General features: G+C 43.2%; 1 protein-coding gene across 1 annotated transcript; it reads right to left on the bottom strand.

Annotated features, from left to right (window-relative positions):
* Positions 1–56,291: 56,291 nt before the first annotated feature.
* Positions 56,292–57,748, bottom strand: LOC123425966. The gene is made up of 2 exons (XM_045109745.1): positions 57,514–57,748; positions 56,292–57,019 (listed from the first exon to the last, which is right to left on the bottom strand). The coding sequence occupies exons 1-2, from the start codon at positions 57,746–57,748 to the stop codon at positions 56,583–56,585; spliced, it is 672 nt and encodes a 223-aa protein (XP_044965680.1). The 3' UTR covers positions 56,292–56,582.
* Between the last annotated feature and the right edge of the window lie 14,341 nt (positions 57,749–72,089).

The raw sequence follows: 72,089 nt of genomic DNA, 5'->3' as shown, positions 1-72,089 counted from the left end.
CGTGTGGTACGTCTTCGACATAGTATTTTTTATAAATCCCCAAAAAAAATACACGTTTATTTTCACGGCTTTTGGAGTTGCGCAGAATAGGTATCTCAAACTTGCTCCTTTTTCAGGCCAGAATTCCAGCTGCCCGCATTCTCCCTCTTCATGTAAACCTTGCAAAATAAGAGAGAAAAGGCATAAGTATTGTACCGTGAAGTGTAATAACAGCCCAAAAAGCGATAAATATCAACATGAAAGCATGATGCAAAATGGACGTATCATACCGCTCCTCGCCAGCGGTAGTACCATTGTGCGCGGGCTGTAAGTGGGGGTAAAAGTGTGATTCCTTCCCCCATTATATAAAGGGGGTCTTCTTCCCCCTTGGTCTTATCTATCCGTTGAGCTCGTGTTCTTCCCCCATTCATGAGCTTCTTAGAGCTTTCTAACTCTCAATCCCTCCAATGATTCTTGCTAGTTCTTGAGGGAAAAGAGAGAGGAGATCTAGATCCACATCTTCACCAATCACTTTCTCCTCTATGTGAGGGGAACCCCTTGGATCTAGATCTTGGAGTTCTTTGTGAGCTCCTTGTTCTTCCTGTCATATTTCTCCATAGCTTTCATTATTGTTGAGGGATTTGAGTGTAAGGGACTTGACCACTTCGTGTGTTCTTGCCATTGCATTAGTTTCATCAGTTTGAGTTCTCCACGGTGATACGTGTAAGTGAGAAGTTGAGAAGCTTATTACACTTTGGTACTTAGTACCCTAGAGATTGTTCTTCATGGATGCTTTGGCGTCCTAGAAGCTTGGTGGTGTCTTGGAGCTCAATCATTGTGGTGTAAAGCTCCGGGCAAGCGTCGGGGTCTCCAATTAGGTTGTGGAGATTGCCCCAAGCAATTTGTATGGGTACCGGTGACCGCCCCCAAGGGTTGCCATTTGTACGGGTTCGGTGACCGCCCTCAAGGGTCCCTTAGTGGAATCACGGCATCTTGCATTGTGCGAGGGCGTGAGGAGATTACAGTGGCCTTAGTGGCATCTTGGGGAGCATTGTGCCTCCACACCGCTCCAACGGATATTAGCATCCGCAAGGCTGTGAACTTAGGGATACATCATCTTCTCTGCGTGCCTCACTTATCTCTTACATGAACCCTTTACTTATGCACTTTACTTTGTGATAGCCATATTGTTTATTGTCATATATCTTGCTATCACTTATTTGTTTATCTTGCTTAGCATAAGGAGTTGGTGCACATACGTGATCCTAGTTGTTTTAGGTTTTGTGCTTGACAAATTAAACGTTAGTTTTATTCCGCATTTGTTCAAGCCTAAACCGTAATTATTTTAAAGCGCCTATTCAACCCCCCCCTCTAGGCGACATCCACGTCCTTTCAAGAAGTAACTTCGACTCAGATGAGTTATCTGAGTTCTATCACTCCCAGGGCACTCGAGTCTATTACGCCTTTGTGGCTCACCCGCAGTCGAATGGGCAGGCAGAACGGGCGAATGGTTTGATACTGCGGGGATTGAAGCCCCGACTGATGAGAGATCTCAAGTACGCCCCGGGCGCATGGGTAAAAGAGTTACCATCCGTCTTGTGGGGTATGTGAACGACTCCGAATCGTTTAACCAAGCGTACACCTTTCTTCATGGTGTATAGGTTGGAAGCTGTTGTGCCGAGTGACTTACGTCACAACTCCCTCCGAGTGGAGAAGTACAACGAAGCTGAAGCTGAGGCAACACGATAAGACATTTTGGATCTCTTGGAAGAAGAGAGAGAGCTAGCCGTCATTCGGTCCACACTATACCAGCAAGACTTGAGATGCTACCATGACAAGCAAGTCAGGTGCCGAGTATTTCAAGAAGGGGACTTAGTCCTCCGATTGGACCAACAAAAACACCATAAGTTGGCACCTCTGTGGAAAGGGCCATACGCCATCTCCAAAGTCCTGCACAACGGAGCTTATCGAGTATATAACCTCAAGAATGGAGTGGAAGAGCCCAGAACCTGGAAGGATGACCTGCTACACAAGTTCTATACTTAGAACATGTCATTTCATTCATGTAATTAATTCTAATATTTAGAAGAATAAATATTTTCTTTCTTCAACTATGGTCAAACCTCTCGCCTTAGTGAAACACGCCCCCAATGGGTGGAAATCATTTCTTTGTAGCGAACCTGCTTTTGCCTAAGGAACAAAAACTGGCCCCGAGTGAGGACAACCTCCACGCTCGGGGACATAGCCGCGAACCAGCTTTTTTCCAAGTTAAAACGGTTTCGAATGGAAGCAAGTTCTCATTCGGTGTAATGCCCCAGAGTGTAACTTGCCATATTTCGAACCTTCATGTATGTGGGTCCATCATGTCATTGCCATGTGAGTTATATGCATGTGTTATTTCATGTGATATTACTTTGTCTCCCCTTTGCATTCATGCATCCATTCCATTCATGTCTTCTTGCTCTATCCCTAATTCAAAAATGTAGTTCTTTTAGACTGATTTGTGGTGGATAAGGTGCTAGGTTTATTTTGTTTTTAAAATTTGTTTAAGTGGGGTAAATATTCACAAAACAGGTTATTTCATTCTGTTTTGTAAATATTTAAATGCTCCAAAAATCCTCTTTTCATTTTATTTTATTGGGTCATAATTCCCTTATGACGAGGAGCATTTTTGCTTTATTTTAGGGCCAACAGTGTTGCCTGAGTATTTATTTTTGTCTCTGTTTTGTTTTAAATAAAAAACCCCAGTGGGTTTTTCTTTTCTTACTAGGTGCTTCCGAGTGGGCCTCCTCCCCTCGCTAGCCCAACTAACTCCTCGCGCGGCAGCCCTCTCTTGTAGACGCCGTCTCCCTCCTCCCTCCTTTTCGTCAGTTTCGTCAAAGAGAGAGTGAGGCAGAGAGGCGACGCCGTGCTCACGGACGTCGAGGTGGCCTTCCTCGCCCCCTCTATATAACCCTTTGCATCCGGGAAGCGGGCTAGGGTTCCCTCGCAGCGCCGCCACCTCCTTCCTCTTCCTCCTCCCTCTCCCCAGATCGGCAGTAGGCGGGCCCAGCTCCTCCTCCACCATGTCCGATCCATGAAGAGCTCGTCGTCGTCGTTGTCGTGCACCTCGTTCCTGTCCAAGTGTTCCAGGAGCACGCGGGACCTCAAGGGAGTCTGTTCCCGCAGCTAGCCGTTGACGATCGCCACTGCTTCCACTACTTCGACGACGACCTCCTTCCGCTCCGACGACCTCCTCCGCATCGGCTACTTCCACGACTTCCCCTTCTTCCTCTCCGGCAGGCGTGTCCTCCTTGTCCAGTGGGTGAGAAGGTGCACTCCTCCCCTTCCCTGGTAGCAAGATCGCGTGTAGGATCCATAGCAACGCCGACGTGCATCTCTCTGTCGCCGGCGCCGCTGCGTCTCGTGGAGCAGTAGCTCTAGGGCTTCCCGTGTAGAGATTAGGTGTGGAATGGAACCTGAAAGTATCCCTCTTCCTCCCAGCAATGATTCATTGCTCAATTTGAAGCGTGTCGCCAACGGTGAGCCTCCCCTGTTCCGGCCACCATCGGGCAGTAGTGGATCCAGAGGGGGTTGCTCAAAAGAGAAAAGCCCCCCTCTCTGTTAACTTCCGCGTGACTAGTAGAGTCGTAGGTGGTGTTTTGCGCATCAGATGGCCGAGCGTTCGAAACCCAGTGGCGCCCCCTTTTGTTTTGTTGATTTTTGAGGCACAGTAGCACAGGGGGTAGCCATATCCTGTATACTCCCTATGTTCTATCGAGCCAGAGGAGTTAGCCGAGTGGTTCTGCATGTGTGTGTGGTGCAGCAGGTTTGGGGTTCAATCCCCCAAGCCACCCTTTTATTTTTTGTCATTTCCTTTGCTGTTTTACATTTGTTTTTAGTTTTGTTGTTGTGGTATACTTGGGCAGCAAGGTGGGGATTTTTTTCCTCACAACCAGTGGGTCTTTCCCTTGGTTTAGTTAATATGTGTGTGTAGGAGTTAGTGATGTATGTGTATGTGTGTAGGAGGGTGGTGATGCTAGTGTATGTGTGCTTGTGTGGTGCAAGCACCCAAGAGCTTGTGTAGGTGTATGTGCCTATATGTGTGTGTGTGCTTGTGCATATGTGCACTAGTGCATGTGCATGAGGTATGTGTGCTTGTGTGGTGCAAGCACCCAAGTGCTTGTGTTGATGTAGATGTGATCATGCATGTGTGAGTGTGAGATCACTAGCATGTGGAGTTGTGTGTGCATGTGTGTGTGTGACACCCACATGCCCAAGGCATGGTATTGCCTTACTGAGCTCTTATGTTGCAGGCATGTATGTGTGTGAAATAGAGGTATAGTTGATGTGAGTGAATGGATGTGTGTGTATGCTTGATGGATGTGTGTGTGTATGGAGATGTGCTATGGCACACATACATGAGGTCTAATCCCTCATGTCACCATTGGAGTTGTGGGTGTGTGCAAATGCATGTGTAGGTGATGAGCTAGTGTGCAACACATGTGATATGGCACTATTTGCATCTTTGTGATTCCATGTAGTTTTTCATCTTAGCTTTGTGCCTATTTGTTCTATGCAAGTACCTAGGTATTATATATGTTTTTGGGGTAGAATCATCCCAGGAATCCATTGGTGGAATCAGATTTCCCTTTGGACCAATTTCTGGAAAAGTCATTTTTCTGTTCAATGCTTTGTTTAGAGCTTGGTTCCATGTGACGTGACGAGCCTAAGAGGATGATTCCTTGATGTGGCAGTAGTGGGTGAATGCCTCTACAGCGTGGTGGTTTTGTTTTATGCTTAGGAGTTTGTAAGTGCAAATTGTGCTTTGTCAAAGTAGGCATGTGGCTGAAATTGTCAGTTTAGTGAAAATCTATGATTTTCACCAAGAGTGAGAAACTGCTGTTATTTTCTTCCCTTGTAGTTGTGGTTGCAAAACTTCATGTGTTGGCAATCGGCCCTTGCAATAAACTAGAGAGTTGGAGCCTTTGTGTTTGTCTAGCTCTCTGTCAATTTTCATGCACTTTCACTTCCTGTAGATATTGTTTTGGGGGCTGTCAAAACGCTTCAGAGCATAAACAGCTGGTGAGAATCTGAGATTTTCACTAAGTCCCTGAAATCTGTTATTTTTGGCCAAGTTAGCACCTGTAGATCTTTCTGTGTGTAACTCCTTTGTATTATCTTTTTGCTCATTCTTCTAGAGATTTTGAATAGCTTTTGCCACATATCTTATTTGGCACATTTGGGTGGTTGTAGGTGCTTTGCATGTTGCTCTCAAACTGCTATGATGCTGTTTAGGACATATTGCATAGTTTTGTTGTTTGGAAGCTTGTGATAGTATTGTTGGTGGTGTGGTGAGTTTCTTTGCACCACCCCACCTATATTTGTTTGTTTGCTCATGTGGCAACCTGGGAATACCAAAAGTATGCCATTGGAGAGTGCTTGTGGTAGATTTGATCCGTAGGACGCGATTTCTTGTTTCGTAGTTTCCGGTTGATCCGTAGCTCCGTTCTCAACGTTCTTTATATGTTTTTGCATCATTTTCTCGTGAGGCATCTGTTCATGTCATCTTCATGCATGTCAAGATAGCTTAGATATAAGTTCTGTCCGGAAGTTGTCTTTTCTTCTCATGCATATGCAAGTGACTAGAATAAAGATGCATGCTACATTCTCATCTCATGCATCATGTGTTTGTTGCATCATGTGGTGTTGTTTTTCATTGGCTGTTGTTTTATATTGGGTAGCACCGGGATCGGAGAGCGAGTACGTGGATTCGGCAGAGTACGTGCAGGACGAACAAGAGCAGTTCCAAGCTAAAGACATCACAGGCAAGATGACCATGACCTTGATACCGTCTCTAGCTTTGTTATGCCTAGATTCACGTTTCCTTCGTCATATGCTCGTTGCCTACCACTGATATTATTGCCTCCTGATATTTCCATGAAACCCAAACACTTTCCCCTCCTAACTAACATTAAATGACTAAGTAGGCTTGCTCAGCTTCTAATGATAGCGTTGCTAGTTGCAGGTGCCAATTGTCTCATGTGATAACATGAGTTTTCATATCATTATGTTTAAATCTGTTATTTAATTAAATGATGGAAGGCCTAGCTTTTTCCGGGTGATTTGTTCCATTATTGCCGCCTTAGTTTTCGGCTACCCGTATTTGATTCCATAACTCATCGCTCCTAACACGTTCGGGGTTGTTATGGGGACCCCCTTGATAAATCATGTAGTGTTAAGACTTGTCCGGCAGGACCCAACATTGGTTTTAATTTGCTAATCACCTAATAATAATTTGCATAGGGAATAGCTACCCCGTGGATTTAATCAACAACCCGGGCCAGTGCTCCTCATGAGAGTTGGTCCACCCACCTAGCAGTCGCCAATACCACCTCGGGGAAACTTGAGGCATTTGGTCATTGTCCACTATGCATAGACGGTGTTGTCCTGAGACTGAGATACGCGACTCTTATCGGGGTCGTCAACACACCGGGAGGTCCTGCTAGTCTTGTCTTACCTTAGCAATATATCTTGCGTATAGGAATCCCGGTGAAGCTTTGGTTCTCCCCAGAGTTGAGGTTTTCCTCTAAGGAATCCGACGAGATCACGAGATTCGTGATAGAGGATTACTTTGCAGCTCGTGACCGTTTGTGATGGACTAGTTGGAGCACCCCTGCAGGGTTTAATCTTTCGGAAAGCCGTGCCCGCGATTATGTGGCTACTTGGAATATTTGTTAACATCTGGTTATAGATAACTTGAACTTAATCTAATATAATTGCCAACCGTGTGGGTAACCGTGACTGTCCCCTTCAAAGACCTCTCTTCGATCGGCAACATGGTGGGGTTATGTTTGACGTAAGTAGGTGTTCAGGATCACTAAGTGATCACCTAGTCTTCGACCTCTAGCGTAGACCACCACATCAATAACTTGTTCTACATAAGTTAGCCACCATAAATGCTTAGGATGCTGCAACCTAAACACTGAACCTTCTTCACCTAATAACTTGACTAGTTTCGGTACCGAGGTCATAGATTGCTGAGTCCTTGTGGCTCACAGATTACTTCAACACCCCAACAGGTACATGTACGCCCGACACAGGTGATCCCGATAGCACGCAGCTCGCGTGGCAGTACGATGAGGAGAACGACCGCCTGTACGTGAACTATCGAGAAGACTGAGGCCGTGGTTGTGATCGTGGGCAAGCATGCGGGATAACATAGCCTTTTCTTATGTTATGTAGTCCGTAGCGGAACTACCTTGTGTGAATTAATGTGTGGATTTAACTCTGATATTATCTATGGATATGGCAAATGATTCCCTATTTTTCATTCTTAAATTATGTATGTGCTATGTTTATCTTGCTTGCGAAACGCTTAGATGCTCTTCTTTCCATTTTGGGGCCTCGTTCCCTAAATCGGAAAGGACCGCATCTTAGTCGTTACAAGTTGGTAGTCAGAGCCTTACGACCATAGGAGCCTTTGTGTGATCGTACTTGGTCGAGTCGAGTCTAGTAAAATGTTTTGAATCTTAGTTATATCGGAGAGTAGGTTTCTTTTTCTCCTCTTCCATGCTCTGCTGAGGTTCTCGACTTAGGAAATCTTAATTCTACTCCTCTTCTCGCTCAAAAAAAATTAGGATCATGCGGGTATTTTGAAATCTATATGATGTCGATGTGACGGAGTTCTGTCTTGGTGCCTCCTGTCTGCCTTGATTTCTTCCGGGGAGTTGAGCTCCAGGGGATTCTTGTGCACATCGCCATCATTCAGATTTCTGAGTATCTCAGAACGAAGGATGTTCGTAATTGCTTCAATACTGGTAGTGGCGAGATAACCCCGATGTCCCCAGTAATGGTGCAGATTGTTCGGGGGTACTGCCATACTTTGTATCGTTGTGATCACGACGGTCTGTAGTAGATGAAGGTCCGAGATTCTGGTTATGTGTTGACGGATATGATACATTGGACGGGTTAGTATAGGAGTTGTGTGAATATTACTCCTTGTATCCGTGTACCAGATTGGATGACCACATATTTCGGGAATTCATAGGTGGGATATCAAGTAGTGACTTATAGGACAATCTTCCTACATATGCATGATGTGAGGTTGGGATTCGACATCTAGTGGGTACGTTTGTTCACGGTTGTCTTACAGCGGTTCTCGTTGTGTCTTAAAGAGTCCTTGTAGCTTGCTACGACTCGGGGATACTTCATAAGTCGTGTGCACTACCTTGCAGAGGATGGCTACTGTAAATTCAAGCCCGTGCGATCTTTTCCACGAAGATATCGGATGAAATCTCGATCATACGTTTGTTCCGAGCAGTTCTAGCTCATCCTTGGTTTGCAAGTGGTCTTCATCAGAATTTTGTCGACAGTCACTTTGAGGAAGCATTCTTACTATTTTGTTCGAGTGCAATTCCTAATATTCATGTTCAGATATTCTTGCCGTTTTGATTCAGCTTTACCTTCAATTTATTCTGTGGGCTAACGTGTTGTCCGTCTTCAGGATGACTCCACCAACTCGTCAGAATCCAGGTCTTGAGGGTGCTAAGATGCCGCCACCACCTCCTCCTCCACAGAATCCTCCTCTGTCGTCGCCTCCTCCTACACAGGCTTGGCAAACGGTGATGGCTGCTACAAATGCAAACACTCAGATGCTGATACAGTTGTTGCAAGAGAGGACTAATCAGCAGCAAGGCAACTTCAATCATGGGGGCAATCAGTTTGCTAATCTGAGTCAGTTCTTGTCAAATCAGCCGAAGACCTTCACGTCGTGTGACCAGTCGTTTGATGCTGAGGATTGGATTCGCGACATGAACAAGCACTTTGAATTTAGCAATGTTCGTCCAGAGGATTTTGTCAAGTTTGCAACATTCCAGCTGAAGGGGCACGCATCTATCTGGTAGCAGCAGTTGAAGGATTCCAGGGGTGCTAGAGTGATCACTTGGGATGAGTTCTGCAGAGACTTCAGGTCCCACTACATCCTGTCTAGCTTTCTGGAGGAAATGCGTGAGAAGTTTAGGCACTTGAAGCAAGGTGGTAACTCCGTGTACAAGTACAACGTCGAGTTCCACGAGCTAGCCCGATATGCCTTGCAGGACATTCATGATCAGAAGAGCAAGATCTATCAGTTCGGAGGTGGTTTGAAAGAGGATTTGCAGCTAGCCCTCGCTTTGCACGATCCTGAGGAGTTCGATAAGTTCTACAACTTAGCTCTCAGGGTTGAGGCAGCTTTTCTCAGGGTGGAGAATTCAACGAAGCGGTTCAGAGATTCCAGCTCGTCTTCCTCAACTCAGGTGGTTCAGAAGCAACAGAAATATTGGGTGTCTCCTCCTCCTCCTCGGCACACACAGCAGTTCAAGCATTCACGTGGCCGTGGTTCTCCCCCCCCCCACCCAACCCAGCTTTCCAGCAGAGGTTTCAGCAGCAAAAGCAAGGGCCTCCTCAGACACAGTACCGTCAGCCGGCATATGTTACTTGTCACAAGTGTGGGTAGAAGGGTCACTATGCCAACAAGTGCACTTCTCAGCTGCGTCTTCCGCCTCCTCCTCCAGGCAAACCTCCAAGAAATGCTATCGTCAAGTTCGACCCCAGGTCTGCTAGAGTCAATATGGTGAATGCAGCTGAAGCAGAGAACTCGTCAGATGTGATTATGGGTAACCTCCTCGTTAATGATATTCCTGCTAACGTTTTATTTGATTCTGGTGCATCACATTCGTTTATCTCAAGGCCATTCTCATTTAAGCATGGGTTCTCAACTCGTGATTTGCCTAAGCCTCTATCAATTGTGTCTCCCGGTAAGATCATGAATTCCCACATGGTGGTTCCGAATGTTTCTGTCAAGATGGGTAATTATGCTTTTCTCGCGTCTCCTATTGTCTTGGGCAATTCTGACATTGATTTGATCCTTGGTATGGACTGGTTGGCCATGAACAAGGCATGGATTGATTGTGAAGCTAAAGAAGTGAAGCTAACTCACTCTTCGGAGGACGTGATTATCTTCGCGGCGCGCGATGACACAATCCGTCTATTTTCCTTAAATGAGAAGGGTGAGATTAATCCAATTTCGCAAGTCCCAGTGGTCTGCGGATATGAAGATGTGTTTCCAGAAGAACTACCAGGAATGCCTCCGCACCGAGAAGTTGAATTCGTTATTGAGCTTGAACCGGGTACTGAGCCTGTGTGCAAACGGCCGTACAAATTGGGTCCAGAAGAGCTGAAGGAACTTAAGAGGCAACTCGATGAGCAGGAGCGTCTGGGTCTGATCAGACCAAGCTCGTCTCCTTGGGGCTGTGGACTGTTGTTTGTCAAGAAGAAGGATGGCACGAACCGATTGTGTGTCGATTACCGTCCATGGAACAAGAAGACAATCAGAAACAAGTATACACTTCCAAACATTAATGAGTTGTTCAAGCAGTTGAAAGGGGCTAAGGTCTTCTCCAAGCTCGATCTCAGGATGGGCTATCATCAAATTCGCATTTGCGAAGAGGATATCCCAAAGACTGCTTTCAGGACAAGTTTTGGCTTGTATGAGTATACGGTCATGCCTTTTGGTCTGGCTAATGCTCCACCGACATTTTGTCGTATGATGAACTACATATTCTCTCCGTTCAAGAATGAATTCGTCTTGCTGTATCTTGATGATATTCTGGTTTTTTCGGAAACTGAGGAAGAGCATGAAGAAGATCTTAGGCTAGTGCTTGATAAGCTAAGAGAGCATAAATTCTATGCCAAGTTTTCCAAATGTGAGTTCTGGTTTAAAGAAGTTGTCTATCTTGGGCACATCATCTCTGCCGAGGGCATCAAGGTTGATCCTTCGAAGGTGCAGGCCATTGTTGAGTGGGAGCCTCCGCAGGATGTGAAACAGCTTCGAAGCTTTCTCGGGCTTGCAAGCTATTGTAGAAGGTTTGTTGAGAACTTCTCCAAGATTTCTAAGCCTCTCTCAAGTCTTCTTCGGAAGGGTGTGAAGTATGTCTGGTCTCTAGAGTGTTAGTTGGCCTTCCACACACTCAAAGAGAAGCTCACCTCTACTCTAGTCTTGGTTCCTCCTGATGACTCCAAACCTTACCAAGTGTTCTGCGACGCTTCTCTTCAAGGTCTTGGTGCAGTTCTGATGCAAGAGAAGAAAGTGGTAGCTTATACCTCGAGGCAGTTGAAGCCAAGTGAGAAGAATTATCCTGTGCATGATCTTGAGCTGGCAGAAGTGGTACATGTTGTGATGACTTGGAGACACCTCTTGTTGGAACGAAAGGTTAAAGTGTTCACCGATCACAAGAGTCTCAAGTACATCTTAACCCAGCCTAACCTGAATCTTCGGCAAACTCGTGGGTAGAAATGCTCCAAGATTTTAATCCAAGCGTTGAGTACACTCCATGCAAAGCTTATGTCGTGGCAGATACTTTGAGCAGGAAGCCTCTCCAGCCTGACCTTTGTGAATCTTTCAGAAAGCTCAACCTTCAGTTAGTACCTCGGGGATTTCTTGCAAACCTTCAGATCTCTCCTACCTTGGAAGATCAGGTCAGAGCAGCGCAGCTTCTTGATGCAATGGTGAAGAAAGTCAAGATTGGCTTGGCAAAGGGAGTTCCCAAATATAAGTGCTTCTGTGTTGATGCCAGAGACACATTGTTCTTTGAGGATCGTCTTGTCGTTCCGAAAGGTGATCTCAGAATGGTAATCATGGAAGAAGCTCATAACTCTCTGCTCTCAATACATCCAGGAAGCTCCAAGATGTATCAGGACTTGAAACAGACCTTCTGGTGGACTTGCATGAAACGTGAGATTGCTCAGTTCGTAAATGAATGTGATGTATGTCGAAGGGTGAAAGCAGAGCTTCAACGTCGAGCAGGTCTTTTGCATCAATTGCCCATTCCCGAGTGGAAGTTCGACCATATTGAGATGGATTTCGTCACCGGGTTTCCGAAGTCTAAGAAGGGTAACAATGACATCTTCGTCGTCATCGACAAGTTGAGTAAAGTGGCTCATTTTCTTCCAGTCAAGGAATCCATCTAGGCATCTCAACTTGCAGAGCTGTACACTTCCAGGATAGTGTCTTTGCACGGCATGCCTATGTTGATTTCTTCGGATCGTGGAAGTATCTTCACTTCCATGTTTTGGGACTCTTTTCAGTCTGCGATGGGTACGAAGATACGATTCAGCAAAACTTTTCATCCTCAGACTAGTGGGAAAGTGGAGGGAGTCAATCAGGTCCTTGAGGATATGCTGAGAGCCTGTGTTATCTCTTTTGGCATGAAGTGGGAAGACTGCCTGCCTTTTGCTGAGTTCTCGTATAACAACAGTTATCAAGCTAGTTCAGGCAAAGCTCCGTTTGAGATTCTCTATGGCAGGAAGTGTCGTACCCCGCTCAACTGGTCCGAGACTGGCGAGCGTCAGATTCTTGGGAATGACTTGATCGAAGAAGCTGAAGAGATGTGTCGGGTCATTCGGGATAATCTCAGAGCAGCGCAGTCCCGTCAGAAGAGCTATTATGATAGCAAGCATCGTGACATGTCTTATGAGCTCGATGACTTCGTCTATCTCAAAGTGTCTCCTATGAAGGATACACAGCGTTTTGGCATGGAAGGCAAGCTTGCGCCTCGTTTCGTTGGTCCTTTCATAGTTGTTGTCAAGAGAGGTGACCTTGCGTATTAGCTTGAGCTCCCTTCCAACTTTGCAAATGTGCATGACGTGTTCCATGTCTCTCAGCTCCGGAGATGCTTCAAGACTCCCGAGCGCACAGTTCACCTTCAAGACATCGACCTTCAACCCGACCTATCCTATCGTGAGCATCCAGTTGCGGTTCTTGAGGCGATTGAGCGCAAGACCCGCAACAAGCCTATCAAATTTCTCAAGGTGCAGTGGTCCCATCATTCCGATAAAGAGGCCACTTGGGAACGCGAGGATCACCTCTGTTCTGAATTCCCAGAGTTCTTTGAGTCCTAGATCTCAGGGCGAGATCTTTTTGTAGTGTGGGAGAGTTTGTAATGCCCCAGAGTGTAACTTGCCATATTTGGAACCTTCATGTATGTGGGTCCATCATGTCATTGCCATGTGAGTTATATGCATGTGTTATTTCATGTGATATTACTTTGTCTCCCCTTTGCATTCATGCATCCATTCCATTCATGCATTCTTGTGTTTGTTGTTGTTGTAGTTCCATGGATGTGGGATGTGATGTTGATGTGCATGTGATGTTGAAGTGGTGCATTTGAAGTGGGGTGCAACTATATAAGTTTTCAATAGGTTTCAAAACCCCCTTCTCTATTTCTCAAAGCTCAAGTTTTACTTGCTCTATCCCTCATTTTAAAATGTAGTTCTTTTAGAGTGATTTGTGGTGGATATGGTGCTAGGTTTATTGTGTTTTTAAACTTTGTTTAAGTGGGGTAAATATTCACAAAACAGGTTATTTAATTCTGTTTTGTAAATATTTAAATGCTCCAAAAATCCTCTTTTCATTTTATTTTATTGGGTCATAATTCCCTTATGACCAAGAGCATTTTTGTTTTATTTTAGGGCCAACAGTGTTTCCTGTGTATTTATTTTTGTCTCTATTTTGTTTTGAATAGAAAAACTCCAGTGGGTTTTTCTTTTCTTATCACGCGCTTCTGAGTGGGCCTCCTCCCTTCGCTGGCCCAACTAACTCCTCGCGCGACAGCCCTCTCCTGTAGACGCCGTCTCCCTCCTCCCTCCTTTCCGTCAATTTCGCCAGAGAGAGACCGAGGCAGAGAGGCGACGCCATGCTCATGGACGTCGAGGTCACCTTCCTCGCCCCTCTATTTAACCCTTGGCGTCCGGGCAGTGGGCTAGGGTTCCCTCGCAGCGCCGCCACCTCCTTCCTCTTCCTCCTCCCTCTCCCCAGATCGGCAGTAGGCGGGCCGAGCTCCTCCTCCGCCATGGCCGATCCATGAAGAGCACGTCGCCGTCGTTGTCGTGCACCTCGTTCCTATCCAAGTGTTCCAGGAGCACGCAGGACCTCAAGGGAGTCAGTTCCCGCAGCTAGCCGTCGACGATCGCCCCTGCTTCCCCTACTTCAACGACGACCTCCTTCCGCTCCGACGACCTCCTCCGCACCGGCTACTTCCACGACTTACCCTTCTTCCTCTCCGGTAGGCATGTCCTCCTCGTTCAGTGGGTGAGCAGATGCACTCCTCCCCTTCCCCAATAGCAAGATCGCGTGTAGGATCCATAGCAACGCCGACGTGCATCTCTCTGTCACCGGCGCCGCCGCGTGTCGTAGAGCTGTAGTTGTAGGGCTTCCCGTGTAGAGATTAGGTGTGGAATGGAACCAGGAAGGATCCCTCTTCCTCCCAGAAACGAGTCGTTGCTCCATTTGAAGTGTGTGCCGGCGGTGAGCCTCCCCTATTCCGGCCACCATCGGGCAGTACTGGATCCACACGGGGTAGCTCAAAAGAGCAAAGCCCCCCTCTGTGATAACTTCCACGCGACTAGCAGCGTGGTAGGTGGTGTTTTGCGCAGCAGATGGTTGAGGGTTCGAAACCCACTAGCGCCCCCTTTTGTTTTGTTGATTTTTGAGGCACAGTAGCACAGGGGGTAGGCATATCATGTATACTCCCTCTGTTCTGTCGAGCCAGAGGAGTTAGCCCAGTTGTTGTGCATGTGTGTGTGGTGCAGCAGGTTTGGGGTTCGATCCACCAACCACCCTTTTATTTTTTTGTCATTTCCTTTGTTGTTTTACATTTGTTGTTAGTTTTGTTGTTGTGGTATGCTTGGGCAGCAAGGTGGGGATTTTTGCCTCACAACGAGTGGGTCTTTCCCTTGGTTTAGTTAATATGTGTGTGTAGGAGTTAGTGATGTATGTGTATGTGTGTAGGAGGGTGGTGATGCTAGTGTGTGTGTGTGTGTGTGTGCAAGCTTCCACATGTATGTGTGCTTGTGTGGTGCAAGCACCCAAGAGCTTGTGTAGGTGTATGTGCCTATATCTGTGTGTGTGTGTGTGTGCTTGTGCACTAGTGCATGTGCATGAGGTATGTGTGCTTGTGTGGTGCAAGCACCCAAGTGCTTGTGTTGATGTAGATGTGATCATGCATGTGTGAGTGTGAGCTCACTAGCCTGTGGAGTTGTGTGTGCATGTGTGTGTGTGACACCCACATGCCCAAGGCATGGTATTGCCTTAGTGAGCTCTTATGTTGCAAGCATGTATGTTTGTGAAATAGTGGTAGTTGATGTGAGTGAATGGATGTGAGTGTGTGTATGCTTGATGGATGTGTGTGTGTATGATGATGTGCTATGGCACACATACATGAGGTCTAATCCCTCATGTCACCATTGGAATTGTGGGTGTGTGCAAATGCGTGTAGGTGATGAGCCAGTGTGCAACACATGTGATATGGCACTATTTGCATCTATGTGATTCCATGTAGTTTTTCATCTTAGCTTTGTGCCTATTTGTTCTATGCAAGTACCTAGGTATTATATATGTTTTTGTTGTAGAATCATCCCAGGAATCCATTGGTGGAATCAGATTTCCCTTTGGAACACTTTCTGGAAAAGTCATTTTTCTGTTTGATGCTTTGTTTAGAGCTTGGTTCCATGTGATGTGATGAGCCTAAGAGGATGATTCCTTGATGTAGCAGTAGTGGGTGAACGCCTCTACATCATGGTGGTTTTGTTTTATGCTTAGGAGTTTGTATGTGCGAGTTGTGCTTTGTCAAAGTAGGCATGTGGCTGAAATTGTCAGTTTAGTGAAAATCTGTGATTTTCACCAAGTCTGAGAAACTGTTGTTATTTTCTTCCCTTGTAGTTGTGGTTGCAAAAGTTTGTGTGTTGGGAATCATCCCTTGCAATCAACTAGAGAGTTGGAGCCTTTGTGTTTGTCTAGCTCTCTGTCAATTTTCATGCACTTTCACTTCCTGTAGATGTTGTTTTGGGGGCTGTCAAAATGCTTCAGAGCATAAAGAGCTGGTGAGAATCTGAAATTTTCACTAAGTCCCTGAAATCTGTTATTTTTGGCCAAGTTAGCACCTGTAGATCTTTCTCTGTGTAACTCCTTTGTATTATGATGCTCTCAAACAGCTATGATGCTGTTTAGGACAGATTGCATAGTTTTGTTGTTTGGAAGCTTGTGATAGTATTGTTGGTGGTGTGGTGAGTTTCTTTGCACCACCCCACCTATATTTGTTAGTTTGATCATGTGGCAACCTGGGAATACCAGAAGTATGCCATTGGAGAGTGCTTGTGGTAGATTTGATCCGTAGGACTCCATTTCTTGTTTCGTAGTTTCCGGTTGATCCGTAGCTCTATTCTCAACATTCTTTATATGTTTTTGCATCGTTTTCTCGTGATGCATCTGTTCATGTCATCTTCATGCATGTCAAGATAGCTTAGAGATAAGTTCTGTCCAGAAGTTGTCTTTTCTTCTCGTGCATATGCAAGTGACTAGAATAGAGATGCATGCTACATTCTCTTCTAATGCATCATGTGTTTGTTGCAACATGTGGTGTTGTTGTTCATTGGATGTTGTTTTATATTGGGTAGCACCGGGATCGGAGAGCGAGTACGTGGATTCGGGAGAGTACGTGCAGGACGAACAAGAGCAGTTCCAAGCTGAAGACATCACAGGCAAGATGACCATGACCTTCATACCGTCTCTAGCTTTGTTATGCCTAGATTCACGTTTCCTTCGTCACATGCTCACTGCCTACCACTGATATCATTGCCTCCTGATATTGCCATGAAACCCAAACACTTTCCCCTCCTAGCTAACGTTGAATGGCTAAGTAGGCTTGCTCAGCTTCTAATGATAGCGTTGCTAGTTGCAGGTGCCAATTGTCTCATGTGATAACATGAGTTTTTATATCATTATGTTTAAATCTGTTATTTAATTAATGCACCTATATACTTGGAAAATGATGGAAGGCCTAGCTTTTCCCGGTGATTTGTTCCATTATTGCCGCCTTAGTTTCCGGCTACCGGTGTTTGATTCCATAACTGATCGCTCCTAACACGTTCGGGGTTGTTATGGGGACCCCCTTGATAAATCGAGTAGTGTTAAGACTTGTCCGGCAGGACCAACATTCGTTTTAATTTGCTAATCACCTAATAATAATTTGCATAGGGAATAGCTACCCCGTGGATTTAATCAACAACCCGGGTCAGTGCTCCTCATGAGTGTTGGTCCACCCACCTAGCAGTCGGCAATACCACCTCGGGGAAACATGAGGCATTTGGTCATTGTCCACTATGCATAGACGGTGTTATCCTGAGACTGAGATACGCGGCTCTAATCAGGGTCATCGACACACTGGGAGGTCCTGCTAGTCTTGTCTTACCTTAGCTATATATCTTGCGTATAGGAATCCCGGTGAATCTTTGGTTCTCCCCAAAGTTGAGGTTTTCCTCTAAGGACTCCGACGAGATCACGAGATTCGTGATAGAGGATTACTTTGCGGCCCGTGACCGTTTGTCATGGAATAGTTGGAGCACCCCTGCAGGGTTTAATCTTTCGGAAAGCCGTGCCCGCGGTTATGTGGCTACTTGGAATATTTGTTAACATCCGGTTATAGATAACTTGAATTTAATCTAATATAATTGCCAACCGTGTGCATAACCGTGACTGTCCCCTTCGAAGACCTAAGTAGGTGGGGTTATGTTTGACGTAAGTAGGTGTTCAGGATCACTAAGTGATCACCTAGTCTTCGACAGCTAGCATAGACTGCCACATCAATAACTTGTTCTACGTAAGTTAGCCACCATAAATGCTTAGGATGCTACAACCTAAACACTGAACCTTCCTCACCTAATAACTTGACTAGTTTCGGTACCGAGGTCATAGATTGCTGAGTCCCTGTGGCTCGCAGATTACTTCAACACCCCAACAGGTACAGGTACGCCCGACACAGGTGATCCCGATGGCACGCATCTCGCGTGGCAGTACGATGAGGAGAACGACCGCCTGTACGTGAACTATCCAGAAGACTGAGGCCGTGGTCGTGATCGTGGGCAAGTATGCGGGATAGCATAGCCTTTTCTTATGTTATGTAGTCCGTAGCGGAACTACCTTGTCTGAATAAATGTGTGGATGTAACTCTGATATTATCTATGGAGATGGCAAACGATTCCCTATTTGTCATTCTTAGATTATGTTTGTGCTATGTTTATCTTGCTTGCGAAACGCTTAGATGCGCTTCTTTCCATTTTGGGGCCTCGTTCCCTAAATCGGAAAGGACCGCATCTTAGTCGTTACATTCGGTCACAAAGATGAAGAGAATAATCATTTCTTGGTAGCAAACCTGTTTTTGCCTAAGGAACAAAAACCGGCCCCGAGTGAGGACAACCTCCATGCTCAGGGACTTAGCCGTGCACCAGCTTTCGCCTAAGTTAAAACGGTTCCGAATGGAAGCAAGTTCTCATTCGGTCGAGAAGATGAATAGAACAATCATTTCTTGGTAGTGAACATGTTTTCTCCTAAGGAACAAAAACTGGCCTCGAGCAAGGACAACCTCCTCGCCCGAGGACTTAGTCGCGAACCATCTTTCGCCTAAGTTAAAACGTGTAGGATCAAAAGTATGTCTAGAGGGGAGGTGGTTATACAACTTGACAAGATATAAACTTAGCCTTTTCCAATTTTTAGTGTTGGCTAGTTTTAGCAACTATGACTAGTCAATTACACCCTACACATGCATATCTAAGAGTATTGCAGCGGAAAGTAAAACATGCAAGTGTAAATAGAGGGTAAGGGAGGGAGATCAAACGCAAAGGTTGGCAAGGCGATTTTTGCATGGTTCCAATAGGTGGCGCTATCGTACGTCCATGTTAGTGGAGACTTCAATCCACGTGGGGTAACGGCTGAGAGAGTCCATGGAGGGCTCCACCCACAAGGGGTCCACGAAGAAGCGGCCTTGTCTATTCCACCACGGCTTCTGTCCACACAGGACTAGCTTCACTCACGATAGATCTTCATCTAGGCGATCTCCTTGCCCTTACAAACATCATGGTTCACCTCCACAACACGAAGTAGGAGTCTCCCAAGCGACACCTAACCAATCTAGGATGCACCAACCTCCAAAAGGTAATAGATGTGGTAGAATGATGAACTCCTTGCTCTTGTGCTTCTAAAGATAGTCTCCTCAACACTCAATCACTCTCTCTCAGATTTGGCAGGGATATCAGAGATTGATATTGTGGAAAGCAACTTGGGGAGGATAGAAATCAAGGTTCAAATGGTTGGAATGGAATCTCTTGATCTCAACACATGAGTAGGTGGCTCTCTCTCAGAAAAATGGATCTGGCAAATGTAAGTGTGTTCTGAGTGCTTCCTCTACGAGTGAGAGGTAGGTGGAGGGGTATATATAGGCATTTCCCAAAATCCAACAGTTACAACATTATTGACAACTCGGTGACACCTAAATGTTAATCTCGCTAGTATCGAGTTGCACTAAATGTGGCAACTTTGAATTCTTGGTGAGACTGATATATGAATCTCGGTGGTACCGATACGATGACCTATACTGGTTCCCAAACTCGGTGAGACCGACTTCAAACTCGAAAATTCACAAACCTGAAATTATTTGAACCGAAAATTGGTCACCCAATCTCAGTGGCACCGATAGGAATGTTGGTTGTACCGAGATGATGGGTTTGTCATAGGATTTGTCTAAGTATATAATCAGTATAGCCGAGTGGAAAATATGACCGGAGAGTGTCTTGCTCATGTCTGCATAGTTCTCGAACCCACAGGGTCGACAGACTTAAGGTTCGGTGACGATATAAGCATAATTGAATCATTGTGTTGGTGACCGAAGGTTGTTCGGAGTCACGGATGAGATCTCGGATGTGACGAGGAACTCCATAATAGTCCGGAGGTGAAGATTGATATATAGGATTAAGATCATCGGAGTTCGGAAGTGTTCCGAGGTGTACCGAGGGAATCACGGAGTGTCGAATGGGGTTTCGGGAGGCCTCGGCAATTGTTGGGGGGCTCATGGGCCAAGGAGAGGGGGCACCGCAGCCCACCAGGGGGTTGGGAGCAGGCCCTCACACCAACCCACTTCAACCTAAGGGGAGGAGGGCTCCTCCTTGGGGCGCCGCCAACCTAACTTGGGTGGCACGGCACCCCAAGTGGGAGGGGCCACCCAACCCTACCCCCTGCCCCCCTCTTGGCCGCCGGCCGCTAGGGGAAACCCTAGGGTGCCCTCCCCTCTCCCTTCCCCTTATATATAGAGAGAGGTAGATAGAGGGCAGCCACACGACAATCTTGCCACGTGCTACCTCTTGAGCTTGCATTGGTTTTTCCCTTGAAGAGGAAAGGGTGATGCAGCACAATAGTAGTAAGTATTTCCCTCAGTTTGAGAACCAAGGTATCAATCCAGTAGGAGTATCAAGATGAGGCACCAATGTACCTGCGCAAAAACAAACAAACTTGCACCCAACGCTATAAAGGGGTTGTCAATCCCTTCATGATTATTTGCAAGGTGAGATCTAAAGGTGAAAAGTGCAACAAAGTAATTTTGTGGAACTGAAAATAGGATGTGAAGTAGACCCGGGGGCCATAGTGTTCACTAGAGGCTTCTCTCATGATAGCAAGTATTACGGTGGGTGAACGAATTACTGTCAAGCAATTGATAGAATCGCGCAAAGTCATGATGATATCTAAGGCAATGATCATACATATAGGCATCACGTCCGAGACAAGTAGACCGATACTTTCTGCATCTACTACTATTACTCCACAGATCGACCGCTATCCAGCATGCATCTAGTGTATTGAGTTCATAACAAACAGAGTAATGCCTTAAGCAAGATGACATGATGTAGAGGGATAAAATCATGCAATAGATATAAACCCCATCTTTTTACCCTTGATGGCAACAACACGATGTGTGCCTCGCTACCCCTTCTGTCACTGGGTGAGGACACCGCACGGTATGAACCCAAAACCAAGCACTTCTCCCATTGCAAGAATTATAGATCAAGTTGGCCAAACGAAACCCACAAATCGAAGAGAATTACAAGGATACGAAATCATGCATATAAGAGATCAGAGGAGACTCAAATAATATTCATAGATAATCTGATCATAAATCCACAATTCATCGGATCTCGACAAACACACCGCAAAAGAAGGTCACATCGGATAGATATCCATGAAGATCATGGAGAACTTTGTATTGAAGATCCAAGAGAGAGAAGAAGCCATCTAGCTACTAGCTATGGACCCGAAGGTTTGTGGTGAACTACTCACGCATCATCAGAGAGGCAATGGTGTTGATGAAGAAGCCCTTCGTGTCCGAACCCCCCCTCCGGCAGGGCACCAGAACGGTCCCCAGATGGGATCTTGCGGAGACCGAATCTTGCGGCGGCGGAAAAGTATCTTCGTGGCTCCCTCTGGTGGTTCTGGATTTTTAGAGAATTTATAGGCGGAAGAAGTAGGGCAAAGGAGCCACGTGGGGCCCACAAGCCTGGTAGGCACCCCCCAGGCCGCGGCTAGGGGGCTTGTGACCTCCCCCGGGGTCCTTTGCCTTGGTTCTCAAGTTCCCTGTGTATCTTCTATTACGGAAAAAATCATTCCGAAGGTTTTATTCCGTTTGGACTCCGTTTAATATTCTTGTGTGAAAAGGGTCAAAAACACGGAAAAACAGGAACTGGCACTTGGCACTGAGTTAATAGGTTAGTCCCAAAAAAGATATAAAATAGCATATTCATGCATACAAAACATCCAAAGTTGACAAGATAATAGCATGGAACCATCAAACATTATAGATACGCTGGAGACGTATCAAGCATCGCCAAGCTTAACTCCTGGTCGTCCTCGAGTAGGGAAGTGATAAATACTGAATTTTTGATGTGGAATGCTACCTAACATATTTGTCCTTGTAACTTCTTTCTTGTGGCATGAATGTTCAGATCCGTAAGATTCAAAACAATAGTTTACTATTGGCATGAAAACAATAGTACTTCACGCATACTATCAAAGTGATCATGAACTTTTGAAATAACAAGGCCAAAGAAAGTTATCCCTACAAAATCATATAGTCTGGCTATGCTCCATCATCCCCACACAACCAATTTAAATCATGCACAACCCAGGTATTGGCCAAGTAATTGTTTTCGCACTCTTACTTTCTCAAACTTTTTCAACTCTCAAGTAATACATTAGCGTGAGCCATGGATATAGCACTATATGTGGAATAGAGTGTGGTGGAGGTTGTGAGGCAAAAAGGAGGAGATGGTCACATTGACTCGGCATATCAACGGGCTATGGAGATGCCCATTAATAGATACCAATGTGAATGAGTAGGGATTACCGTGCAACGGATGCACTAGAGCTATAAGTGTGTGAAAGCTCAAAAGGAAAACTAGTGGGTGTGCACCCAACTTGCTTGCTCATGAAGACCTAGGGCAATTTTGAGGAAGCCCATCATTGGGATATACAAGCCAAGTTATATAATGAAAATTCCCACTAGTATATGGAGGTGTCAAAACAAGAGACTCTCTATCATGAAGAACATGGTGCTATTTTGAGGCACAAGTGTGGAAAAAGATAGTAGCATTGTCCCTTCTCTCTCTTTTTTGTTTGGGCTCTTTGGCCTCCTTTCATTTTTTTTGGAGGGCGTCTTTGGCCTATTTTTTTTATTTCCTCACATGGGACAATGCTCTAATAATGATGATCATCACACTTTTATTTACTCACAACTCAATACTTAGAACAATGATGACTCTATAGGAAATGCCTCCGGTAGTGTACCGGGATGTCCAACGATCTAGCTTAGCGTATGAATCGCTAGCTATCTTACGATCATGCAATTGCAATATGAAAGTGACGGCACAAGTCATGAGACGGAACGGTGGGAGTTGCATGACAATATATTTCGGAATGGCTATGAAAATGCCATAATAGGTAGGTATGGTGGCTGTTTTGAGGAAGATCTATGGTGGATTTGTGCACCGGCGAAAGTTGTGCGGCACTATAGAGGCTAGCAATGGTGGAAGGTGAAAGTGCATCTATACCATAAACTCACATTAGTCATGAAGAACTCATATACTTATTGCGGAAGTTTTATTAGTAATCGAAACAAAGTGCTAAACGCATACTCCTAGGGGAAGGGTTGGTAGGTGTTAACCATTGCGATCCCGACCGCCACACAAAGGATGACAATCAATAAATCAATCAATTATGCTCCGACTTCCTAACATAGCGGTTCACCATACGTGCATGCTACGGGAATCACTAACTTCACAACAAGTATTTCTAGATTCACAACACCCTACTAACGTAACTCTAATATTACCAAATCCATATCTCAAAACTTAATTGTTAGGAATCAAACTTCTCTTACTAATCAATGCACTTGAATATGGAAGTTTTTATTATATCCTCTTTGGATGCCTCTCATCTTTAGGACTCTTTCATGGCACATGCCAATTACCAAGTTACTTAGAGAGAGCACTCTCAAAAAGATATAAGGGAAGATCGAGAGTTCTTATTTCTCCAAAATATGACACCGCCGTGCTCTAAAAAGTTCTACGTGAAGCACTATAGCAAAGTTATCTATCTCAAAAGATATAACTGAAGCACATGCGAGCTAAATTGCCTAACTCAAAAGATATAAGTGAAGCTCAATGAGTATTCTAGCAAATTCATGATGAGTGCATGTCCCTATCAAAAGGTGTGCAGCAAGGATGATTGTGACAAAACAAAAAGGAAAGTATCCTATAGTACACGACGCTCCAACCAAAACACATATCATGTGGTGAATAAAAATATAGCCCCAAGTAAAGTTACCGATGGATTGAAGACGAAAGAGGGGATGCCTTCCCGAGGCATCCCCAAGCTTAGGCTTTTTTGTGTCCTTGAATTTGGCTTGGGATTCCTTGGGCATCCCCAAGCTTAAGCTCTTTCCACTCTTTATCCCATTGTCCATGAGAACATCACCCAAAACTTGAAAACTTCACAACACAAAACTTAAACAGAAACTCGTGATATCATTAGCATAAGAAAACAAACTACCAACTCTTTAGGTACTATAGTAAACTTGATTTCTATTTAGATTCATGTTAGATTACTGTATTCTCACTTTTCCATGGCTAGTACCTCCCGATACTATCCATAGTTTCATCAAAATAAGCAATCAACACAACAAAAACAGAATCTGTCAAAAACAGACCAGTCTGTAGCAATCTGTATACTTCGTATACTTCTGGTATCCCAAAAATTCTGAAAAATTATGACAACTAGGTAAATTTGCATATCAACCATAATCAAAAATAATAAACTCAAAAACTTTTTCTGCATAGTAATTAAAAATAATTTCGTGAGCACAAAGTTTCTGTCATTTTCAGCATGATCAAACAACCATCACCAAAACTAATCATAAAGGTTTTACTTGGCACAAACACAAAAAGAAACACACACAAAAACACAATCATAATAGAATTATGGTGGTGTGGACACAACAAAACTGAAAGCAAAAAGCAAAGATAAATTCATTGGGTTGCCTCCCAACAAGTGTTATTGTTTACCGCCCTTAGCTAGGCATTGATAATTCGATGATGTTCACATAAAAGACAAGAATTGAAGCACAACGAGAGCATCATAAAGCATGTGAAAATCACATCTAAGTCTATCGTACTTCCTATGCATAGGAATTTCATAGGAAAACAAATTGTCAAGACAACCAATAGTTACCATATGCAAGGAAGAAGAAAGAGACAGTAGCAATCTCAACATAACGAGAGGTGATTTAGTGACATGAAAGTTTATACCACAATATTTTCCTCTCTCATAACAATTTCATGTCGGATCATATTCAAATTCAACAATATAACTATCACATAGGATATTCTTTTCATGATCCACATGCATGCAAAGTTGACGCTCTTCAAAAATAGTGGGATTATCATCAACTAAAGTCATGACTTCTCCAAACCCACTTTCAATATTATTGCAAATATCATATTCATCATGAGGCTTAAACAAATTTTCAAGATCATAAGAAAAATAATTACCCCAATCATGATCATTGCAACAAGTAGTGGACATAGAAAAACTAGCATCCCCAAGCTTAGGGTTTTGCATATTTCTAGCATGATTGACATTAATAGAATTCATAGTGAAACCATGCTTTTCATTCAAGGAGCCCTCGTGAATCACTTCATAAATTTCTTCATCACAATTTTCAGACTCACGCATCTCAAGCAAAACTTCATAAAGATAGTCAAGTGCACTCAACTCACTAGCAATTGGTTCAACATAATTGGATCTCTTAAAGAGATTAGCAAGTGGATGAGGATCCATATCAATAGATTTTTAGCAAGCGAAGATGCAAGCATATTGAAGGCACATAGCACAGAAGCAAAGGAAAGGCAAATGAAAAAGGGAAATGTTTTTGTAAATTTTGTTTTTTCAGAAGTGGGGGAGAGGAAAATGAGAGGCAAAAGGCAAATAATGTAAATGCAAGAGATGAGTTTCTGATAGTTACTTGGATAAGCTTCACTTTGAATACTCCCCGGCAACGGCGCCAGAAATTGGCACGTTGACGGGAGACTATTCTTGACTTGATCCTCCCAGGCATCGGCGCTAGAAATTCTTCTTGCTACCTCTTGAGCTTGCATTGGTATTTCCCTTGAAGAGGAAAAGGGTGATGCAGCACAACAGCGGTAAGTATTTCCCTCAGTTTGAGAACCAAGGTATCAATCCAGTAGGAGTATCAAGATGAGGCACCAATGTACCTGCGCAAAAACAAACAAACTTGCACCCAACGCTATAAAGGGGTTGTCAATCCCTTCACGATTATTTGCAAGGTGAGATCTAAAGGTGAAAAGTGCAGCAAAGTAATTTTGTGGAACTGAAAATAGGATGTGAAGTAGACCCGGGGGCCATAGTGTTCACTAGAGTCTCCCCTCATGATAGCAAGTATTACGGTGGGTGAACGAATTACTGTCGAGCAATTAATAGAATCGCGCAAAGTCATGATGATATCTAAGGCAATGATCATACATATAGGCATCACGTCCGAGACAAGTAGACCGATACTTTCTGCATCTACCACTATTACTCCACACATCAACCGCTATCCAGCATGCATCTAGTGTATTGAGTTCATAACAAACAGAGTAACGCCGTAAGCAAGACGACATGATGTATCGGGATAAAATCATGCAATAGATATAAACCCCATCTTTTTACTCGTGATGGCAACAACACGATGCGTGCCTCGCTACCCCTTCTGTCACTGGGTGAGGACACCGCACGGTATGAACCCAAAACCAAGCACTTCTCCCATTGCAAGAATTATAGATCAAGTTGGGCAAACGAAACCCACAACTCGAAGAGAATTACAAGGATACGAAATCATGCATATAAGAGATCATAGGAGACTCAAATAATATTCATAGATAATCTGATCATAAATCCACAATTCATCGGATCTCGACAAACACACCGCAAAAGAACGTTACATCGGATAGATCTCCATGAAGATCATGGAGAACTTTGTATTGAAGATCCAAGAGAGAGAAGAAGCCATCTAGTTACTAGCTATGGACCCGAAGGTCTGTGGTGAACTACTCACGCATCATCGGAGAGGCAATGGTATTGATGAAGAAGCCCTTCGTGTCCGAATGCCCCCTCCGGCAGGGCACCAGAACGGTCCCCAGATGGGATCTTGCAGAGACACAAGCTTGCGGCGGTAGAAAAGTATTTTCGTGGCTCCCTCTGGTGGTTCTGGATTTTTAGGGAATCTATAGGCGGAAGAAGTAGGGCAAAGGAGCCACGTGGGGCCCACAAGCCTGGTAGGCGCCCCCCCAGGCCGCGGCTAGGGGCTTGTGACCTCCCCCGGGGTCCTTTGCCTTGGTTCTCAAGTTCCCTGCGTATCTTTTGTTACAGAAAAAATCATTCCGAAGGTTTTATTCCGTTTCAACTCCGTTTAATATTCTTCTGTGAAAAGGGTCAAAATCACGGAAAAAATAGGAACTGGCACTTGGCACTGAGTTAATAGGTTAGTCCCAAAAAAGATATAAAATAGCATATTCATGCATACAAAACATCCAAAGTTGACAAGATAATAGCATGGAACCATCAAAAATTATAGATACGTTGGAGATGTATCACCACGGCGCTCCACCTCCTCTCCCTCGTTGTTCTCTCCTCCAAACACCCCACAGCGAAGCCCTGCTAAGTTGTCACCACCAACACCTCACCATGTCGTCGTGATGCCGGAGGACTCGGGCTGCTACTTCACCATCGCTCGCTGGATTGAGGAGGTGTCGTCCGTTCGGCACTTGATCGGGAGATCGCGGGATAGTTCGTAATTGGGTCGCGAAGACGTTCCACTACATCAATTGTGTTCTTGGACGCTTCCGCTTAGCGATCTACAAGGGTATGTAGATTCAATCTCTCCTCTTGTAGATGGTCATCACCATAGATAGATCGTGTTTGTGTGTAGGAAATTTTTTGTTTCCCATGCAACGTTCCCCATCAGTGGCATCATGAGCTAGGTCTATGCGTAGATGACATCTCGAGTAGAACACAAAGGAGTTTGTGGGCGTTGATATTCAGATTGCTTCCCTCCTTAGTCTTTTCTTGATTCGGCGATATTGTTGGATGAAGCGGCTCGGACCAACTTTACTCGTCCACGTAAGAGAGACCGGTTCCATCGACTGAAATGCAACTTGTTGCATAAAGATGGCTGGCGGGTGTGTGTCTCTCCTACTTTAGTTGAATCGGATTCGACAAAAGGCAGTCCTTGTAGAAGGTTAAATAGCAACTTGCATATTACCGTTATGGTTTTGCATAGGTAAGAACCATTCTTGCTAGATACCCATAGCAGCCACGTAAAACTTGCAACAACAAAATAGAGGATGTCTATCTTGTTTTCGCAGGGTATGCATGTGATATGATATGGCCAAAGACATGATGATGTATATTTGATATATGAGATGATCATGTTGTAATAGTTAATATCAACTTGCATGTCGATGCTACGGCAACCGGCAGGAGCCATAGGGTTGTCTTTAATTATCGTATGACCTTGTGTCACTCATTAAGCGTGATGTAATGTTTTACTTAATCGCTAAATGGTAGCAAGGTAGTACAAGCATATTTGGCGCGACAACCTCGATGGCAACATAATGATGGAGATCATGATGATGGAGACCATGGTGTGGTGCCGCTCACGATGGAGATCATGCCGGTGCTTTGGAGATAGAGATCAAAAGCACAAGATCATGACCATATCATGTCACTTATGATTTGCATGTGACGTTAATCCCTTTTATGCACCTTGTTTTTCTTAGGACGACGGTAGCATTATAAGGTGATCCCTCATTAAAATTTCAAGATAAAATTGTGTTCTCCCCGAGTGTGCACCGTTGCGAAAGTTCGTCGTTTCGAGACACCACATGATGATCGGGTGTGATAGACTCTACGTTAACATACAATGTGTGCAAGACAGTTTTGCACACGTGGAACACTTGGTTAAAACTTGACGAGCCTAGCATGTACAGACATGTCCTTGGAATAAAAGAGACCGAAAGGTCGAACATGAGTGATATAGTTGATATGATCAACATGTAGATGTTCACCATTGAAACCAGCTCATCTCATGGGATGATCGAACTTGGGCTAGTGGATTTGGATCATGTGTCACTCGAATGACTAGAGGTATGTAAATTTGAGTGGGAGTTTTTAAGTAATATGATTAACCAAACTCATTATCTTGAACAATCGTCTAAGTAATCTTTGCAAATTTATGTTGTAGATCAATGGCTCGCGCGGTAGCACCCCTAAATTTTAATGCGTTCCTAGAGAAAGCTAAGTTGAAAGATGATAGGAGCAACTTTGTTGACTGGACCCATAATATGAGGCTTTCCCTCACGGTTTCCCAAAAGAGATATGTCCTTGATGCACCGCTAGGTGATGCACCCCTCTTCCCGGCGGCTGAAGACATTATGAACGTCTGGAAGTCGCGTTTGGATGACTACTCAGTAGTTCAGTGTGCAATCTTGTATGGCTTAGAATCGGGACTTCAAAGACGTTTTGAATGTCATGGAGAATATGAGATGTTCGAAGAATTGAAGTTTATATTTGAGAAGAATGCCCGGATCGAGAGGTATGAGACCTCCGATAAGTTCTATGCTTGCAAGATGGAGGAGAACAGGTATGTTAGTCAGCATGTACTCAGAATGTCTGGCTATGCCAACCTTTGGCTGAGTTGGGAATTGTTCTCATGCCAGAGGCGATCACTGACTGAGTTCTCCAATCACTGCCACCTAGCTACAAAAGCTTTATAATTAACTACAACATGCAAGGGATGAATAAATCAGTCGCCGAGCTGTTTGCGATGCTGAAAGTTGTTGAGTCAGAAATCAGAAGGAATATCAAGTGTTGATGGTCAATAAGACCACCAGTTTCAAGAAAAATTGCAAGGGCAAGAAAGGTAACTTTAAGAAGAGTGGCAAGGCTGTTGCCCCTCCCGTGAAGAAACCCAAGGCTGGGCCCAAGCCAGAAACTGAGTGTTATCATTGCAACTGGACTGGTCACTGGAAGCGGAACTGCCGCAAGTATCTGGCCGACAAAAAGGCGGCCAACACCAAACAAGGTATATATGATATACATGTTATTGATGTGTACCTCACCAACTCTCGTTGTAGTGCGTGGGTATTTGATACCGATTCGGTTTCTCACATTTGCAACTCAAAACAGGAATTGCGAAATAGAAGGAGGTTGACGAAGGATGAAGTGATGATGCACGTGGGAAATGGTTCCAAGGTTGATGTGATCACCGTCGGCACGCTCTCACTTTAGTTATCATCGGGATTAGTGATGAACCTGAATAATTGTTATTTACTGCACACGTTAAGCATGAACATTGTATCTGGATCTTCTTTATTGCGAGACGGTTACTCATTTAAATCAGAGCATAATGGTTGTTCTATTTATAAGAGTAATATCGTTATGGTCATGCACCCAATGTGAGGGGTTTGTTTCTATTGAATCTCGGTAGCAATGACACATATGTTCGTAACATTGATGCCAAAAGATGTAGAATTGATAATGATAGTACCACTTTCTTGTGGCATTGCTGCTTGGGTCATATTGGTGTAAAGCGCATGAAGAAACTCCACGCTGATGGACTTTTGGAGTCACTTGATTTCGAATCATTTGACACATGTGAACCATGCCTCATGGGCAAGATGACCAAAACTTCATTCTCCGAAACAACAGAGCGAGCAAGTGACTTGTTGGAAATCATACATACTGATGTGTGCGGTCCAATGAGCATTGAGGCGTGCGGTGGATATCGTTATTTTCTCACCTTCACCGATGACTTGAGTAGGTATGGTTATATTTACTTAATGAAACAAAATTCTGAAACGTTTGAAAAGTTCAACCAATTTCAGAGTGAAGTGGAGAATTATCGTAACAAGAAGATAAAATTCATATGACCTAATCGAGGAGGAGAATATCTAAGTTATGAGTCTCGTACTCACTTAAGACAATGTGAAATTGTTTCATAGTTGACTCCGCCGGGAATACCACGGCACAATGGTTGTCCGATCATCGTAATCGTACTTTATCGAATATGGTGTGTTCTATGATGTCTCTTGCCGATTCGTCGTTATCATTTTGGGGTTATGCATTAGAGACAACTGCATTCACTTTAAATAGGGCACCATCAAAATCCGTTAAAACAACGCCATATGAACTGTGGTTAGGCAAGAAACCAAAGTTGTGCTTTCTTAAGGTTTGGGTATGTGATGCTTATGTCAAAAAGTTTTAGCCTAAAAAGCTGGAACCCAAAGCGGAGAAATGCGTCTTCATAGGATACCCAAAAGAGACAGTTGGGTACACCTTCTATATCAAATCCAAAGGCAAAGTGTTTGTCGCTAAAAACGGAACATTTCTTGAGAAAGAATTACTCTCGAAAGAATTGAGTGGGGGGAACATAGAAATTAATGAGGTTATTGAACCTTTACTTCAACCGGAGAGTAGCGCAGCACAGAAAGTTGTTTCTATGGAGCCTACATCAATTGAAGACGAATCTAACGATGATGATCATGAAGCTTCAGATCAAGTTGCTACCGAACCTCGTAGGTCGACAAGGGCATGCATCGCTCCTGAGTGGTACGGTAACCCTGTCTTAACAGTCATGTTGTTGGACAACGATGAACCTGTGAGCTATGGAGAAGCGATGGTGGGCCCGGATTCCAACAAATGGTTAGAGGCCATGAAATCCGAGATAGGATCCATGTATGAAAACAAAGTGTGGACTTTGGAAGAATTACCTGAAGGACGAAAGGCCATTCAAAATAAATGGATCTTTAAGAACAAGACGGATGTCGATGGTAATATCACCGTTTATATTACAATGAGACTTTCTCACTCGTAGCAGTGCTTAAGTCCGTCAGATTCATGTTAGCAATAGCTACATTTCTCAATTATGAAATTTGGTAAATGGATGTCAAAACAACGTTCCTTAACGGTTTCCTTAAGGAAGAGTTTTATATGATGCAACCGGAAGATTTTGTCGATCCAGAGAATGCTAACAAAGTGTGCAAGCTCCAGCAATCCATTTATGGACTGGTGCAAGCATTTCGGAGTTGGAATCAGCGTTTTGATGAGGTGATCAAGGCGTTTGGGTTTATACAAGTTTATGGAGAATCTTTTATTTACAAGAAAGTGAGTAGGAGCTCTATAGCGTTTTAAATATTATATGTGGATGACATATTGCTGATTGGATACAATATAGAATTTTTGGGAAGCGTAAAGGATTATTTGAACAAGAGTTTTTCAATGAAGGAGCTAGGAGAAGTTGCTTACGTATTAGGCATCAAGATCTATAGAGATAGATCGAGATGCTTAATAGGACTTCCATAGAGCACATACCTTGACAAAGTTTTGAAGAAGTTCTAAATGGATCAGTCCAAGAAAGGGTTCTTGCCTGTGTTACAAGGTGTGAAGTTGAGTAAGACTCAATGCCCAGTGACTGCAGAACATAGAGAAAAGATGAGTGTCGTCCCCTATGCTTCAGCCATAGGCTCTCTCATGTATGCAATGTTGTGCAGAAGACGTGATGTCAGCCTTGCCATAAGTATGACGGGAAGGTTTCGAAGTGATCCAGGAATGGAACACTCGACAGCGGTCAAGAATATTCTGAAGTACCTGAAAAGGACTAAGGAAATGTTTCTTGTGTATGAAGGTGATCCAGAGCTCGTCGTAAAGGGTTACGTCGATGCAAGCTTTGACACTAATCCAGATGACTCAAAGTCGCAAACCGGATACGTATATATTCTCAATGGGGGTGTAGTAAGCTGGCGCAGTTCCAAGCAAAGCGTGGTAGCAGATTCTACATATGAAGCGGAGTACATAGCTACCTTGCAGGCGGCTAAAGAAGGTGTCTGGATGAAGGAGTTCATGACAGATCTTGGAGTTGTGCCAAGTGCACTGGATCCAATGACTTTGTTCTGTGACAACACTGGTGCCATTGCTCTAGCCAAGGAACCGAGGTTTCTCAAGAGGACCAGACACATAAATCGATGCTTCAATTCCATCCACGATTATATCAAAGGGGAGGACATAAACATTTGCAAAGTGCACACAGATCTGAATGTTGCAGACCCGTTGAATAAGCCTCTTCCACGAGCGAAACATGATCAACACCAGAACTGTATGGGTGTTAGATTCATTACAATGTAAATCACATGGTGATGTGAGCTAGATTATTGACTCTAGTGCAAGTGGGAAACTATTGGAAATATGCCCTAGAGGCAATAATAAAATAGTTATTGTTATATTTCCTTGTTCAAGATAATCGTTTATTATCCATGCTAGAATTGTATTGATTGGAAACTCAAATACATGTGTGGATACATAGACAATGCACTATCACTAGTAAGCCTCTAAAGGCTTGGCTCGTTGGTCAAAGATGGTCAAGGTTTCCTGACCATACACATGAGTTGCCATTTGATAACGGGATCACATCATTAGGAGAATGATGTGATGGACAGGACCCAAACAATAAACATAGCATATTATCGTGTCAGTTTACTGCTACTGTTTTCTGCATGTCAAGTATCTGATCCTATGACCATGAGATTATCCAACTCCCGGACAACGGAGAAATGCCTTGTATGTATCAAACGTCACAATGTAACTGGGTGACTATAAAGGTGCTCTACAGGTATCTCCGAGGGTGTCTGTTGGGTCGGCGTGAATCGATACTCAGATTTGTCACTCCGTATGACGGAGAGGTATCTCTGGGCCCACTCAGTAATACAACATCGCAATGAGCTTGCAAGCAATGTGATTAAGGAGTTAGTCATGGGATCTTGTATTACGGAACGAGTAAAGAGACTTGCCGGTGACGAGATTGGACTAGGTATGGAGATACCGATGATCGAATATCGGGCAAGCAACATACCGATGGACAAATGGAATAGCATATAGGATTGATCGAATCCTTGACATTGTGGTTCGACCGATGAATATCTTCGTAGAATGTGCAGGAGCCAAAATGGGCATCCAGGTCCCGCTATTTGTTATTGACCGGAGAGTGCCTCGGTCATGTCTGCATAGTTCTCGAACCCGCATGGTCTACATACTTAAGGTTCGGTGATGATATAAGCATAATTGATTCATTGTGTTGTTGATCGAAGGTTTTCGGAGTCTCGGATCAGATCCCGGACGTGACGAGGAACACCAGAATAGTCCGGAGGTGAAGATTGGTATATAGGATGAAGGTCATCGAAGTTTGTAAGTGTTCCAAGGTGTACCAAAGGAATCACAGAGTGTCGAAAAGGGTTTCGGGAGGCCGCGACAATTGTTGGAGGGGCTCATGGGCCAAGGAGAGGGGGCACCGCAGCCCACCAGGGGCTGGGCGCGGCCCCTCACCCCAACACACTTCGGCCGAAGGGGAGGAGGGCTCCTCCTTGGGGCGTCGCCAGCCCAACTTGGGTGGCAAGGTACCCAAGTGGGAGGGGCCACCCAACCCAAGTCGTCGTCCCCCTCTTGGACGTCGGCCCATAGGAGAAACCCTAGCGCGCTCTCCCCTCTCCCTTCCCCCTATATATAGAGAGGTAGAAAGAATCCAGCCATACGAAAATCTTGCCGCGGCGCTGCACCTCCTCTCCCTCGTAGTTCTCTCCTCCAAACACCCCACGACGAAGCCTTGCTGAGTTTTCACCACCAACACCTCACCACGTCGTCGTGCTGTCGGAGGACTCGGGCTGTTACTTCACCATCGCTCGCTGGATCGAGGAGGTGAAGGCGTCACCAAGTTGTACGTGTGTTGAACGCAGAGGTGTCGTCCGTTCGGCACTTGATCGGGAGATCGCAGGACGGTTCGTGATTGGATCACGAAGACATACCACTATATCAACCGTGTTCTTGAATGCTTCCGCTTTGCGATCTACAAAGGTATGTAGATTCAATCCCTCCTCTCGTAGATGGTCATCACCATGGATATATTGTGTTTGTGCGTAGGAAAAGTTTTCTTTCCCATGCAACGTTCCCCATCAATTACTTCACAAACTCTGATCAACTTCTCCAAACAAGGCTGTAAATGAAAAAAAAAACTAACTATATTGTATTCCTCTCAGTGGATTGACGGCACATAGAAAAATAAGGGTGCATGCGTATTTCATAGATCCTGATTTAGCAAACGGCATTTTATTAAGTCATTATGACACACGCAAGGCTTCCATTGATCATGTCACCAAGATCTTGTTCAAGTTACAGATAGGAGAATTCTTCATTTGTCCATATGATGAATGGTAAGTTTAATATGCAACCACACATAGATTGATCGTCTTTCAGCTTTCGACAAAGTTTGTAAGTTCAATGTTTCCTTAAACTATAGTCAGTTGTCGGGACGCAGATCCTAAGCCATAAGAATCTAGCATGTAACATATCACATCACCTTGCGGCCTCATGCACGGTAATCCCCACGGTTTCCACCTTACCTTGGTTGGGACCGTTTGCGTCTTTTTGCTCACGTATATGAATATGTCGCTAGCATTCAAATATCAGAGAAACCGGGTCGACATGACTAGTTATAAACCCAAGTATCACATCCATACACGAACATGCATACGTAACCCAGCAATACAGTTGTCGGTCATCAACTGCGTGTAGACGAGTCATAGCAAGCTACATGGACTCCATTACACCATGAGACATTTCTGTCATCAACTGTGTGTAGACGAGTCATAACATGATAAGAGGACTCCATTACACCGTATGACATTTCCCCGTATGGACATACACATCAGCAAAGAAGGATACATGTCGTTCAATGAATGTGTCCGGAGCAGTAGCAAGCTACCATGGCTCGATGGAAGCACAAAGAGGCATTTTCCTGTAAAGATGGCTATTAAAGGCACACAACTAGGTGTTGAATCCCACACATACCAATGCATTTCAAACATACACACAATATGCATGATATGTGTAGATACAACATGGAATCACATCACAACATAACTCTACGACTCAAGAGTTTATTAAAGACTCATAAGAGTCAACATAGTGCGATTCTAAAAACAGGGTCACATGAGCGAACACTCAAGTCATACAAGCATCAAGTGGAGGCACAACATGTCTGAGTACACACATCTACTAAAAGTGGTTGGAGGAGCCTGAAAATCTACAACGACCCTATCAAAGGAGCTACACCTATGTCCGGGACTCCCAAGCTAATCCGGTCAACATCGAACTTAGCGTAGAAAACTAATACTGAGACTAAGGTCTCCTCTGCAAAAACATCAATTAAGCAACTCTGAGTACAAAGGTACTCAGCAAGATTTACATCAGAACTATCTACATATCCATCATTATCAACAAGGGGGTTGTGGAGTTTACTGCAGCAAGCCTACTTTGACTCTTGGCTAACCTGTATTATGACTACAAGTACTTTCTTTGAGGTGGGGTAGCGCACACGAGTCCACACATTCACCAAATAAATACACCACTATGGATCCACTCCCATCTCCCTACGAGAAGACCATCCATAGCACTCACACTGATCTTGCGCATTTTAGAGTATCCATTTCAAGTTGTCTATGTACCACACAAGTTTTCCATGTAGTCCATATCCGGGGACGCGACTATTCGAACAGATCATTAACCCTGCAGGGGTCTACTTCTTCACACATGCTCTTATCACCATATGCACGTCATGCATCTAGGGAACCTTCAAGCGGAAGCACTAGCGTGGGCGACAGCCACAACCGTTAACCACACAAGACCCTAGTCCAAGTTTCTCGCCTATTTGAGACTAAATCTCCAAGGAAGTCCAGTTGAAGTTTCCTCTACATTCTCAAACGATGTGCGCGGGGTTTCACAAGCCCACTGTTCGGGTGCCACTTGGTAAACTGTGCCAATGTGCATCTACCAAACTAAAGCCCACCCCGTTGGGTAGTGCTAAACACGGCCGCCGGCACTTTTCCTACAAACACGAGAAACTAGTTGCAACTCGTGGACAAAGATCAAGGCGATTTATGAGTCGAGAGAGCTTGGAGTACCCAGAGCCCAATGTGTGGTGGTATCTTGTCTTCGATAACATACACAGAACTCAGTTCTTAAGGACGGTCCCAATGAGACAACCCGCCATGTACTCCTACATGGCCTCTCATCGCTACCTTTACCAAATCGTGTTCACACACTTAGCTCTCACACAACACGACATGAACACATCCATTCCAATTCATCGCCTAGATGGATCAGACCCGACACGACTCTAAGCATAGCAGGCACAGTAAACAAGCATGTATGAGTAAGCACATCAAGGCTCAAGCAATTGCTACTCATACTGAGTGGTTTCAACTATTTACTATGGCAAAGACAAATCATACAAAGGAACGGGTTCAACTACCGAGAACATGTAACAGTTCAATCATTGTTGTCCGAATATAGTAAAAGAGAGCATGACCGAGAGAGTGGGTTTATATCAGTATGCTCAAGGTGGGGGTTGCTTGCCTCATAGTTCTGAAGATATAACTTATCTTCGTCAATATGAACGATCATAGCGTCGAAGTAACGTCTATCAAGAGAGAACAAACACCGGTAATAGAAAAGGGAACAACATTTAATTCACGGAAATGCAACACTATGATGCATGATCATGACATGGTAATATGTTGTTGATTGATCTAATGCATCTAGCAACCATATTAAATGAAATTGCTTTCTACCAATGTTCAAATTTAAACTCTGCATAAGACATTCCAAATGCCATTTATTCAAATTGTCTTATACAGAAGCTTTATGGTGTTCAAACTTGCATGAAAATGGTACACATGGATTCTTTGGATCTTTCTGATGATTTTTCATATATAAATTATTTCAATCTGAGTTAAAGATTATTTTCTATGATTTTTCAAATTTTTAAACATTTTCTGGTATTTCCTTGATTTTATTAAATCCAAAAAAACTTTAACTGCGTCAACACTACATCATGATGACCTCGGCAGGTCAAGTGAGAGGGTCCAGGTCAAACCTCGCTAGTGGGGCACACTAGTAAGTGTCTGAGCTAAACAACATGGTGAATTAGCATTATGTTGATCCTAACTAAACAAATTAGCAGGCATGGGGCCCACAGACAGTTGCTCATTAGCTAACAGATATTAACTAATTAAATTAGGTGGTTAAAATAATTAAGCCAAGGGTTGGTCCCACCTGTCATTGACTCTCGGGTGGTCGAATCCTAGCCAATGGGGTTAAACCCGCTGACGGTTCGACGTCGGCGACAGCAGACACTGCGGAAGACACCGGAAACGCCACTCTGGCGACCAAATAGGCGGCAATGAGTATGGGCGGAGTCCTCGGACTCGTCTGCGTCCATTGGGGCTAAGGGAAGGAGCTGGGGTGGCCTGAGATGACGGCGGCAAGCTCATCTGTGACGGTCGGAGCACGGGGATGAGGCAGGCGAGGCTGCAGGGCACGGGCAATCTCGCTCAAGGTCTCTACGGCCTCTACGGAGCTCGGAGAGCTTCTTTGACAGCTGAGTCACATCGGTGGAGGACCATAGCAACGGCGACGACGAGCTTCAACCATGGCGGGGAAGCAGCACCAGAGGTTGGGAGCGGAAGAATTAAAGGAGGGGATGGGTAGCGATGCTCACGACGAGTTGAATGGGGCCTACGCCAATCTTGGGAAGGCTTTGAGCATGACAAATCAATAGCGGTGGTGTTCGGTCACCAGCGATGAAGGCAATGTTGCCGACAAGGTTGTGCTGCACCCCAGACTCGATTTCTTTCGCTCGGAGACGCGGTGCTCAAAGTCAGGGCTCTACGTCGCGGAAGCTAGGCTAGTGGTGGCTGGAAAGTGTGGTGGTTCGCGGCGGCACTCTCGGATGCGGTCGGGTTCGCGGAGAGAGAGAACAGAGGAGAGGGAAGAGCGACCGGACGAGGAATGGGATCGAGGGCTCGAGGTGGCTCTCCAGAGTGGATAGGGATGCAGGGGAGCTCGCCAGCATGACATAGGAGCTGGCACGGTGGCTCGCCGTGCTCGCCTTGCCCTATGCCTACTAGCACAGGTGGAAGACGACCCTGCACCTGGGCTATGCCGCTTCTAACACGGTAAATTCCTGAGGTAAAGTCATTTCCTATTTTCCTTTTGTTTTTCTAATTTGCATATTTGTTTTAATTAGATTTAAAATATCAAATCAATTTATACAATTCTAAAAATTCATATGGACGATGGATGGATATAACCAGAGCCACACACTAAGGATGTGTTTGGTTGGAGGGATAGTCTAGGATGGTTGTGGGTATCCCCAACCAGGTGGCTGGGGATAGCCCTTTTTTTTTGGTTGGGAGGGTGGGGTTATCCCATTTTTTGTTTGCTTGGAAGGGTGAGATCCAGCCGCGCCGGCCTCTTGCCGCCGCCCTGGTTGTCGGCCGCCCTGGCCTCCTGCCGCACCGGCCGCCCTGCCGTGCCGGCCGCCCTGGCCTCCTCCCGCACCGGCCGTCCTGGCCTCCTCCTGCGCCGGCCGCCCCGGCCTCCTCCCGCCGCGCCGGCCGCCCTGCCGCAGCGGCTTGGCCCGGGATCCAGAGGAAAGAACGAAGCGCGCAGGGAGGTTGCCACCACCCGCTCGTTTTTCGCGGGTCTGGCCATCCCCGTTTTTGTGGAATATTCGGGGTATCTGGTTGCCTCTATCCTTCTTTCCCTCGAAACCAAAGGGGTGGCAGCCACCGAAAAAAAAGGCTATCCCTGTCCCTAAGAGGATATCCCTCAAACCAAACACACCCTAAATTTTAGAATTGTTAGGTTTATATTTATCTTTTAGTTAATATAAACCCAACTCAAATAGGTAAGAATTAGGTCAAAGGCCCAAAATAAAATATTTTTAACCACCAAAAATATTGGTTTGAGTTTTTCTCATGCCAATATTTTCAATGTTTAATAGTAACATTTTCTTGGGCACTTTTGAAGAAGTTCTTAATGTTGATATTTTTAATTATTTCTTAGTTTTAAAAATTCCCTCAATTAACTTTCAAAAAAATAAACATGATGATTACCCAATAAGAAGCAATGACTAAGGGTAGGGTTGTGACACCATCACTGGATCTTGGTGGTCATTGTACCAAAAGGCAACATAGTTTACTACCTGGATTCTCTCACACAATCAAATAAGCCTCACGGTCTGAATGGTTTTCAAGATTTCATGGATAGGTATTTAATTATTTGATGTCAATATATTTTGTTCATATCTAGTTCAAGAATTGAGTATGTGAAAATCCATCTTCATTGGGAGTGCATTGTCAAGGTACATAACTATAGGAGGGTAGCGGTCCGACTGCCAACTACCTCTGTAGTACGTGATCGTTTCTCCAATAAGACAAGGAAATCCGTTATTTTCACAAAATACTAGTTAGATGTTCAAGGTTCTAAGTAAACCTTTTTATATTTCTCTCCAACGAAAAAACAACAACTTACACCTATTAGGTTGTTCCTAACAAGGCAAATACATGACTAGTAATATACAAAAAAAGTCAATGTCATCAACAACAACAAGGGACCAGCCTATATGGATACTACGCTTGTGCACACATGATGAACCTATGCCGACATGTTTTATGTGGTGTCGATGCTAATAACATTGAACCAGTAAGTCTGTTTCTTAATTATTATCTTCTACTCCACACGTATGTCATATTCTAATCTAAAAATCATGCAATATATTAGACCGATGACCTCTGAACTGCTCGCCGCAGATGATTTTTTTGTCTGTTAGGAAATTTATCAGCACCTTCTTTGTGAAACACTATATCAAGCCGATTCCGACCTATGAAGATTTCAGCATTCATATATCCCAAGAAGAATTATGCATTCATATAGTATTATCAGCTAAACATACACCCATGGATGCATTGTTTTCCATGTGATCATGCCTTCGTAAATCATACAATATGATTATGCAATGCGTATGTCCATACATCTATGGAATTTATCTAGCATTTGCTCAATTGCATATTGTCGCAAATTATAATGAATGTTCTTCCCGTGGACATTGTTTATTCAATTGCATATTATGATGAATTATGATGAATGTTCTTCATGTGGACAACACTGTTCGATTGCATATTGTGGCAAATATGCTATTCACACGGTGATTCGAATGCAATATTTTATAATAAACTGGCCATTTCAGTGCATACGTTCAAGCAACCAAGCGTGTGCGATCTAGAATACAAAGCACACGCAACTCATAGCACAACCGTGTGTGATCTACAGGAAAAGCACACGAGATATAAACTGAAACGTTGGTGATACATAAGAAATTGTAGACAATTTGGAGCGCTTGTACATGTATGTAGGATCTCCTCACTCATTTGCAATAGCACCTTATCTCACACATGAGTCAAAGGGAAACCGTGCCCAATGCAAAGACGATCCCACGCATAATTTATTCGGGAAACGTGTGGGATGATATCATGCATGGCAGATGGTTTCCATGGAAATCACGTGTGCGATGATGAAGATATCACACACAGTTTCTACCATGGCCCGTATGGACTAGGTAATGTTTCACAAACGGTAAAAGGTCAAACACTCTTTGTTTTCCATGAACAATTATATATGTTTGACTCGTGATAGACGTGTGTGATTGATTCCAAATCCCATGTGTACGCCCAAAATATAGTGTGTGTGATATGTTCCATGTGCGTTCATCGGTCACCATCGCCGATGATTTGTCTGTGTTGTGTGGGATGGACCCCCTATCGCCCACACATCCAAGGCAACGGCTTAAACATTCTTTGCGAAAAGGGGGTTAAAACTCGTTTGTATAGCACGTCGATGCACTAGTGTTTATTAGCGTATATTAACTTAAGGAGCTAAGCAAGAATGCTTGATCATAGGTCATACTCATCGTTAAGCTCAAACGGGGTTACCATTTTTCTTTAAGCATTTTAATGTCTTCTTATATCTTGAGTTGCTTTATCTCATGACTTCGAGTAAATATTTTCAAGGATATGATTACATACCTTTGAATGGTGTTGATGACATGGCATGTAGGTGAACTTGTTGTGGATGCTCAAGGTCGATGAAGATCATCTTGAATTTGGAGCAATCCTTATTTGTTTTATTCTCTTCTCACCTACATTGGTTAGTCCTGCAAGGAAGAACATGATATATCCAAATGACAAGAGTGAAATTGTTCAACAAATAGTTGTCAAGGATATGATTTGTGTTGTCTTCTTCCTCCATCATCAAACAAGGATTGTTGATACTTGGCCATGGCAAGATTGCTTGTGGTGTCAGTTCATGGCAATCTTGTAGGGTAAGGTTAATCCAAGTACCTACAAAAGGTTAGATGCAATACAAGGAAGCATAGATTTCCAAGATATGAATAATCATCATGTCAATGGTATCATGGATAGTAAAAAAGCTCATGCCCTTGTATGCATCCGGGTGAGTCTAGCTCAAGTTTCAAGAATCAGTGATGTTCAACTCACTCCTCAAATGATAATACACTTTCTCATCAAGTGGCTTAGTAAAGATATCGACTAATTGTTTGTTAGTACGAACATGCTTGATATTAATATCTCCTTTGGCGACATGATCACGGATGAAATGATGACAAACTTGAATATGTTTAGTTCAAGAATGTTGCACGTGATTATGAGCAATCTTTATAGCACTTCCATTGTCACACAACAATGGAACATGTTTGACATGTATGCCATAATCCTTAAGAGTTTATGTCATCCATAGCAACTGCGCACAACATGATCCGGCGGCAATGTATACCACTTCGGCGGTGGATAGAGATATCGACTTTTGTTTCTTGGATGACCAATATACAAGAGATCTACCAAGAAATTGACAAGTATCTGGGGTGGATTTTCTATCAACCTTATTTGTGGCATAGTCTAAGTCAAAATACTCAACAAGGTTAAAAGAAGATCCCTTTGGATACAAATGCCAAAGTTTGATATATGTATTAAGTATCACACAATTCTTTTCATGGCCTTAAAATGACACTCTTTGGGTTTCGCTTGATATCAGGCACACATGCAAACACTTAGCATGATATCGGAACGGGAGGCACTTAGATATAGCAATGAACTGATAATTGATGGATAAACCTTTTGATCAATCTATTTGTCCTCCTTGGTGAGGTCAACATGTCCACTAGTAGGCATAGAAGTTTTCATACATTTACACTCTTGCATGTTGAACTTCTTGATCAAGTCCTTGGTATACTTGGTTTGAGAGATAAATGTTCCTTGTCTCATTTGCTTGATTTGCAAACCAAGGAAAAAATTTCAGCTCACGCATCATGGACATCTCATATTGCTCGGAAATCAACCTTCTAAATTTCTCATTAAAATGTGGGTTAATAGGTCCAAATATTATATCATTCACATAAATTTGACACACAAATAATTAACCATTAACTCTTTTAGTGAACAAAGTTGTGTCAATTTTACCAATCTCAAAACTCTTTTCAATTAGAAAATTTGTTAAACATTTATATATATAGACATACTTTAGAGTGTGGATTCACTTGCTTCGTATGTAGTCCGTAGTCGAATCTTTAAAAAGACTTATATTTAGGAACTGAGGGAGTATATATTTGGGCCACTAGCTGGTGTGGTTTTGTTTTGACCCCCCTTACGGGGTTTTTTTCGTTTTCCCCCAAGTGATGCTATTATCTAAAATAGAAAACAAATCTCACAAAACATCTGTCTACGATTGTATCCTCGATAGTCACGGGTGTGCTACTCTAACCGTGTACGGTGTTGGTACACTGCAAAATCACCTTCGCGTAGTGGTGGTAGGCGTAAGCGTCAGCCAGGGCAAAGGGGTAATGTGCACAGTAAAAGTGCAAACATGACAGCGACCTATAAAAGATCCCACCAACAGCGTCTAACAGCTAATTCTTTCCGAAGATAGCTCGTCGCCACAACCACATAGACCAAATGGAACTGGTGCTCGACCATGGGGATGTGTATGGCGATGTCCTGATAGTGTTTGACGATGACGTGATAGAGGATTCCTATGTGTTGGCCGCCTGTTGACACACGAACACGTCACCGTGTACCCTCGACGTCGGGGGTGATGCACCGCAGCTCACGTCGAAGGAGACCCGATGGACAGCGTGATACACAAGACAGTCGGCGGGTGCTTTTTCAGATCCGAAACCCCACACGCCCGGGAGGGACCACCTCAGGGAGTGCGGCGGCTATGGGCTGCCCTAGGTCGGCCTGACCACCCCTAGGGCCTCGTGGATCGTTGCCCTCCAAACGAAGAACGAACGAAGAACGAGAAAGAAGAAGAACAAGGGAGAGAGGTAAAGGTAAAGGTAAAAAGTAGTAGATAGATTTGTACATCATGTGTTGTTTCAATCGACTATCACCTCCAATATATACGAGAGGCAGCTGGACTTCTCGTACAAGCAAAGGGTTCATCTAGGCTTTCCTTACAAGAAAATTACACCAAATCATGTCCTAGAGTCCTAATTCTAGTCTAACTCGGATTCAACCCGAATCTGGCCCAAACTCCTGTCTTGCTCCTTGCACGGGCCACATAATCTGCATATGACCTCCGATTAAGACGATTTATATACCAAACTCGATCGGATCGAAATTAAGAACAACTCTTATGTTGATCACTTTTCCAAATAAGGTCATCTTGAATATTCCACGAGGTCATATTTAACTCCCAGTCGGATTCGGCCACTCGGCTAACTGTACTGTCCGAATCTTGTATCGTTTCTGCAGGTTCTAGACCATCTCGGATGACGATGACTGCAAAATCAAAGTTAACCACCTTGATGATACGCACAACTTTCATGTTAAACACTTTTCCATAAAAAGTCATCTAGACTACTCTTTGCGCTCATCTTTCATCTTCTGATTGGATATTGGCCAAATGTCACTCGGCTTCAAACCTTTCCAATCGGATGTTTAGGATTCTTCACTCGGATGACAAACTTTCCACCGGGATGGTAAACTCCACTCGGATGGCAAACTTTTCCACTCGGATGGCAAACTCTCCACTCGGATGGCAAACTCCACTCGGATGGCAAACTTTTCCACTCGGATGGCAAACCCTTCCACTCGGACGGCAAACTTTTCACTCGGATTCCCGTGTGAAACTTCAGCCTGATCTTGTTTTGTTCCTTCAGGTCGCACACGAACTCGGACTAAGACAACATATATATCAAAATCGATCGTTTCGACGAGGCGATGACAATTCTTGTTGAACATGTTTCCATATGAGGCTGTCTTGTCGGCTTAATTGGCCGAATAGTACTGTACATATGAAATCTCATCACTTCGGACATAGTTTCGTCCTTCAAGATGAGATCGGACAGCGATGGCTCAAACTTCAAAAATGTTCATGTCAACACCACAATTTTTTTTCATGTGGAGCACTTCTTTATTCGAATCCATCTTAATAAGATTTTCTTCCGTGCCAAAATCAGGTGTCAACACATCCCCCCCCCCCCCCCCCCCCGGTTTTTCGGCAAAGCTTGTGTGCCAAAAAATAACTTGCACACGTTTGTTCTTAGGACGATGTCAACACTCCATTGTCCATTGACATGCTTAGGGCTCCCTAACCTTATATTGACCAGTTGCAGACTTTCTGTCATCTTGGTAGGGCCTCTTTAGATATTTGTTGTCTTGATGACACAAGTGCTTCGATGGATGCATCCCTTGGTGCAACCCATGTGATCTCTTAACTCGAATCAAGTATTGATAAAACTGAGCATCGGCTTTGAGGTATGAAATAAACCGTGAACAACGCCATCAACCAGATGCGAGCTTCGCTAACACGATGCATTCTCAGGAAGATATGGAAGTATCGGTCGTGTGTCCTTGTCTTAAAGGATGTGGAGAACCCGTCCACAGTGTGAATAGGCGAAACAAATTGTATGTTTCAACTGGAGATAAATTTCAGAGCATCGGCTTTGATGATACGGTTGAAGAAAATGGATGATGCACCGTCTGGAGTCTCCTATAGCGAGATAAAATAGCTGGGTTCGCTTACCGGCTTTCTGCTTCTCCTCCTTTACTCCTGCTGGTTTTGCAAGAGAAGCTTGGCTTGAGAGTTTTGCTTGGGGATCCATGCCATGTTCCTCTTCTCCAACTCTCCGGCGCTTAGCCGCTTCAGCTGCGACACTTGATATTGTGATAAGCGGAGTGGGCATCCCGGATGTGATCTTATTTTATACACTGGTAGCTTTTTGATAACTTTAGGCACTTCCGTCTTGACCTGCCCATACTCGACGACTGGGTCCTTGAAAGTTACCCGCTTCACTTTCTTTCCCTTTGAGCCAACATGAACTCAGCTGGCTTTTGCTTACTTAGTGTTGGGTTTGAAGCATCATCCTTGCGACCATCTCTTTTCACTTGGTAGACCTGTTTGACCACCTCCTTCCTCCTCCATGAGCTCCTGGCCGACCCATTATTGAGTCGGTTTTTGACATATGGTTGCGAGCTTGATTCTATTGGAGCTGCATAAACTTGGCGAGGTGAATTAGTATAAGACTGATGGTGTGTCTTTGAATTATACCTGTCCCGTGATTCATATGAACATAAGTCGAGATGGGAAGGCATGGATGACTTTGGCATTGTTGGTCCAAAAGAAGTTCGTAGAGTTGGCGTGTTTAACTTCTTCTTTCGCCAATCCGAGTCATCAGATTTACGCTTTGGGGTGACCTCGATGCTTTTGCCTGAGCTGGCTGATAAGCACTCTTTTCCTCGCTCATCTTTTGATATTTCTCCAATAATTGAGCGAAGGTAACTTTTGACTTTTTACCTTTGTTCTTACCACATGGCTTTTGCTTTGTTTGGTCTTGCGTGCATCGGTCTTTGAATTTTCTAGTTGCCCCCCAGTGCTAGATGTATGTGATGTAGCTTTGATCGAATTCCCATCTTCAGTATTGCCGGATTGAATAATTTCTTCACGTGATGAATTGGCCACATCATCTTCAGTGTGCACTCGTTTGTCTTGGGAGGAGCCGGCTTGCAGCCGAGTCAACACATGATCTTCGTCAAGATTATTGATAGTCGGCTCGCCATCATCTTCTATTCCATCACTTTCCAATCGTCCTTCGACGACGGATTGTGTGGCTTGACGAAGCAAGTCATGGTCTATGATTTTCTGCTCGAACGAATTGGGCATTCGCTCTTGTCTTGACGGCTCAATATGATGATCTTCTATGATAACTGAACTAGCCGGCGATGCACCGATAATGTGATCACCCATGCCCAAACTGATGGGGCACTATTCATCCCTTGGCTGATTTGGGATACTGTATTTGGAATTAAGAAACCGAGTGGTGTTGGCTTAACATCATCAAACTCGGCTATGCATCGTTTTTTGTTCTCCTTTTCCGATTTTCTTGAATCGACAATCTTGAAGGACTCTGAACCAGGCTTTATGTTTCTGCAACCAAAATAGTCAAAAGTATATGTCTCATATGAGACCAAATGTTAGCCAGGCATGAAACAATCAAAGTTGTCCATATAAAAATAAATCTTAGCCGATATGACAGTGACAACTTTGGTTGGAACCGATTGCCACTATTAGCCCCTATGAATGGTACAACATGTTGACCGGCATAATTAGTGACAAGATTATTCCTAGCAAACAAATTACTTATCTCGACTGGTCTTTCAACATTAATTAGAATTGTATCGGAAGATGCATCGATAGTATAATTTTGACTGGATCGAAAGACAAGTAAATTGTCGGCTAGGCAAACCTCTTTGAAGACGTCGAGAGGATGCGATGTTGGCACAGCACGAACAATGCTTTGACCTGCCTCTGAATAACTTTCCAACGCTTCGACTTCCTCTTCTGGCTCTCGTGCCGCATCACTTGGATGCTTCTTATTAACCGAACATTGTTCGGCTTTACTTTCTCGCTCTTGATATTCATCTTTAACTGAATTATGGTCGGACATCTCTTCTTGTTCTTGATGCTTATCATCTTTGGCATGGAACTCATCGGGTAGGATGTAAGCTCCCTTACATCTAAAAAAATCGAGCACGTCCAGTTTGGTGCGTTTGCCGTTCCCTAACTCGGTGAAGCTTGCATCTTCTATTTTGGTACACCTAGAAATAACTGGCTTGATGCACTCGGCATTAGCCGGCGATGTACTTGGATGGATCCATGCACTCGGCTGGCATGATGTACTCAACTGGTTTGATGCACTCGAATGACTTGTTGCACTCGGCCTTAACTGGCTCGATGCACTCGGTCTTGACTTTGTGCACTCGGCCTTAACCAACTTGGTGCTCAATTCCATTTCATCTGAATCCTCCATTGTCTTGGCTTTAAAGGAATTGTTGGACTCGGTTATAGATGACTTAGTAATATTTGACTTTGTTTCAATCGGATCCATCATACTAGCCGAGTGAATCTGTTTTTCTGATTTGTTTGCAAAGCTTCTTTTTTATCTTGCCGTAACATCACACAAGGGCCAACATGGTTGCTGCATGAAGGAAGGCACTTGACGTATTGTTGTAAAGCTTCCTCTTCACGCTTCTTCTTGAGTGCTTCGTAAGCATGTCGATATTCTGCTGGTAATTCCTCAAGAGTCGGTGTAGTAAAATTGTTGATGCAATCTCCTGTGAGGTTTGGCTTGATCTCATCCATTCGGGTGACATGTTTTTCTTCAAATTCGTCTCTGCATGGATTGGCTTGCCCCCAATGTTTTTAGGATCTTTCGGCATGGAATTGATGTTGCTGAAATTTTGCAATTGTACAGGGGGTGTATAACATGCAACAACGATAGGTGAGGAGACATGCACTGTTGTTGAATATTTCCTCTTGATAATTTGATCAACTCGCAACACTTCGTCTTCTTTCAAAACCCTAGCTTTATTGCCTCGTAGTCAGGAACCAACCCCTTATCATGTTGTTCAAGGCAAATAAAACTAATCTTCTTATTTTGGGCCAAACATTTTAATGCAGCCAGAGCCACCTCATCTCTTGCAACATCAGGCACACATGCTACTGTAGAACCTCCATTCACTTGGCCATAACCATGAAGGTGAGCCGAGTCATGAATATTTTTAGTCGCATATGCCGTTGAACAATTAATCTCATGAGGTATAATATATGATGATTGGGGATAACCAGCCAAATAGCTATGGGAAGCATGGTCAATTCTCCCATCCATCGGCATGTTTGGGGATGAACCCGCATATTGCGAGCTGGTTGTCGATGGATAAAATTGTGGGACACACTCCTGTACACGAGGTGTCCTATATTGATCACTCAAACTAATCGTGTTGTTCACCGGCATATTGAAATGCGTTGCCGATGCACGAAAGTTTGGATCCAAAAGTTGCATGCCGCGATTATGTAAATTCCAAGTTTCTCCAACGGAATAACTAGTCGGCCTTTGCTTGTTAGGGTTAGCCGACATTACATGTCCATTGAAAGATCTAGCAACACCAACATGATGGTTGCTTGCATCTACGTAAGGGGATTGATGGTACATCTTACCTCATAGATTGCAGCCGCTTGATGATGCTCTCCTCGTAGCAAGAAGAGGCTAGAGACCGTTCAAAGCTTCGTCCCCAGCGGAGTCGCCAAAAATTGTGTAGACACACGAACACGTCACCGTGTACCCTGAACGTCGGGGGTGATGCACCGCAGCTCACGTCGAAGGAGACCCGACCGACAGCGCGATACTCAAGACAGTCGGCGGGTGCTTTTTCAGACCCGAAACCCCACACGCCCGGGAGGGACCCCGTCAGGGAGTGCGGCGTCTATGGGCTGCCCTAGGTCGGCCTGACCGTCCCTAGGGCCTCGTGGATCGCTGCCCTCCAAACGAAGAACGACAAAAAAAAGAACAAGGGAGAGAGGTAAAGGTAAAGGTAAAAAGTAGTAGATTGATTTGTTCGACTGTGTGTTGTTTCAATCGGCCATCACCTCCAATAAATATAAGAGGCGGCTGGACTTCTCGTACAAGCAAAGGATTCATCTAGGCTTTCCTTAAAAGAAAATTACACCAAATCACATCCTCGAGTCCTAATTCTAGTATAACTCGGATTCAACCTGAATCTGGCCCAAACTCCTGTCTTGCTCCTTGCACGGGACACATAATCTGCATATGACCTCCGATTAAGACGATTTATATACCAAACTCGATCGGATCGAAATTACAGACAACTCTTATGTTGATCACTTTTCCAAATAAGGTCATCTTGAATATTCCACGAGGTCATATTTAAATCCCAATCGGATTCGGCCACTCGGCTGACTGTACTGTCTGAATCTTGTATCGTTTCTGCAGGCTGTATACCATCTCGGATGACGATGACTCCAAAAGCAAAGTTAACCGCCTTGATGATACGCACAACTTTCATGTTAAACACTTTCCATACAAAGTCATCTAGATAACTCTTTGCGCTCATCTTTCATCTTCCGATTGGATATTGGCCAAATGTCACTCGGCTTCAAACCTTTCCAATCGGATGTTTAGGATTCTTCACTCGGATGACAAACTTTCCACTCGGATGGCAAACTTTTCCACTGGGATGGCAAACTCTCCACTCGGATGGCAAACTCCACTTGGATGGCGAACTTTTCCACTCGAATGGCAAACCCTTCCGCTCGGACGGCAAACTTTTCACTCGGATCCCCGTGTGAAACTTCAAACTGATCTTGTTTTGTTCCTTCAGGTCGCACACGAACTCAGATTGAGACAAAATATATATCAAAATCGATCATTTCGACGAGGCGAAGACAATTCATGTTGAACATGTTTCCATATGAGTCTGTCTTGTGAGCTTAATTGGCCGAATAGTACTCTGCATATGAAATCTCAGCACTTCGAACACAGTTTCGGTCTTCAAGATGAGATCGAAGAGCGATGACCCAAACTTCAAAAATGTTCATGTCAACACCACAAAACTTTTTCATGTGGAGCCCTTATTTATTGAAATACATCTTAATAAGATTTTCTTCCGTGCCAAAATTAGGTGTCAACACCGCCATGGTGGGCAACGACAAACAACCAGCTGTTGCGGCCGCTAACGACGGGATAAAGGATTCTGACGCGATGGCCACATGAGTCGCCTCCGCTGCCGCCATTTCCTCAGCGCTACGAGCTTCGGCGATCATTATCATCTCCTTTCCATGGCGGGCAGCGCGGTCCCGATGGGACTCATAGTCTGTTGGACCGATGATGGGGAAGGAGAGATTATCCGGCCGTCGGGACCATGATGGTCCACCCCGGAGGACCCGAGCGCCCGTTGAGCCGACACAATGGAGTCGCGGCAAACATATCTTGTTGTCGGTCGGGCGCGGTCCTCGTTGGAGCGATGGAGTGCAATGTGGACCGTCATTGCCTTCTCCAACACACATGGAATGACACCTTAGTCAACGCATTCAGACTGATCAGAGCCAGATCCGCTGTCCTCCATGTCGAAGAAGGCCACAGGTGAGTTAGGATGGCGAATGAAAATGGAAAGAAGTAAAATGAAGTGGTTAGGGTTTGATCCGGTTAGCGAATGAGAACAAATATATGTGAAATCAATAAATATATGTTGGATCCATGCGAGCAAGCCGAACGTGGCGGGCGTGCCCATGCGCACCGATATTTTTCCGTATTTCCCTGTATTTGGGCTGGACATAGGATGCCGTTCAGCCAAGGGCATTTGAGGCCTGTTTGAGGCATTCGGTTGGGCTGAAATTTTGTGACCGAACGATCTGTCCGGACATTTGAGACGGGTGCGCTTCAATTCACAAGGGTCCGGCTATAGATGCTCTTATATCAAACAGTGACAGGTGCGCTTCAATTTCACAAGACGGAGATGACGTTATGTATTAGAGAAAACTTCCCGTCCGCTCAAATATCTTGATAGCAAATCCTAACGTGTGCGCTTCAATTGGCAGGACAAAGAATGAAAAAAAATCACATCTGAAGTCGATACTAGCACGATCGACGGTCCAGATTTTGAGCAAAATAGCTTTAGAGAATGGAAGATCAAATGCACGGCTCGGCGGAGAAGCAGCCAAAATCCAACTTTGCTTCAACAGATAAATCCATACCAATAACAACCAAACTTTTATAAGCATAGCAACATATAAAGTTGGCTTTAAATACAGCCAGATACATCGACGACATAAAGATCAACAAATACTTCGATGGGGAAGATATTAAAGCATTTAAAAATTAACAGAGAAGAAACATGTACAGAACTTCATAATGAAATTAACTTGTAAGCTTTTCCACGTAAGTAAAAGCTTTGGTCAAACCAAGGATTTCATAGTAGAGTTCACAGTGAAACCAAGACACTGACGAGCCTCCCAACTCCAGCGGGTGAACACTCACCCGATGTCAGCTAGAGACATTGGACACAGACGATGGTTATAAGGAACTCTTAAGTCATCGACAATCTCATTGGTACATGACCAGGAAACAAAAACAAACATCTTGTTTGTCCATCCCAGAATAGCAAATGCAAGATACCTTTTTGCTGTCAGAGTCACAATTGCTGTCTCTAAAAGTCTAAATTCTGCTGCATCCTTAGAAATTTGTGTAAATGGTCACTGGAGCATCACTACCCTCACAATGGACCCCAACAATCTCAAGTGCACGAAGCTACAAATGATATTGATGAGAAATGAGAACATGCAATTTGTAGATTTTTTTAGTATTTCTAATGTGGAAATGACTAGCTAACTACTCCCTCCGTTCACTATTATATGATCAAACTTTTTTCTGATTCGGATGTATATAGACGCATTTAGTATGTTTGTACACTCATTTCAGTCCGTATGTAATCCATATTGAAATATCCAAAACATCTTATATTTGTGTACCGTAGTAGTTATCAAGGCTGGAGTAAGCTTATGTGCCTCAATGCTCTCTTTTCACTGTTGAAAAGAACCATAAATAATTCCATATGTTCTTTCTTTTAGGGGACAAATAGACGATCTGAAAGCTTTACCCAGGGCCGGACCGGCGGGTTGGGGGGGAGGGGGGACGGCCGCCCCGGGCCCCCACAAACTAGGGGCCCCCACCCAGGCATATATATACTAGGTAGGTTGGCAGGTTAAGTAGGCAGGGCCGGTCCTGAGATTTTGGGGGCCCGGCGCGAAACTAAAGTTTGGATGTTATGAACGGCCCAGTTAGCCATGCTGGCCCAGTTATCTTAATAGTATTTAGTAGTATTAGGGGCTTAGCCCAGTTTATTATAGCCTAGAGGAGTTATATAGTCATGTAATCAACACCTTTGAGATTAAGCAAAGATCAATCTGTTTTGATCGGCTCCAACCAGGAGCCGGTGCCCTAACCCTAGCCGCGCCAATCTCTCTCCCGATCTCTGTCAGCCACGGCACCCCAGCATCGTCGTCCGCCACTACCACCTCGCCAACCCTCCCCGCACCCTTACAACCTGCGAGCACGCCCTGGTAGGCATCGTATACCTACCATTGGGGCCCTTGATAAACACACAATAGTAATAAAAATGAAATTATGTATATATAAAAATTTACCAATAACATTTCAATGCATTTAAAATCAGTATGTGTATCAAATAATTTATACATATTACCTTAAAAAATTCTTCTAATGTTCCTCGATGCAAAATCACTTATGATGGGGTCGATTCAATCTCATCCAATAATTTCTTCTCGATGCATAATGTAGCCAAACCATTTAACCTCACTTGAGTCATTGTTGACCTCAAATAATTCTTCAACAATTTCAGCTTTCAAAAGCTTCTTTCAGCCAATTCAACAGTCACAGGCATAGTAAATAAGATACGATAAGCAATAGAGATATTCGGATAACAATGAACTTCTCTAACATGCCCAAAAAACTCCATAGCAGATATTATACCATCTGGCAAAGTGAATCTCATAATCTTCAATTTAGAAATAAGATCATATAACTCAACATCAAATGAACCATCGAGAGAGAATGTTTCTGCAAATTTTGTGCAACACTCTTCAAGTTCATTATCACTTAATGACTTCAGGGTGCCCAAGCTCAATAAAAATCCAAAGATATCTTTGAACTCCATTAGTTCTTCAAATCTATCCTTTAAAGAAGTGATCGCCATATCAACGAAAACAAAACAAAATATTCAACTCAAAAAGCCTTCTCAGCTTCTAAACTTTCTTCTTGACAATCACTTTCACCAAACTATTTCTTTCTCTTAGCACGACGTTTCACTGGATACACGGGCTCTATTCCCATTTCAGTTGCAATACCTTTGGCGATGGTCAAACTTGATGAAAACCCATCATCTCTGTAGTTCTTAAAAAACTGTGTTATACCATTTATTTGCTTCAAAGCAGAGTCAATACACATGGTTGACGATTGCAGCATCTTGCTAACTTTATTTACAGCAAACAAAATATCATGGTAGATAATCATACCAACTAGAAACTCAAAGCGACCAAGTGCATCAAATAAATTTTTGCATCGCTTTTATACTTAGGTTCAGTGTCAGAAGCATTACGTAACTCAGACAAAGCTAACCTTAACTCAACGGCTTGATATCTTATTGCTGTAACACTTTTGATTCGACTCTCCCAACGTGTGTTGGACAATGATTTCACGATCAAAGTAGGAACATGTTTAAGCAAAACATTCCACCTTTTCGTAGAACTAACAAATAATTTATAAATATGCGCTGAACAATTCTAAAAAATGAAATAGCTTTCTCACATGATTTTGCCATATCATAAAGAGTGAGATTGAGATAGTCATGTACTTGTCATAGTCTCAATCTCTTGCATGTTGTACAGAGATTGAGACTATGACAACAGCTTTCTCACATCATCTGGGTACTCTCACATGATGAGAAAGTTGTTTCATTTTTTGGAATTGTTCAGCGCATATATATATATTATTTGCTGGTTCTACGAAAAGGGGGAATGTTTTGCTTAAAACATGTTCCTAGTTTGACCGTGAAATCATTGTCCAACACACGTTGGAAGAGTCGAAACAAAAGTGTTACAGCAATAAGATATCAAGCCATTGAGTTAAGGCTAGCTTTATCTGAGTTACGTAATGCTTCTGACACTGAACCTAAGGATAAAAGCGATGCAAAAATTTATTTAATGCACTTGGTCGCTTTGAGTTTCTAGTTGGTATGATTATCTGGCATGACATTTTGTTTGATGTAAATAAAGTTAGCAAGATGTTGCAATCGTCAACCATGTGTATTGACTCTGCTTTGAAGCAAATAAATGGTATAACACATTTTTTAAGAAGTACAGAGATGATGGGTTTTCATCAAGTTTGACCATCACCAAAGGTATTGCAACCAAAATGGGAATAGAGCCTGTGTTTCCAGTGAAACGTCGTGCTAAGAGAAAGAAACAATTTGGTGAAAGTGATTGTTAAGAAGAAAGTTTAGAAGCTGAGAAGGCTTTTCGAGTTAAATATTTTTTAGGATTGGAGCATCACCAAAGAACTAGCCATGGACAGGGGTGCGTGGAAGCTTGCTATCCATGTGCCAGAACCATTAGTTGGTCGCAAGATCTTATGGGTTTCACCTCTAGCCTGCCCTAACTTGTTTGGGACCAAAGGCTTTGTTGTTGTTGTTGTTGTGGATATGGCGATCACTTCTTTGAAGGATAGATTTAAAGAACTAATGGTGTTTAAAGATATCTTTGGATTTCTATTGAGCTCAGGCACCCTAAAGTCATTAAGTGATAATGAACTTGAAGAGTGTTGCACAAAATTTGCAGAAACATTCTCTCTTGATGGTTCATCTGATGTTGAGTTATATGATCTTATTTCTGAATTGAAGATTATGAGATTCACTTTGCTAGATGGTGTAATGTCTGCTATGGAGATTTTTGGGCATATTAGAGAAGTTAATTGTTATCCAAATATCTCCATTGCTTATCGTATCTTATTTACTATGCCTGTGACGGTTGCATCGGCTGAAAGAAGCTTTTCAAAGCTGAAATTGTTGAAGAATTATTTGAGGTCGACAATGACTCGAGAGAGCTTAAATGGTTTGGCTACATTATGCATCGAGAAGAAATTATTGGATGAGATTGACATCGACCCCATCGTAAGTGATTTTGCATCGAGGAATGTTAGAAAAGAATTTAAGGTAACATGTATAAATTATTTGATACACATATTGATTTTAAATGCATTGAAATATTATTGGTAAATTTTTATATATACATATTTGCATTTTTATTACTATTGTGTGTTTATTAAGGGCCCCAAACTTTAGTTTCGCCCCGGGCCCCCAAAATCTCATGACCGTGGCTTGAGCTTTAAAACACACTCATTATGTAAACTAATACTCCCTCCATCCGGAAATACTTGTTGTAGGAATGGATGTATTTAGATGTATTTTAGTTCTAGATACATCCATTTGTATCCATTTTTGTGACAAGTAATTTCGGACGGAGGAAGTATAAGATAACGATCTTCTATTAGTTTACAGAGGGAGTACAGTGGATCAGAGTAGTAAAACATAAAAACCTTTACCAAGAAAGAATCTACCAATGTACTCATGTTGTCATATTCCCTCTTTCCCAAAATATATGTTCTGCTAAAAGTTCAACTATTTAAAATTTGGCCAAGCTTGTACTAGAAAAAACATGGACATATATAAAAATCAAATAAATACACTACAAAATATATTTCATGGTATATCTACTGATATTTATTTGGTATATGTATACGTTTATATTTTTCTCTACACACTTTTACTAGGACTAAATTTTACCATATAAGGTTTTGTAGCAACACAGTTATGTGGAAGGTCGAAGATAACCATGCAAGAGTTCAGCACAAATCATGCTTCAACCTTTAAATCACATACTGTAATCACTAATCTGTAACACTAGCTATAACTTATAAGTGATGCGTGGATAAGAAAAATGAGAGAGATGAAAGGGCAAATTAAAGACAGCATTCATCTTTTCAAAGTGGCAAGGATATAGATTCATGCCAATCTATTATCCACTGTAAGCTGATAGTCAGCAATTCATGATCATAAACGTGCATTTGGAATTGAAGCTATTCAGTAACAAGAAAACACATCTCGTCTCCAGAGTCCCTGGCTCCTCTCTTATCTTACTATACACTCTACGCATTCACTATACATAAAGAGGTGTTCAGGAACCAGGCCACAATCCAACATCAGTGATTTTACAAAAAATCGAAAAAATAAAAGCATACGAATATACCGGGGCACATGGGTTGTGTAGGTCATGTATGGGCCTCGAGACAGAGGGAGAGGTCGATGCGCGCGCGCTCGCACTGGGAGCGCTTGAGCGCGGTTCCAGAGCTGCCGCAGAGCGTGCGCACGGTCTCGGTCTCGCCGGGGCAGCACATGCTCACCACGCACTCTGCTAGGGCCCGGTTGAGGTGCCGGCACAGCACCTCGGGCTGCAGCGGGCCGCGGGCGGCACGGCGGTGGCACTCGGCGAGAGCCCGATGGGTCGAGACGCAAGGCCCCGGGACGGGCACGGCCGCGGAGTCAGCCCCGGGTTGTTCCCTCACGCGGACACCGCTGCTCTTGCTCATGGGGAATCCAGGGAAGATCGGCGCTTCCGCCCCACCTTTGATCGACCCTCCGCTCGTGGATTTGTTGGTGGTCTGCAGGTATTTTATTTTTATTTTTATCTTTTTGCACACACGGTAGTCTCATACCTGGCCAAACAGCCCGGCCCAACACGCCCCGGCCCGGCCCGCCGTAAACGGCCTAGCACGGCACAGCCCGCCCAGGCATGATTACTAATCGTGTCGTGCCGTGCCAGCAACGTGCTCGGGGTGGTGGTCCAGGCATAGAACGGGGGGCTAGCTGGGCTGGCAGGCATAGCACGGGGGGCTAGCTGGGCTGGCACGCGGCACGTCAGTCTGTTTCGACTTGTTGATCCGTTTAGACGGTTTTTTTACAGTTTTTTGATAAAACAGGTCAAAAAACAGCGAAACAAAGCCTAAGAGTGTAAAATTGTAAAAATTGATAGAGTCTTACGTGGGGTAAATCTATAATTTTATTAGCGTTCGGCTCATTAAAACCTTCCATCCCATAAAAGTAAAGGAGTACAAACCATTCTTTAGAAATACTTAAAGATTAAAAAATGAAGAAAGAAAAGAAATTACAAATACTACAACTAACTAATTAGGATCCTTCAACCTTGCCTCGCGGCCGCAGCCATAGCCGTCGCCTCCTCTGCCTCCTTGACATGTGTCGTCTTGTGCCTCATTAGGTGGTTGGTTCTAGTATTCTTTTTCATGGCCAACTTATTACCACATTGTTTGCATTTTGCAAAAAGCCGGACGAGAGCACCCTCATCTCTGACAAATTCTTCATCGTAGTACCTCCAAATGGAAGAGCGTCTCACAAAAACGTTTTGATTTGGATCAGTCATGTTTGTGTGTGGAAAATGAGAGGGAGTTTGAGTATGAGAAATGAGAAAGTGTGCATCCCTTTTTATAGCAAAGAATGGCACGTTAGGCACGTTAGGCAACAATAATGCATAAAATAAAAAATTAAGACAATGTAGCATCTGAGATAAATCTTGAGCTTTATTACTGGCCGCCTTATTAAAACCTTCCATCCCTAGGAAGTAAAAGACTACAAAGCCACGTTCTAGAATTACAAAAAGGAAAGAAACTTATAAAAAGATAAGAAAATAACAAAAGAAAAAGAAAATGACTACACTACTAATCTACCGATAGGTCCGATGTCGAGTCTTCTTCAAGGTTCATATCTTCAAACATGGCCCGTATTTCCGGGTTTTCTACAGTGTGCTCGGCTCTCCTTCTTGATAGCTCCCCATCTTTCATGGACATTAGTGTTCTCATCATATCAGGGGTGAGACTAGTTCTTCTTTCCTCAGTTATTCTTCCAGCAAGGCTGGAAGCAGACTTTGATGACACCATAGAGACGGGTACTGGTAATACATCACGTGCTAATATGAAAAGAACCAGAAATGTAAGTTGTGTTCTTGCCACCACTATAGTATGTTGAAGTCTTCCTTACTATCTAAATCGAACATGACTTTGTCACTGTTGAGGTACTTCGCTAACTCCCCGCCACCTTGAAGAACAATTGTTGACGTGGAAAAGCTTTCGGCGGTAGAGGAGGACGAAGAACCAAAGATCTTTCTCCATGATCTTCTCTTTTTTACTTGCAGTAGGTGCTCGTGAAGGTCGTTGCATTCGAACTTCGACATACTTTTGCTCATACTTAGCAGAAACATCAAAAATCTTTTCACGAGCCACGTTGAAGTCATCACTATAAGCTAAACTTAGGGATGCAGATAGTACATTGAGTGCACTACGACACCCTTCAAGTTTAGCTCTGGGACCAAGATAAATGCAAATGCATAAAACAGTGGAATATATTCTAATATTTAAATACTTGGTTTTCATGTCACCAACAACACTAAGTAATAATCCATCACCTTCATATGCTTTCAGATGACTAGCAATGTCTAATATGGTATGCACCATCAAAGGAGATGTGGGGTAATAAACCCCAAACAAAGTAATTGTTGCATCATAGAACAACTCAAGAAATACAGGCAATGATGTAATAACATGCCAGGTTTCATTGTCGGTTAGAGGATCAGCCCCATAATTTTGCATTAATAAAACCAGTGAACGAAACTCTATCTCGAATAACTGCCTTAAGCATCAAATATGTAGAGTTCCATCTAACAAGCATGTCTGAATTAAACTTATGAGGAGTTGCGTCTATAGCAATGCAATATATCTTATAGTTTGAAATTCATTCAGTTAAATGTGAAAGATAAGATATTGCAGTGTGTATGCATTCAACATGTGGTTCACATAAATGTAAAGCATCTTTAGCAATAAGATTAATTATATGGCAAGCACAACATTGATGCATTAAAAAGGATGCAGCATATACGGAGAATATAGGAGTCAGGGTGTTCATTGAAGTGGTGTTTACTCAAGCATTATCCAAAGTTATCGCGAAAACCTTGTCAGCAAGATCAAAATCATTCACAACTTTGAGTAAAGCTTCAACAATGTTTGGACCACTGTGTGGTACATCTATTAATTGAAATCCCATGACTCTTTTTGTAGATGCCAATGTGCGTTAACATAATGAGCTACCACACTAATGTAGTCTTGCTTTGCCCCACCAGTCCAAATATCAGATGTTAACGACACTGAAAAAGTGCACGTAAAAAATTCATCTTTTATTTTATCTTTACCAGTCTGGTAAAGCTTTTTAAGATCCCTACTTGTAGTTTGTCTAGAATCTGGTCTATAATTAGGATTATGGCAAGTTTGAATATATTCTATGGAACCGTCAGGTTCACCAAAGCCTAGTGGTAAATCATTAGAAGCAATAAGACAACATAGACCTTCTCGCTGAACACGAGCATCGTAGGTGAAATTGTGTACCGTACCGTCACGGTTGAACCTGAGCGGAGTTTGCACAATGGTCGAGCTCGACACGCTCGTTGCATCTGCCCTGGTGTGGGCATCCAAATGGCTCTTTACGTGGTCAGTTCCGCCCTTGGCTTCTCCGGTTAGATCCTTCTAGCACCTTTTGCACATTGCTGTCACCTTCCGTACACTGGCCGCCATGGATATTTCTTCATCGAAATATTCCCATACCACGGAGGTTTTGTGACGAGCTCTTTGCCTCGCACCCATGCTGGTGGAGGAACCCGTCCCACTACTAAAATTGGTGTGACCTTCAGGTCGGGACCGATATGGGGTTCGAGAGTAGGATGATTGGTATAAGGATGTTGCATGGGTGGGGGCATGGTAGTGAGATCGGAGCTCGGAGGGTAGAGGCATCCCCAAGACAGAAATCGGAGAGTGGGAAGCTAGTATCGTCATCCATGTTGAGAAATATGTGGGTCGGGCATCCCTATTTATAGCAAAAAAAGACAAATTTTGAACAAATTTGACCCTCCACGGACAAAATTTCGAATATATGCATTTTATTTAAAAAACACCCTAATCCCTCCTAAACCGAGCCTAACTCCCCTAAATCCCTCCCAACGGCTCCCACCACCCTAAATTCCCCCTAAACCGCGCTGGCCCCTCCCCCGCTCCTACATCGATCGAGGCAGCTGACCAGGGCGCGAGGATGGCCAGCAGCAAGTGACTGAGGAGAGACCAACTGCCTGCCCCTGCTCGAGGCAGGCCTGTCGTGCCGTGCTGCGTGTCGCCATGCCGAGCCGGGCTTCGCGCCAGAACACACTAATCGGCTTGTGTCGTGCTGCCTCCGTACTAAGGGTGGCGGCCCAGGCATGGCCCAAGGCGGGTTGTGTGCCTCGCACGACCCGATTAGCGTGTGTCGGGCTTGCGTGCTTCTCATCCGGCTCGATTAACAGTGGATGTTTGGCCAAATTTGGGTGGTCTGTCTCGTGAGAAGCGACTGTCCTCCTGCCGCTTATGGGGCACCCGACTTGGTGGATTGGCCCATAAGTTCACCCACAGGCTCATTCTATGTCGGCCCAACGAGGTTCTACATTTCAGGACACAAATATTATTTTCTAAAAGTAAACACATATTTTTTGCACACGATATGGACACAAGCGCTCATATATACGCGCATACTGCTACTTCTTGAGCTTCCGTTGGTTTTCCTTAAAGAGGAAAGGGTGATGCAGCAAAGTAGAGATAAGTATTTCCCTCAGTTTGAGAACCAATGTGTCAATCCAGTAGGAGTATCAAGATGAGGCACCAAGGCACCTGCGCAAAAACAAACAAACTTGCACCCAACGCGATAAAGGGGTTGTCAATCCCTTTACGATTACTTGCAAGGTGAGATATGATAGTGATAATAGGTAAATATAAATAAATAAATAAAAATGCAGCAAGGTATTTTTGGTATTTTTGTATGTAGATCTGAATATATAATGTGTAAAATAGACCCGGGGGCCATAGTGTTCACTAGAGGCTTCTCTCATGATAGCAAGTATTACGATGGGTGAACGAATTACTGTCGAGCAATTGATAGAATCGCGCAAAGTCATGATGATATCTAAGGCAATGCTCATACATATAGGCATCACGTCTGAGACAACTATACCGATACTTTCTGCATCTACTACTATTACTCCACACATCGACCGCTATCGAACATGCATCTAGTGTATTAAGTACATAACAAACAGAGTAGCACCTTAAGCAAGATGACATGATGTAGAGGGATAAATTCATGCAATATGATATAAACCCCATCTTTTTACCCTTCATGGCAACAACACGATGCGTGCCTCGCTACCCCTTCTGTCACTAGGTGAGGACACCGCACGGTATGAACCCAAAACCAAGCACTTCTCCCATTGCAAGAATTATAGATCAAGTTGTCCAAACAAAACCCATAACTCGAAGAGAATTACAAGAATACAAAATCATGCATATAAGAAATCAGAGGAGACTCAAATAATATTCATAGATAATCTGATCATAAATCCACAATTCATCGGATCTCGACAAACACACCACAAAAGAAAGTTACATCAGATAGATCTACATGAAGATCATGGAGAACTTTGTATTGAAGATCCAAGAGAGAGAAGAAGCCATGTAGCTACTAGATATGGACCCGAAGGTCTGTGGTGAACTACTCACGCATCATCGGAGAGGCAATGGTGTTGATGAAGAAGCCCTCCGTGTCCGAAACCCCCTCCGGTAGGGCACCAGAACGGTCCCCAGATGGGATCTCGCGGAAACAGAAGCTTGCGGCGGCGGAAAAGTATTTTCGTGGCTCTCCTGTTGGTTTGGGGATTTTAGGGAATTTATAGGCGAAAGAGGTAGGGCAAAGGAGGCAGGGGGGCACGAGCCTGCTAGGCGCCCCCCTGGGCGCGCCTAGGGGGCGCGTGGACTCCTCCGTGGCCCTCTGCCTTGGTTCTCAAGTATTCTGGATCCCTTCTGTTATGGAAAAAATCATCCCGAAGGTTTTATTCCGTTTGGACCCCGTTTAATATTCTTATCTGAAAAAGGTCAAAAACACGGAAAAAACAGAAACTGGCACTCGACACTGAGTTAATAGGTTAGTCCCAAAAATGATATAAAATAGCATATAAATGCATATAAAACATCCCAAGTTGATAATATAACATGGAACAATAAAAAATTATAGATACGTTGGAGACGTATCAAGCATCCCCAAGCTTAACTCCTGCTCGTCCTCGAGTAGGGAAGTGATAAGGACCAAATTTTTGATGTGGAATGCTACCTAACATATTTGTTCTTTGTAACTTCTTTATTGTGGCATGAATGTTGAGATCCATAAGATTCAAAACAATAGTTTAATATTGACATGAAAACAATAATACTTTAAGCATACTAGCAAAGTAATCATGAACTTTTGAAATAACAAGGTCAAAGAAAGTTATCCCTACAAAATCATATAGTCTGGCTATGCTCCATCATCCCCACACAACGAATTTAAATCATGCACAACCCCGGTATTGGCCAAGTAATTGTTTTCACACTCTTACTTTCTCAAACCTTTTCAACTCTCACACAATACATGAGCGTGAGCCATGGATATAAAACTATAGGTGGAATAGAGTGTGGTGGAGGTTGTGAGGCAAAAAGGAGGAGATGGTCACATCGACTCGGCGTATCAATGGGTTATGGAGATGCCCATCAATAGATATCAATGTGAATGAGTAGGGATTGCCATGCAACGGATGCACTAGAGCTATAAGTGTATGAAAGCTCAAAAATAAAAACTAGTGGGTGTGCACCCAACTTGCTTGCTCACGAAGACCTAGGGCAATTTTGAGGAAGCCCATCATTGGAATATACAAGCCAAGTTATATAATGAAAATTCCCACTAGTATATGAAAGTGACAAAACAAGAGACTCTCTATCATGAATAACATGGTGCTATTTTGAAGCACAAGTGTGGAAAAAGATAGTAGCATTGTCCCTTCTCTCTTTTTCTCTCATTTTTTTTGCATGGGCTCTTTGGCCTCTTTTTTTTCATTTCATTTTTTTCCTTTTTTTTGGTGGGCATCTTTGGCCCATTTTTTTTATTTCCTCACATGGTATAATGCTATAATAATGAAGATCATCACACTTTTATTTACTTACAACTCGATACTTAGAACAATAATGACTCTAGATGAAATGCCTCCGGCAGTGTACTCGGATGTGCAACGATCTAGCTTAGCGTATGACGTTGAAACATCTCGCTAGCTATCTTACGATCATGCAATGGCAATATGAAAGTGATGGCACATGTCATGAGACGGAACGGTGGAAGTTGCATGGCAATATATCTCGGAATGGCTATGAAAATGCCATAATAGGTAGGTATGGTGGCTGTTTTGAGGAAGGTATATGGTGGTTTTGTGCACCGGCGAAAGTTGTGCGGCACTAGAGAGGCTAGCAATGGTGGAAGGGTGAGAGTGCATCTATAGCATGGACTCACATTAGTCATGAAGAACTCATATACTTATTGCGAAAGTTTTAGTAGTAATCAAAACAAAGTGCTAAACGCTTACTCCTAGGGGATGGGTTGGTAGGAGTTAACCATCGTGCGATCCCGACCGCCACACAAAGGATGACAATCAATAAATCAATTATGCTCCGACTTCATAACATAGCAGTTCACCATACGTGCATGCTACGGGAATCACTAACCTCAAGACAAGTATTTCTAGATTCACAACACCCTACTATCATAACCCTAATATTACCATATCCATACCTCAAAACTAATTGTGAGGGATCAAACTTCTCTTACTAATCAATGCACTTGAATATGAAAGTTTTTATTATATCCTCTTCGGATGCCTATCATATTTTGGACTAATTTCATAACACACGGCAATTACCAAGTTACTTAGAGAGAGCGCTCTCAAAATGATATAAGTGAAGATCGAGAGTTTTTATTTCTACAAAATATGACACCGCCGTGCTCTATAAAGATTTAAGTGAAGCACTAGAGCAAAATTATCTATCTCAAAAGATATAACTGAAGCTCATGGGAGCAAAATTATCTAGCTCAAAAGATATAAGTGAAGAACATGCGAGCTAAATTGCCTAACTCAAAAGATATAAGTGAAGCTCATTGAGTATTCTAACAAATTCATGATGAGTGCATGTCCCTCTCAAAAGGTGTGCAGCAAGGACGATTGTGATAAAACAAAAAGCAAAGACTCCTATATTACACGACGCTCCAAGAAAAACACATATCATGTGGTAAATAAAATATAGCTCCAAGTAATGTTACCGATGGATTGAAGACGAAAGAGAGGATGCCTTCCCGGGGCATCCCCAAGCTTAGGCTTTTTGGTGTCCTTGAATTTGGCTTGGGATGACTTGGGCATCCCCAAGCTTAGGTTCTTTCCACTCTTTATTCCATTGTCCATAAGAACATCACCCAAAACATGAAAACTTCACAACACAAAACTTAAAACAGAAACTCGTGATATCATTAGCATAAGAAAACAAACCACCAACTTTTTAGGTACTGTAGTAAACTTAATTTCCATTTAGATTGATGTTATATTACTGTATTCTCACTTCTCCATGGCTCGTACCCCCCGATACTAGCCATAGTTTCATCAAAATAAGCAATCAACACAACAAAAACAGAATCTGTCAAAAATAGAACAATCTGTACAATCTGTATATTTCGTATACCTCTGCTATCCCAAAAATTCTGAAAAAATTATGATAATTAGGGAAATTTGCATATCAATCAGCACAAAAAGAATCAACTCAAAATCTCTTTCTGGATAGGAACTAAAAATAATTTCATGAGCACAAAGTTTCTGTTTTTTTCAGCATGATTAAACAACTATCACCAAAACTAATCATAAAGGTTCTACTTGTCACAAACACTAATTAAAACATAAAAAACACAATCATAATAGAATAATGATGGTGTGGGCTCAACAAAATAGAAAGTAAAAAAGCAAAAAAAATATATTATTCATTGGGTTGCCTCCCAACAAGCGCTATCGTTTAACGCCCTTTGCTAGACGTAAGGCAATAGAATCAAGTATTGTCATCTTTAGTGCTCAAACCACTCATACCATCATAATTATTAGGGAGTTCTTTAATTTTATCAATAATTATACTCCTAGATAGGCAACAAAGATAATCATTAGTGATGATAGGTTTTTTTAAGATATCAAGATACGTAGGGTGAACACTCAACATTTTAAGATCTTCATCTCTCTTACTAGATGGTTCACCATTGTTTTTAGGAACATAAACAAGCTTAGTGGCCTTATTGTGGGAAAAATTTGGAGTGTTCTGAACAGCAGCAAAAGCGGAACCCAAGTTGGTTATAACATCCTCTAGTTTGCCAATTCTAGAGGAATCATGATCTAGTTTTTTCGTTAACTATGGGTTCCTTCTCCTTTAAATTTTTCAAAGTCATTCCCACCTTGGATACATATTGAGTGATTTTATTGTGGATCTTTTTATCCAAATTTTCAATGAGTTCTATCGTAGCAACTTTATTTTCAATAATATCCAGCCTACGCATCACATGTTCCAAAGTTAAAGTAGTTCCATTAACCATGAGTGGGGGTGAGCCTACCAAATTTATTAAAGCACCATAAGAATCAACGGTATCTCTACCCAAGAAATTTTCGCCTACGATGGTGTCAAGAACATACCTATTCCAAGGGGAAATACCCACATAAAAATTGTGAAGTAGAACGGTAGTAGATTGCTTACGAGTAGATCTATTCTGAGCATTGCAATTTCTATACCAAGCATCTTTTAAGTTTTCTCCCTCATTTTGTTTAAAGTTAAGAACCTCGCTCTCGGGAGTAATGATCATAGATATAGGACTAGCCATAAGGATAAGTAGACTAACCCACACAAGCAAACAGAAAGTAAGCGAAAGAAAGGGGTGAACGAAAAAGGCAAAATAAATAAAGGCAAATATTTTTGTAAATTTTGTTTTAGAAGTGGGGGAGAGGAAAACGAGAGGCAAATGGAAAATAATGTAAATGCAAGAGATGAGTTTGCGATAGGTACTTGGTAGATATGCTTCACTTGAATGCTCCCCAGCAACAGCGCTAGAAATTCTTCCTGCTACTTCTTGAGCTTGCGTTGGTTTTTCCCTTGAAGAGGAAAGGGTGATGCAACAAAGTAGAGATAAGTATTCCCCTCAGTTCGAGAAGCAAGGTATCAATCCAGTAGGAGTATCAAGATGAGGCACCAAGGCACCTACGCAAAAACAAACAAATTTGCACCCAATGCGATAAAGGGGTTGTCAATCCCTTTACGATTACTTGCAAGGTGAGATCTGATAGTGATAATAGGTAAATATAAATAAATAAATAAAAGTGTAGCAAGGTATTTTTGGTATTTTTGTATGTAGATCTGAATATATAATATGTAAAATAAACCCGGGGCCATAGTGTTCACTAGAGGCTTCTCTCATGATAGCAAGTATTACGGTGGGTGAACGAATTACTGTTGAGCAATTGATAGAATCACGCAAAGTCATGACGATATCCAAGGCAATGATCATACATATAGGCATCACATCCGAGACAAGTAGACCGATACTTTCTGCATCTACTACTATCACTCCACACATCGACCGCTATCCAGCATGCATCTGGTGTATTAAGTACATAACAAACAAAGTAACGCCTTAAGCAAGATGACATGATGTAGAGGGATAAATCCATGCAATATGATATAAACCCCATATTTTTACCCTTGATGGCAACAACATGACGCGTGCCTTGCTACCCCTTTTGTCACTAGGTGAGGACACCGCACGGTATGAACCCAAAACCAAACACTTCTCCCATTGCAAGAATTATAGATCTAGTTGGCCAAACGAAACCCATAACACGAAGAGAATTACAAGGATACGAAATCATGCATATAAGAAATCAGAGGAGACTCAAATAATATTCATAGATAATCTGATCATAAATCCACAATTCATCGGATCTCGACAAACACACCACAAAAGAAAGTTACATCGGATAGATCTCCATGAAGATCATGGAGAACTTTGTATTGAAGATCCAAGAGAGAGAAGAAGCCATGTAGCTACTAGATATGGACCCGAAGGTGTGTGGTGAACTACTCACGCATCATTGGAGAGGCAATGGTGTTGATGAAGAAGCCCTCCGTGTACGAATCCCCCTCTGGTAGGGCACCAGAACGGTCCGCAGATGGGATCTCGCGGAAACAGAAGCTTGCGGTGGCGGAAAAGTATTTTCGTGGCTCTCCTGCTGGTTTGGGGATTTTAGGGAATTTATAGGCGAAAGAGGTAGGGAAAGGAGGCACGGGGGGGGGGGGGGGCACGAGCCTGCTAGGCGCCCCCCGGGGCGCGCCTAGGGGGCTCGTGGCCTCCTCCGTGGCGCCGTGCCTTGGTTCTCAAGTCTTCTCGATCCCTTCTGTTATGGAAAAATCATCCCGAAGGTTTTATTCCGTTTGGACTCCGTTTAATATTCTTATCTGAAAAAGGGTCAAAACACAGAAAAACAGAAACTGGCACTGGGCACTGAGTTAATAGGTTAGTCCCAAAAATGATATAAAATAGCATATAAATGCATATAAAACATCCCAAGTTGATAATATAATAGCATGGAACAATCAAAAATTATAGATACGTTGGAGACGTATCACATACACTCACACTTATGAACGCACAAACGCACACCCTATCCGTATGAGCATCTTTGAGAGATCGAGCCGGCATATCATCTTGGGATTATGAACTCATTGTAGGTGCCTCGTCATTGATGGGAAGATCTCCTCCCACTAAATGTGCATCACCGAAAATCCTGAAATAAATCCAGGAATAATGCGAGCACCAGAATTTGAATCCTAATGGGCTGGGGATACCACTGTCCCTCTATGGTTGGTTTGTGTTGTTAATGATATCAGCATAGGTATTAGTTACATAAAAAATCCTTCAAATAGTTACATAAAAATCACTTTTAGAAAAAGTTACATTCATTTTTTTCAACAACTGACATGTTTTTTTCCTTTTGCGAGTAAACAAACATATTTGATGAAATATAGAGTACTCCAGGTGCTCAATTGATATCTTCTCCAACTTTGTCTTTCCCATGATATCACTTCTAAACCTTCAGTTCTCGATGCCTTGCCTCTAGCACTGAAGGTACATGATACGTCTCCAACGTATCTATATTTTTTGATGGTTTCATGCTATTATCTTGTCAAACTTTGGATGTTTTGCATGCCTTTTATTTATTTTCTAGGACTAACTTATTAACTCAGTGCCAAGTGTCAGTTCCAGTTTTTTTCCATGTTTTTGACCCCTTTCAGAGGAGATTTTGAAACGGAGTCCAAACGGAAGAAAATCCCCGAAAATATTTTTTCTGGAACAGAAGAAGATCGGAGAGCTTGGGGGCCAAGCCAGAACAGCCCCAAGGGCCCCACTAGCCCTCAGCCCGCGGCCAGGGGGGCCGCGCCATGTAGGCTTGTGGGCCCCCTGGAGGTCCCCTGACCTTGATCTTGCGCCTATAAATTCCCAAATATTCCCCAAAAAATTAGGGGAGCATCGTAATCACTTTTCCGCCACCGCAAGCTTCTGTCTCCGTAAGATCCCATCTGGGGCACGTCCTGGTGCCCTGCCGGAGGGGGGATTCGGACACGGAAGGCTTCTCCATCAACACCATGACCTCTCTGATGATGCGTGAGTAGTTCACCATAGACCTACGGGTCCATAGCTAGTAACTAGATGGCTTCTTCTCTCTCTTGGATCTTCAATACAAAGTTCTCCATGATCTTCATGGAGATGTATCCGATGTAATCTTCTTTTGCGGTGTGCGATGAATTGTGGATTTATGATCAGATTATCTATGAATCTTATTTGAGTTTCTTCTGATCTCTCTTATGCATTATTTCATATCCTTGTAATTCTCTTCGAGTTGTGGGTTTTGTCTGGCCAACTAGATCTATGATTCTTGCAATGGGAGAAGTGCTTGGTTTTGGGTTCATACCGTGCGGTGACCTCACCCAGTGACAGAAGGGGTAGCGAGGCACGTATCGTGTTGTTGCCATCAAGGGTAAAAAGATGGGGTTTTCATCATTGGTTTGAGATTATCCCTCTACATCATGTCATCTTGCTTAAAGCGTTACTCTGTTCGTCATGAACTCAATACACTAGATGCATGCTGGATAGCGGTCGATGTGTGGAGTAATAGTAGTAGATGCAGAAAGTATCGGTCTACTTGTCTCGGACGTGATGCCTATATGCTAGATCATTGCCTTAGATATCGTCATGACTTTGCGCGGTTCTATCAATTGCTTGATAGTAATTTGTTCACCCACCGTAATACTTGCTATTTTGAGAGAAGCCTCTAGTGAACACTATGGCCCCCAGGGTCTACTCCACACCATATTTTCAGCCTTACACTTTTTACTTCGTTGCACTTTCCGCCTTCAGATCTCACTTTGCAAACAATCTTGATGGGATTGACAACCCCTTTGAAGCGTTGGGTGCAAGCTTGTTTGTGTTTGCGCAGGTACTCTGGACTTGACGAGACCCTCCTTCTGGATCGATACCTTGGTTCTCAAACTCAGGGAAATACTTACTGCTCCTGTGCTGCATCACCCTTTCCTCTTCAAGGGAAAAAACCAACGCAAGCCCAATCTCCGTCAACGTGTCAATTTCTGGCGCTGTTGTTTGAGAAGTAGCAGAAGGATTTCTGGCGCCGTTGCCGGGGAGGAAGATCAAGTCAAGAACTCATCCAAGTAGGTGTCACAAACTCATCTCTTGCATTTACCTTGTTTTCCAGTTGCCTCTTGTTTTCCTCTCCCCCACTTCACCAATTTGCCTTTTTCGTTCACCTTTTCGTTTGCCCTTTTTCTCGCCCGCTTTTTGTTTGCTTGTGTGCTTGCTTGCTTGCTTAAGTCACCATGAACGAAAACACCAAACTTTGTGACTTCTCGAATACTCATAATAATGATTTTATTAGTACTCCGATTGCTCCCGCCACTAGTGAGGAGTCATACGAAAACAATGCCGCTTTGCTAAATCTTGTTATGAAAGAGCAATTCTCTGGCCTTCCTAGTGAAGATGCCGCATCACATCTCAATACCTTCACTGAGCTTTGCGATATGCAAAAGAAAAGAGATGTGGATAATGACGTGATTAAATTGAAGCTTTTTTCCTTTCTCGTTGCGAGATCACGCAAAGACTTGGTTTTCTTCTTTGCCCAAAAATAATATCGATTCTTGGGATAAGTGCAAAGATGCTTATTTATCCAAGTATTTTCCGCCGGCTAAGATCATCTATCTCCGTAATGATATCATGAATTTCAAGCAACTTGATCATGAGCATGTTACACAAGCTTGGGAGAGAATGAAATTAATGATTAGAAATTGTCCCGCTCATGGCTTGAGCCTTTGGATGATTATTCAAATCTTTTATGCTGGCTTGAATTTCGCTTCTAGAAATATCTTGGACTCCGCCTCAGGTGGAACGTTCTTGGAAATCACGTTAGGAGAAGCCACAAAGCTCTTAGACAACATCATGACGAACTACTCTCAGTGGCACACTGAAAAGTTCACCTACTAGCAAGAAGGTACACGCTATAGAGGAAATTAACTCTTTGAGTGCTAAGATGGACGAGTTAATGAATTTGGTTGCTAGTAGAAGTGCTCCTTTGGATCCTAATGATTTGCCTTTGTCTTCTTTGATTGAGAGTAGCAACGCTAGCTTGGACGTAAATTTTGTTGGTAGGAATAACTTTGGCAACAACAACACTTTTAGAGGAAACTATGTTCCTAGGCCTTTTCCTAGTAACTCCTCTAATAATTTTGGCAACTCCTACAACAATACTCATGGAAATCACAATAGATTACCCTCTGATCTAGAGAGTAATATCAAAGAGTTCATCAACTCTCAAAAGATATTCAATGCGTCCATAGAGGAAAAACTACTCAAAATTGACGATTTGGCTAAGAGCGTTGATAGGATTTCTTGTGATGTTGATGCTTTGAAAGTTAGATGTGCTCCTCCCAAAATCAACATGGATGAAACTTTGAAAGCTATGCGTGTTTCCATGATTGAGAGACAAGAAAGAACCGCCCAAATTCGTGCTAGACATGAATGGCTTAAAAAGGCGTGTTCTCGTGATGAGAATCACGAAGATCTTAAAGTGCTTGGTGTGACCTCCATTGAATATTTGTTTTCTTGTGTCAAACCCAATGATTATGGGGCTGGATATGAATCCACTTTGGTTGAAAAGTGCCCCAATGATTCAGAGTGCATCTATCTTGATGCTAAAAGCGTTAAAAGAGGAGTAGAAGACGTTAAAACTTTGAGTAGTAATGAAGTTACTACCGTGGATTTCAAGGAATTCAATTATGATAGTTGCTCCTTGATTGAATGCATTTCTTTGATGCAATCCATGTTAAACTCTCCACACGCTTATAGCCAAAACAAAGCCTTTAACGATCATATCGTCGAAGCTATGATAAAAGCTCTTGAAGAGAAACTTGAATTGGAAGTCTCTATCCCTAGAAAGCTTCATGATGAGTGGGAACCTACCATCAAAATCGAAATCAAAAACTATGAGTGCAATGCTTTGTGTGATTTGGGTGCTAGTGTTTCTGCGATTCCAAAGTCTTTATGTGATGTTCTGGGTTTTAATGAGATCGAAGAGTGTTCTCTTAATTTGCATCTTGCTGATTCTACTATCAAGAAACCCATGGGAAGGATCAATGATGTTCTTATTATTGAAAATAGGAACTATGTACCCGTGGATTTCATTGTGCTTGACAATGATTGCA

This window comes from Hordeum vulgare, chromosome 2H (genome assembly GCF_904849725.1).
Source record: "Hordeum vulgare subsp. vulgare chromosome 2H, MorexV3_pseudomolecules_assembly, whole genome shotgun sequence".
In the NCBI taxonomy this organism is placed as follows: Eukaryota; Viridiplantae; Streptophyta; class Magnoliopsida; order Poales; family Poaceae; genus Hordeum; species Hordeum vulgare.
This window is presented reverse-complemented; position numbering and strand designations above follow the sequence as displayed.

What these genes read in the sequence shown, in the direction of transcription:
- LOC123425966 (XM_045109745.1), bottom strand. Translation starts at nt 57,748, where the DNA reads ATGACTGATCCAAATCAAAACGTTTTTGTGAGACGCTCTTCCATTTGG. An exon ending in GGCTGCGGCCGCGAGGCAAG is followed by an intron (nt 57,020 to 57,513) that starts GTTGAAGGATCC and finishes GCCAGGTATGAG; the next exon opens with ACTACCGTGTGTGCAAAAAG.